We start from the raw sequence: 63,184 nt of genomic DNA on the forward strand, positions 1-63,184 counted from the left end.
CCCTGTCCTGGGAGTGTTTGATGGGGACAGTGTAGAGAGAGCTTTACTCTGTTTCTAACCCCGTGCTGTACCTGTCCTGGGAGTGTTTGATGGGGACAGTGTAGAGAGAGCTTTACTCTGTTTCTAACCTACCTTAATGCTGACACCTGAACTGCAAAAGCTTACCACTGTCCAGACTGAAATCTAAGCAGAATATCACCTCTACTCTCTAAAATATATCAGTATTTCTCTCAGTGTCTGTCTCTGTTCGTACCTATTTCGATGTCTGAGTGTGTACTTCTCTTTTTCGTCTCTTGCTTTGTTTTCGTCTATTTTTTCTGACACTGTATTTCTCTCAGTCTGTCCCTCACTCATTCTATTTCTCTTTCTCTGTTTTCCTCCCTTCCTTTTCTCTATCTCTGATTATCTGTTTACTGCACACTCTGTTTCTCTGCCTCTGTCTGCCTTTCTCTCTCATGCAGTCTTTTTCACTCTCTGTTTCCTTTTCTCTCTTCTTTTGCTCTCTCTCTCTCTGTTTGTCTCTCTCACTCACTGCCTTTGTATTGTTTCTCTTGTGCTCTGTTTCTCTGCTCAATTGCACAAAGTTTTTGATTAGACCCGATTGTCAGTTAACTGTGTTCTGTCTGGGCATCCCACCACAGGAAAGGCACATCGGCCTTGCAGGGGGTGCAGTGCAGATTGAGAGTGTTCGGTTCCGAGGACAGGTTGCATAGACTCGGCTGGTGTTCCCTTCAGTTTAAAAGGTTGAGGGGTGATCTAATCGAGGTATTTAAAAGGGTAAAAGGATTCGATAGCATGGATACAGAGAAACTATTTCCTCTGGTGGGAGAATCCAGAATAACGAGACAAGAGGTGGGCCATTTAGGAGGAAAGTCAGCAAGTACAGTTTCACACAAAGTGTAGTTAAAATTTAAAACTCTCAAAGACTGTGGATCCTGGGGGGTAATTGGAGCTTTCAAGATACAGATCAATAGATGTTTATGGGTCATGGTATCAAAGGATATGCAGCATAACATAAGAATATACGAATTAGGAGCAGGAGTAGGCCAGTCGGCCCTTCGAGCCTGCTCCGCCATTCAATAAGTTCATGGCTGAACTGATTACTCCACATTTCCACCTACCCCCGAATAACCTTCCACCCCCTTGCTTATCAAGAATCTATCTAACTCTGCTTTAAAAATATTCAAAGACTCTGCTTCCACTGCCTTTTGAGGAAGAGAATTCCAAAGACTCATGACCCGCTGAGAGAAAAAATTTCTCCTCATCTCTGTGGCGCAGTGGTTAGCACCGCAGCCTCACAGCTCCAGCGACCCGGGTTCAATTCTGGGTACTGCCTGTGTGGAGTTTGCAAGTTCTCCCTGTGTCTGCGTGGGTTTCCTCCGGGTGCTCCGGTTTCCTCCCACATGCCAAAGACTTGCAGGTTGATAGGTTAATTGACCATTATAAATTGCCACTAGTATAGGTAGGTGGTAGGGAAATATAGGGACAGGTGGGGATGTGGTAGGAATATGGAATTAATGTAGGATTAGTATAAATGGGTGGTTGATGGTCGGCACAGACTCGGTGGGCCGAAGGGCCTGTTTCAGTGCTGTATCTCTAAACTAAACTAAACAAATGGGCGACCCCTTATTTTTAAACAGTGACCCCGAGTTCTAGATTCTCCCACAAGAGGAAACATCCTTTCCACATCCACCCTGTCAAGACCCCTCAGGATCTTATATGTTTCAATCAAGTCGCCTCTTACTCTTCTAAACGCCAGCAAATACAAGCCTAGCCTGTCCAAGCTTTCCTTATCAGGCAACCTGCCTATTCCAGGTATTAGTCTAGTAAACTTTTTCTGTACTGCCTCCAATGCATTTACAAACAATGCATTTAGCAAAGGCAGGAAAATGGATTTGAGTTGCAGATCAGCCATGATCCAATAGAATGCAGAACAGACTCAAGGAACTGAATGGTTTCTTCCTGCTCCTAATGTCCCATGTCTATTTTTCTCTCTCACTCTGTTTGTCTCTCTCTCTCTCTGCCTTTATATTCTTTCTGTTGCTCTGCTCTTGCGTCAGTCTCCTTCTTCTCTGTGTCTCCTTCTCTCGCACCCTCTCTGCTTTTCTATTCTTTCTCGTGCTCTCTGTTACTGTCTCTCTCTCTCTCTCTCTAACTCTAACCACATGCACTCTGCCTCCCTATCTGTCAGGTTCTGTCTGCCTCAGTGTGCACTCAGACCTCAACAGGAAACCCTCAGACTCTGACCTTATCGCAGCTGCTGGCCTCAGGAGCCGAGCAGCTGAGCAGAGCTCCCTGAACCGCTGCAGAATCTGCTGTTGGAGGCAGCCATGCACAGAGAGCTGGAGGGAAAACAATCAGTGTGATGCAGGGTAGCAAAGGTAGGAACATCTCCTTGGCTGCTTGACGACTTTTACACAGGTTTCCACTACACTGAGAGCGAACAGAAATCATTGGAGGACCAACTTCACAAACCCAATAGCTGACATCCAACATCCATTCCTATATTTGGAGCCATATTCCTGGGTTTTTCTTTCTTGTGTTAATTGGCACACTCTCTGTCTCACTATTAAAAAGAAGAGGTGCATTTCTATAGTGCCTTTCATGACATCAGGATAGCCGAAAGCACTTTACAGCCGATGAAGTACTTTTTTCAACTGCAGTCACTGTTTTAATGTAGGAAACACAACAGCCAATTTGCACACAGCAAGATCCCACAAACAGAAACTTGATAATGACCAGATAATTTAATTGAGGGATAAATTGAGCACACCCCTGCTCTTCTTCAATATAGTGCCATGAAATTGTTTACATCCACCTGAGAGACAGGTGGGACATCGTTTAATGTCCCATCCAAAAGACGGCACCTCTGACAGTGCAGCACTCCTTGTTACCGCACTGGGAGTGTCAGCCTAGATCATGTGCTCAGGGGTCTGGAGTGAGGAGAGGGAGAAATCCACTACAATTTTGCTCAGGACAGGGGCAAAGTTTTTAAAGGAGCCTGGGGCCTTCACCATTCTCTCATTTGTGAGCCAATGCATCGCACTATTTGACTGTATGATGCATCACAGCTAAGTCTGAACCTGTCCTTACCTGACATATACTTTTGCACCGGCGAAGGTTGCTGTGCAGCCATCAGGAGTGGGGGGAGTCCTGGATGACATTTTTTAACCCCCGCCACCCCACCCAGTCCAGAAGCATCAGGGGGACCTCTTCAACCACCCAAGGCTGAGATCAGTCAAATCGGCAGAGACCAGGGATCGACCCTGGGGCCTTTCTGGTCTGCATAGGTCAGTCCGGACTGGGGTGGAGGCACGTTTACCGTAAATTACCAAAGTTTAAAACCACAGGCTCCATTCATTAACAACAACTTGTATTTCTACAATGGCTTTAATGGGGTAAAACATCCGAAGACACTTCACAAGAGTGTTCCCAAACAAAATGCAACACCGAGGATATAAGGAGATATTACAAAAGCTGGGTCAAAGAGGTAGGTTTTAAGTACCGTCTTAAAGGTGGAGAAAGAGGCGGAGAGGTTTAGGGAGGGAATTCCAGAGCTTAGGACCCAGGCAGCTGAAGGCACAGCCGCCAATGGTGGAGCGATTAAAATCAGGGACTCAAGCTATGTTTAAATAAGTTATTACCTTAAAGATCGGAGGGAAGGAGTCTAGTCCAATCAGTCGACAGAATGTAGCAAGCTGCTTTGTTAGTTGTCAATTTATACACAGGGTTCAATGCAGCATCACCAGGTAATGCAGCTGTTTCTTGGAGAGACACTGAGAAGACGGCAGCTGTCTCCCTTTATCTGATTATAAGTCTTTCAGGTTCAGGTGAGTGTCCCTTTAAGTGAACACTGCCCCCTGATGGCAGCTGCTGGAAGCTCCTCCTCTGCATTTGTTGGTGATTGGCTCCCCCTGTTGCTGCTTGCTGGCATTTCACCCTGACAATTCATCCATGTTTTTGACAAGGGCAAAAAAAATGCATTTATACAGGATGTAAAAGATTCCGCAGCAATGTTACGGAGAGGAGGGGAAGTTCTCCCTGCTGTCCTGGGGTCAACCAATATCACCAAAAAACAGATTATCAGGCCATTTATCACACTGCTGTTTGTGGGATCTTGCTGTGCACAGATTGACTGCCAGGTTTGCTACATTTTTCAATGACTACACTTCAAAGTAAGTTCTTAATTGGCTGTAAAGCACTTTGGGATGGCCTGAGGTAGTGAAAGGTGCTACAGAAATGTAAGTACTTTTAATCATTCCTTCATATGTGTGATACCTTCATGTTCCCATATTTTAGCATGAGTGAGTCTGGCTGGGCTATTTAACCATGGGGGTGGAGGTGGGGGGCAGCACCAGCACTGTTCACTCGTGGCATCACTGCACATTCCAGTAAGGTGTCATTGAAAGAAAATGAAAGATTAGCATTGATATAGCGCCTTTCATGACCTCAGAACAATCTAAAGCAGTTTACAGCCAATGAAGTACTATTAAAGTGTAGTCACTGTTGTAATGTAGGAAATGCAGTAACCAATTTGCACACAGCAAGCTCCTACAAACAGCAATATGATAATGACCAGGTAATCTGTTTTTGTGCTGTTGAGTCAGAAATAAATATTGGCCAGGACACCAGGGATAACTCACCTGCTCTTCAAAATAGCACTGGGATCTCCTACATCCAACTGAGAGGGCACACAGGGCCTTGGATAAACATCCAAAAGATGGCATCTCCAACAGTGCAGCACTCCCACAGTACTGCACTGGAATGTCAGCCTGGATTATGGTACTCAAGCCCTATAGTGGGACAAACCCATGACCTTCTGACTCAAAAGATGAGAGTCCTACCCACTAAACCACAGTTAACACGTGGATTGAGATACGCTGATTTTATTTCCCCCTCCCTCAGCAGCACAGGCCAACTGTATGTCTAAAATTAAACCATCATGAGATTAAACTGCATAGAGACAACACTTGCATTTATACACAGTCTTTAACTTAGATATATGCCTGCAGGTAATTCACAGAGACATAGGGGGAAAATGGGCACTAAAACACATAAGGAGATATTATGGCAGGTGACCAAAAGCTTGGTAGAAGAGGTAGGTTTTAAGGAGCATCTTAAAGGAGGAAAGAGAGGTGGAGAGGTTTAGTGGGGAATTCTAGAGCTTACGGTCCAGGCAGCTGAAGGCAAGGTGCCCAATAGTGCAGAGTTTAAAATCAGGGATGATCAAGAAGCCAGAATTAGAGAAGCACAGAGATCTTGGAAAGCTGGAGGAAGTTACATAGATAGGGAGACCATTGAGGGATTTTAGAATTGAGGTGTTGATGGACTGAGATCCATTGTAGGTCAGCAAGCACAGAAGGAGATGGATGAGCAGAACTGGTGTGAGTCAAGATATGGGTCAGCAGAGCTTTGGATACAGTGCTTACTGAGATGCTACTTTTTTTTAAAGAGATACAGCACTGAAACAGACCCTTCGGCCCACTGAGTCTGTGCTGACCAACAACCACTCATTTATACTAACCCTACATTAATCCCATATTCCCTACCACATCCCCACCATTCTCCTACCTACATTAGGGACAATTTACAATGGCCAATTTACCTATCAACCGGCAAGTCTTTGGCTGTGGGAGGAAACCAGAGCACCCAGTGGAAACCCACACGGTCACAGGGAGAACTTGCAAACTCCGCACAGGCAGCGCCCAGAACTAAACCTGGGTTGCTGGAGCTGTGAGGTTGCAGTGTTAACCACTGCACCACTGTGCCGCCCACTTACTGAGAAGTCAGTAGTTAAAAACTTTAGGGGTACATTCTAACTATTGGCTGTGGTTCCAATGGAATGTTAAATTTTGGTGTTGTGTATAATGAACAGGTGATTCACCCCCACACCATCTGGTGAACCTCTCGGCAATCAGTGCTGTTCCCCATCAGCAGGACACTGCAATATTAATAAAGGCCATGGGAGGGATCCAGTGAGGTGACTGACTGGAGAGGGCTCTGTCTGCATTCAGGCAGATGAAAGGATGAATATGGAGCCCACTTTTAATCCTTCAGATACTGTTTTCTCTGTTTGTCTCCCTCTCTTCCTGGGGTACGGAGGAGCTAAGGCCAATATTGGCCTTCTCTACAACTTGCCTCAGCTCCTGCTGATTAAGGGAGAGGGGGAAAATGTCAGCAATGGGCTCCCATCCCCAGTCACAATTCAGTGACACCTCTGGCAGAAACTTACAGCAATCAAGGAGGCCATTCAACCCATTATATCTGTGCTGGCTCTCTGAAAGCATTTCCCACTTAGGTCCATTTCCCATTCAATGTGTTTTAAAAAAAATATTTATCCACTTCCCTTTAAATTCAGGATCTGGGCACCGCTGGCATTTATTGCCCATCCTCCAGTTACTCTGAGAAAGTCAAGAATCACAAGTCGCAGCAGTCCGCATTCATACAGTGGACTGGCTTGCTAGGCCACTTCAGAGGGCCAGACCAGAAGAAGTAAGGAAGGCAGGTTTCCTCCCGCAACAAATGAAGTACTTTTTAAAAAGGAATCCAAATTTTCAAAGTATGTTTTTTTTTATTCATTTGGGGAATGTGGGTATCGCTGGCTAGGCCACCATTTATTGTCCATCCCTTGAAAAGGTGGTGGTGAGCTGCCTTCTTGAACCACTGCAGTCCATGTGAGGTAGGTACACCCACAGTGCTGTTAAGAAGAGAATTCCAGGTTTTTGACCCAGTGACAGTGAAGGAATGACAATATAGTTCCAAGTCAGGATGGTGTGTGGCTTGGAGGGGAACTTGCAGGTGGTGGTGTTCTCATGCATCTGCTGCCCTTTTCCTTCTAGGTGGAAGAGGTCACAGGTTTGGAAGACGCTGTCGAAGAGCCTTGGTGAGTTGCTGCAGTGCATCTTGTAGATGGTGCACACTGCTGCCACTGTTTGTCAGTGGTGGAGGGAGTGAATGTTTGTGGATGGGGTGCCTATCAAGCAGCTGCTTTGTCCTGGATGGTGTCGAGTTTCTTGAGTGTTGTTGGAGCTGCACCCATCCAGGCAAGTGGAGAGTATTCCATCAGACTCCTGACTTGTGCATTGTGTTACGACCTAGACAGGAGGAGTGCACTGTTAATTCAGTCCCACTTTTCCACAGGTCACAACATATATTTAAATTTTCCCACTAACCAAAACCGTCAATCAGATACTCTATTTTTCCCCCAGAATAAAGCACACCAACCAGGTTTCTTTAATAAATAACTAAATTATCCATTTATTACACATCCGTTCTTAACCAATAATGAAGTAAAACATACACACAATGGAAACATTAAAGCCCCTTATTTTTATCCTAGCCCTCACACATCCACATACATACACAATCGGTTAACTGGGAAAAAAAGGGATTTTTGTTTACAGCTGTTACAAAGAAATAGAAGGAATAAAAAAATACTTCGACTGAAAAGAAGGTATGGAAGTCCTTTGTTTTGGCGAGGTGTCCCATAGGCGAATAGACGGCTGTCAATGGAATCTTCCTAGAACAGTTCTTTCTAGGCGATGTTGATGATCTGTTTGGGTAGGCTTCCAAATGATTCAGCACAGAAAACTCCAGTCAGGTTTTACAGGAAGCAGCAACAAGAATTTTTCTTAGGTCTTATAGCAGCGATGTAGCAGTAAAGGTTTCTTCAAATACAGGGGGAAATAGTACAACTTGACGCAGGAATTCTTTAAAGAGAGAAAGATATCAGCTGTCTTCTCCTGGCAGGCACACAACAACTCCTTCCTTCTGTTTTTAGCCAAGCCAACTGGCATTTTGAGAAGTTCAAAATGAAACTACCTTTTTCCAGAAACAAGTCCGATGACAACCATAAACCTTGGTTTGTCATTCCCTTGCAAAAATCTTTCAGAGTCACAAGCACAAACCCTTTGTTGGGTTATTTGTAAACAGATGCTTTCCAGTAAGATTTGTTTACTGGCCAACCTTCTGTTGACCTTCCCTTTTGTTTTTTTAAAACACAAAGTTCAGCAATCTCCATATGACTCAATGTCCAGAATTCAACAATAAGTTCTTTAAGACGTATTTTACAGAAGAAACGGAAGCAGTCTCGTAACACTTGTAGATAGTGGAAAGGCATTGGGGAGTCAGGAGGTGGGTTATTCGCCGCAGAAGTCCCAGCCTCTGGCCTGCTCTTGTAGCCACAGCATTTATGTGGCTGGTCCAGTTCAGTTTCTGGTCAATGCTGACCCCCAGAATGTTGATAGCGGGGGATTCAGCGATGGTAATGGCATTGAACGTCAAAGGGAGATGGTTGGATTCTCTCTTGTTGGAGATGGTCATTGTCTGGCACTTGTGTGGCACAAATGTTACTTGCCACTTATCAGCCCAAGCCTGGATGTTGTCCAGGTCTTGCTGCATATGGACATGGGCTGCTTCAGTATCAGAGGAGTTGCAAATGGTCCTGAACGTTGTGCAATCATCAGCAAACATCCCCACTTCTGACCTTATGATGGAAGGAAGGTCATTGATGAAGCAGCTGAAGATGGTTGGGCCCAGGACACTACCCTGAGGAACTCCTGCAGTAATGTCCTGGGACTGAGAAGATTGACCTTCAACAACCACAACCATCTTCCTTTGTGCTAGGTATGACTCCAACCAGCAGAAAGTTCCCCCCCCCCAATTCCCATTGACTCCAGTTTTGCTAGGGCTCCTTGATGCTATACTCGATCAAATGCTGCCTTGATGTCAAGGGCAGTCACTCTCACCTCACCTCTGGACTTCAGTTCTTTTGACCACGTTTTGACCAATGCTGTCATGAGGTTAGCAGCTGGATGGCCCTGGCAGAACCCAAACTGGGCACCACTGAGCAGGTTATTGCTGAGTAAGTGCCGCTTGATAGCACTGTCGACCACACCTTCCATCATTTGCAGATGATCGGGAGTAGACTGATAGGGCGCTAATTGGCTGGGTCTGATTTGTCCTGCTTTTTGTGTACAGGACATACCTGGGCAATTTTCCATATTGCCGGGTAGATGCCAGTGTTGTAGCTGTACTGGAACAGCCTGGCTAGGGGCGCGACAAGTTCTGGAGCACAAGTCTTCAGTACTGTTGCCGGAATGTTGTCAGGGCCCATAGCCTTTGCAGTATCCAGTGCCATCTGCCGTTTCTTGATATCATGTGGAGTGAATCGGATTGGCTGAAGACTGGCATCTATGATGCTGGGGACCTCAGGAGGAGGCTGAGATGGATCATCCACTCGGTACTTCTGGCTGAAGATGGATGCAAATGCTTCAGCCTTGTCTTTTGCACTGATATGCTGGGTTCCCCCATCATTGAGGTTGAGGATATTTGTAGAGCCACCTCCTCCAGTTATTTGTTTCATTGTCCACCACCATTCACGACTGGATGTGGCAGGACTGCAGAGCCTGATCTGATCTGTTGGTTGGGGGATCGCTTAACCCCGTCTATTTCATGCTGCTTCCACTGTTTGGCATGCACGTAGTCCTGTGCTGTAGCTTCACCAGGCTGACACATCATTTTTAGGTATGCCTGGTGCTGCTCCTGGCATGCCCTCCTACACTCTTCAATGAACCAGGGTTGGTCCCCCAGTTTGACGGTAATGATAGAGGGGGGATATGCCGGGCCATGAGGTTACAGATTGTGGTTGAATATAGTTCTGTTGCTGATGGGCCACAGCGCCTCATAGATGCCCAGTTTTGAGTCGCTAGATCTGTTCGAAATCTATCTTATTTAACATGGTGGTAGTGCCACACAACACAATGGTGGGTCCCCCACTGTGAAAACGGGACTTCGTCTCCACAAGGACTGTCACTCCTACCAATACTGTCATGGACAGATGCATCTGTGACAGGTAGATTGGTGAGTTTAGTTTAGTTTAGTTTAGAGATACAGCACTGAAACAGGCCCTTCAGCCCAGCGAGTCTGTGCCGACCATCAACCACCCATTTATACTAATCCTACACTAATCCCATATTCCTACCACATCCCCACCTGTCTCTATATTTCCCTACCACCTACCTATACTAGGGACAATTTATAATGGCCAATTTACCTACCAACCTGCAAGTCTTTTGGCTTGTGGGAGGAAACCGGAGCACCCGGAGAAAACCCAGGCAGACACAGGGCGAACTTGCAAACTCCACACAGTGCAGTACCCAGAATTGAACCCGGGTCGCTGGAGCTGTGAGGCTGCGGTGCTAACCACTGTGAGGATGAGGTCAAGTAGGTTTTTCCCTCTTGTTGGTTCCTTCACCACCTGGCACAGACCCAGTCTAGCAGTTATGTCCTTTAGGACATTCCTGGCAATGGACACTGACATCCCCCACCCAGTGTACATTTGTGCCCTTGCCACCCTCAGTGCTTCTTCAAATTGGTGTTCAACATGAAGAAGCTCTGATTCATCAGCCGGGGGGGGGGAGGGGGCGGTGGAGGGGGGGGGGTGCATGGTGGGCGATAGGTGGTAATCAGCAGGAGGTTTCCTTGCCCATGTTTGACCTGATGTCATGAGACTTCATGGGGTCTGGAGTCAATGTTGAAGACTCCGCGGGAAACTCCCTCACGACTGTACAGTACTGTGCCGCCACATCAGGTGGGCCTGTCCTGCTGGTGTGACAGGACATACGCAGGGATGGTGATAGCGGTGTCTGGAAGGCATGATTCCGTAAGTATGACTATATCAGGTTGTTGCTTGACTAGTCTGTGGGACAGCTCTCCCAATTTTGGCACAAGCCCCCAGTTGTTTGTAAGGAGGATTTTGCAGAGTCAAAAGGGCTGGGTTTGCCATTGTCGTTTCCAGTGCCTCGGTCAATGCCAGGTGGTCAATCCAGTTTCATTCCTTTTCTTAGGCTTTGTAGTAGTTTGATACAACTGAGTGGCTTGCTAGACCATTTCAACCACATTGCTGTGGGTCTGGAGTTACACGTAAGGACAGCAGATTTCCTTCTCTAAAGGGCATTAGTGAACCAGATGGATTTTTACAACAATCGACAATGGTTTCACGGTCTAGCTTTTTAATTCCAGATTTATTAATTAAATTAAAATTCCACCATCTGCTGTGGTGGGATTCAAACCCATGTCCCCAGAGCATTGGCCTGGGGCTCTGGGTTACTAGTCTAGTGAGATTACCACTACGCCACTGCCTCCCTTTGATAGTGGATAGTAGGTAGTGGGATTTAAACATAGTGTTCCAGAATATTTGACCAGTAACATAATCACTACACTACTGTACCCTGCTTCCACCCTCCCTTCTGATAAGGAATTCCATATCCTACCAGATGCCTGGTCAAAAAGATCGGGCTTGCCTGTGGTAATGCCTCACATGGTCAAATAGCTGCATCATTCAGATTTTGTGCTCACATGAAGAATGGACAAGATACCAGGGGGAAGTCAGTATTTGTGAAATTGTACCCCAGACAGAGTTAGTGCATTTAGGAAAAGTGCAGGATAACTGTTCCCCTCCATATTTTCACCACAAAGAAAATTCAGGTCTTGGTTCTGGGCCAATTCCAGAGTCACTGTATTTAATATTAATTAAAATGTTGGTGCACAAATTCTGCAAGGTCCCTTAAACAGTTAAGGCTAATTCTCTCTGCTTCCCAGATCAGGTTCCCACAGTTTGGAGATACGTGCTAATCTCTGTTGCTATGGAAACTCTGGGAAACTTAGATGATGCAAATGAGACAAGAATGGAAACTGCATCTGGGTCAGTGGCTCCACATCAGTAACTGGCATCCTTATAATTAATGGGGAAGGGGGAAAGAGGAGGGATGGGAAAAGGGGAGAGGAGGAATGGGGAAAGGGGAGAGGAGGAATGGGGAAAGGGGAGAGGAGGAATGGGGAAAGGGGAGAGGAGGAATGGGGAAAGAGGGGAAGGGGGAAAGGGGGACCCTGTCCATTTAAAATAAACAGTAATCCGCTGCGACAGTTGAATACAGATGTGTTAGGTGACTGACTAAAATTATGTGAGGCCAAGGAGTAAAGGCAAACTTTTGTTTCAAAATCAACGGCTCGCCCTCTTTTGGATCGAGAGTCTCTCATTTATAGTTCAGTGCTCCAAATTGTTAAAGGGACCTTACATAGAACATAGAACAGTACAGCACAGTACAGGCCCTTTGGCCCACGATGTTGTGCCGACCCTTTAACCTACTCTAAGATCAAACTACCTACATACCCTTCATTCTACTATCATCCATGTACCTATCCAAGAGTCGCTTAAATGTCCCTAATGTATCTGCTTCTACTACCACCGCTGGCAGCGCATTCCACGCACCCACCACTCTCTGTGTAAAGAACCTACCTCTGACATCTCCCCGAAACCTTCCTCCAATCACCTTAAAATTATGCCCCCTGTTGATAGCCCTTTCTGCCCTGGGAAAAAGTTTAGATTAGATTAGAGATACAGCACTGAAACAGGCCCTTCGGCCCACCGAGTCTTTGCCGAACATCAACCACCCATTTATACTAATCCTACACTAATCCCATATTCCTACCACATCCCCACCTGTCCCTATATTTCTCTACCACCTACCTATACTAGTGACAATTTATAATGGCCAATTTACCTATCAACCTGCAAGTCTTTTGGCTTGTGGGAGGAAACCGGAGCACCTGGAGAAAACCCACGCAGACACAGGGAGAACTTGCAAACTCCACACAGGCAGTACCCGGAATCGAACCCGGGTCCCTGGAGCTATGAGGCTGCGGTGCTAACCACTGCGCCACTGTGCCGTCTCTGGCTATCTACTCTATCTAGGCCTCTCATCATCTTGTACACCTCTATCAAGTCACCTCTCATCCTTCTTCGCTCCAATGAGAAAAGCCCTAGCTCCCTCAACCTTTCTTCGTAAGACATGCCCTCCAGTCCAGGCAGCATCCTGGTGAATCTCCTCTGCACCCTCTCTAAAGCTTCCACATCCTTCCTATAATGAAGCGACCAGAACTGAACACAATATTCCAAGTGTGGTCTAACCAGGGCTTTATAGAGCTGCAGCATAACCTCGCGGCTCTTAAACTTAATCCCCCTGTTAATGAAAGCCAACACCCCATACACCTTCTTAACAACCCTATCAACTTGGGTGGCAACTTTGAGGGATCTATGGACGTGGACCCCAAGATCCCTCTGTTCCTCCACACTGCCAAGAATCCTGTCTTTAAGCCTTTATTCCGCATTCAAATTCGACCTTCCAAAATGAATCACTTCACACTTTTCCAGGTTGAACTCCATCTGCTACTTCTCAGCCCAGCTCTGCATCCTGTCAATGTCCTGTTGCAACCTACAACAGCCCTCCACATTATCCACAACTCCAGCAACCTTTGTGTCATCGGCAAACTTACTAACCCAGCCTTCCACTTCCTCATCCAAGTCACAGTGGCGCAGTGGTTAGCACCGCAGCCTCACAGCTCCAGCGACCTGGGTTCAATTCTGGGTACTGCCTGTGTGGAGTTTGCAAGTTCTCCCTCTGTCTGCGTGGGTTTCCTCCGGGTGCTCCGGTTTCCTCCCACATGCCAAAGACTTGCAGGTTGATAGGTTAATTGGCCATTATAAATTGCCCTTAGTATAGGTAGGTGGTAGGGAAATATAGGGACAGGTGGGGATATGGTAGGGATTAGTGTAGGATTAGTATAAATGGGTGGTTGATGGTCGGCACAGACTCGCTGGGCTGAAGGGCCTGTTTCAGTGCTGTATCTCTAAACTAAAAATGTATAAAAATCACAAAGAGCAGAGGTCCCAGAACAGATCCCTGAGGAACACCACTGGTCACCGAGCTCCAGGCTGAATACTTTCCATCTACTACCACCCTCTGTCTTCTATGGGCCAGCCAATTCTGTATCCAGACAGCCAACTTTCCCTGAATCCCATGCCTCCTTACTTTCTGAATGAGCCTACCATGGGGAACCTTATCAAACGCCTTGCTAAAATCCATATACACCACATCCACTGCTCTTCCTTCATCAATGTGTTTTGTCACATCCTCAAAGAATTCAATAAGGCTTGTGAGGCATAACCTACCCCTCACAAAGCCATGCTGACTATCTCTAATCAAACTATGCTTTTCCAAATAATCATAAATCCTGTCTCTCAGAATCCTCTCCAATAATTGATTGTAAATCTCATTCCAAACACCAAAACTCCTCCTCTTAAGCAGTTACGATAACTTGAAGCAAGCAAGTTTGAATTAAGGAAGATTTGAATTTTAATAATGCCTTTCATGAACCCAGGATGTCCCAAAGCATTTTACAGCCAATGTAGAGCTTTTGAAGTGTAGTCACTGTTGTAATGTAGGAAATGCGGCAGCCAATTTGCACACAGCAAGCTCCCACAAACAGCAATGTGATAATGACCCAGATCATCTGTTTTTGTGATGTTAGTTGAGGGATAAATATTGACCAGGACACTAGGGTGAATTCCCCTGCTCCTCTTCAAATTCATGCCATGCCACTTGAGAGGGCAGACAGAGCCTTGGTTTAACATCTCAACCGAAAGACAGCACCTCCAACAGAGAAGCACTCCCTCGGTACTGCACTTGATGTATCAGCCTGGATTTTTGTGCTCAGATCTCTGGATTGAAACTTGAACTCATAACCTTCTGACTCAGAGGCAACAGAGCTACCAACTGATCCAAGGCTGAAGATTACAGAAACAGCATAGCATCTCACAGCACGTGAGGCCATTCAGCCCATTGTGTCAGATCTTTGAAAGAGCTTTCCAATTATTCCCATTACTTCCCTTTCCCCATAGCCCTGCAAATATTTCCTTTTCAAATATGTATCCAGTTCCCCTTTTGAAAGTTACTATTGAATCTGCTTCCACTGCCCTTTCGGGCAGCGAATTCCAGATCACAACAACTCACTGTGTAAAACAATTCCTCCTCATCTCCCCCTCTGGTTCTTTTGCCAATTATCTTAAATCCGTGTCCTATGGTTACTGACCCTCCCACAGTTCGTCCCTATTAACATTTTGAAAGCACTCATAATATTGAACACCTCGATTATATCTCTTGCTAACCTCCTTTGGCCATCTTTGTTTTTAAACCCCTCCATGGCCCCTCACTCCTTCCGACCTCTGTAACCTCCTCCATCTCTTATAACAATTTAGTAAGGATTTAATAAGTATTTATTTTTATTTATTAATTAGTGCTAGAAATGTCAGTTAGAGGGGTAAAGTGCTTCACCTGTGAGATGTGGGAGGTCCGTGACGCTTCCAGCGTTCCGGACGACTACATCTGCAGGAAGTGTACTCAGTTGCAGCTCCTCACAGACCCCGTGGATCGGTTGGAGCAGCAACTGGATGCACTTAGGAGCATGCAGGTGGCAGAAAGTGTCATAGACAGGAGTTTTAGAGAAGTGGTTACACCCAAGGTGCAGGCAGATAGATGGGTGACCTTTAGAAGGGGCAGGCAGTCAGTGCAGGAATCCCCTGTGGCTATCCCCCTCTTAACAAGTATACCGTTTTGGATACTGTTGGGGGGGATGGCCTATCAGGGGAAAACAACAGCAGCAGCCAGAGCAGTGGCACCACGGCTGGCACTGTTGTTCAGCAGGGAGGGACAAAGCGCAGAAGAGCAATAGTTATAGGGGACTCTATAGTCAGGGGCACAGATAGGCGCTTCCGTGGACGTGAAAGAGACTCCAGGATGGTATGTTGCCTCCCTGGTGCCAGGGTCAAGGATGTCTCTGAACGGACAGGGGGCATTCTGAAGGGGGAGGGTGAACAGCCAGAGGTTGTGGTACACATGGGTACCAACGACATAGGCAGGAAGAGTGACGAGGTCCTGCAGGAGGAGTTTAGGGAGTTAAGTAGAAAGTTAAAAGACAGGAGCTCTAGGGTTGTAATCTCGGGATTACTCCCTGTGCCACGTGCCAGTGAGGCTAGAAATAGGAAGATAAACATGTGGTTGAACAGATGGTGTAAAAGGGAGGGGTTCAGATATCTGGACCATTGGGATCTCTTCAGGGACAGATGGGACCTGTACAAGAAGGACGGGTTGCATCTAAACTGGAGGGGCATAAATATCCTGGCTGCAAGGTTTGCTAGCGTCACTCGGGAGGGTTTAAACTAGTGTGACAGGGGGGTGGGAACCAGAGCAGTAGGACAGCAAGTGAAATAAATGAGGGGGAACTAGTAAATAAGGCCAGTAAGACTAAGAGGAAGAGCAGGCAGGGAGATGTTGCGGAGCACAGCGGGACTGGTGGTCTGAAGTGCATTTGTTTCAATGCGAGAAATATAACAGGTAAGGCAGATGAACTTAGAGCTCGGATTAGTATTTGGAACTATGATGTTGTTGCTATTACAGAGACTTGGTTGAGGGAAGGACAGGATTGGCAGCTAAATGTTCCGGGATTTAGAAGCTTCAGGCGGGATAGAGGGGGATGTAAAAGGGGTGGGGGAGTTGCATTACTGGTTAAGGAGAATATCACAGCTGTACTGCGGGAGGACACCTTGGAGGGATCATGCAGCAAGGCAATATGGGTGGAGCTCAGGAATAGGAAAGGTGCAGTCACGATGTTGGGGGTTTACTACAGGCCTCCCAACAGCCAGCGGGAGGTAGAGGAGCAGATATGTAGACAGATTTTGGAAAGATGTCAAGGTAACAGGGTTGTAGTGGTGGGCGATTTTAACTTCCCCTATATTGACTGGGACTCACTTAGTGCTAGGGGCTTCGATGGGGCAGAATTTGTAAGGAGCATCCAGGAGGGCTTCTTGAAACAATACGTAGATAGTCCAACTAGGGACTTGCTGTCCTACTGCTCTGGTTCCCACCCCCCTGCCACACTAGTTTAAACCCTCCCGAGTGACGCTAGCAAACCTCGCAGCTAGGATGTTTGTGCCCCTCCAGTTTAGATGCAACCCATCCTTCTTGTACAGGTCCCATCTGTCCCTGAAGAGATCCCAATGGTCCAGATATCTGAAACCCTCCCTTCTACACCAGCTGTTCAATACTGGACCTGGTATTGGGGAATGAGCCCGGCCAGGTGGTCGAAGTTTCAGTAGGGGAGCATTTTGGGAACAGTGACCATAATTCCATAAGTTTTAAGGTACTTGTGGATAAGGATAAGAATAGTCCTCGGGTGAAGGTGCTAAATTGAGGGAAGGCTAATTATAACAATATTAGGCAGGAACTGAAGAATTTAGATTGGGGGCGGCTGTTTGAGGGTAAATCAACATCTGACGTGGGAGTCTTTCAAACGTCAGTTGATTAGAATCCAGGACCAGCATGTTCCTGTGAGGAAGAAGGATAAGTTTGGCAAGTTTCGGGAACCTTGGATAACGCGGGATTTTGTGAGCCTCGTAAAAAAAGAAAAAGGAAGCATTCGTAAGGGCTGGAAGGCTAGGAACAGACGAATCCCTTGAGGAATATAAAGACAGTAGGAAGGAACTTAAGCAAGGAGTCAGGAGGGCTAAAAGGGGTTATGAGAAGTCATTGGCAAACAGGATTAAGGAAAATCCCAAGGCTTTTTATACGTATATACAGAGCAAGAGGGTAACCAGGGAAAGGGCTGGCCCACTCAAGGACAGAGAAGGGAATCTATGTGTGGAGCCAGAGGAAATGGGCGAGGTACTAAATAAGTACTTTGCATCAGTATTCACCAAGGAGAAGGACTTGGTGGATGATGAGCCTAGGGAAGGGAGTGTAGATAGTCTCAGTCATCTCATTATCAAAAGGGAGGAGGTGTTGGGTGCCTTGCAAAGCATTAAGGTAGATAAGTCTCCAGGGCCTGATGGGATCTACCCCAGAATACTGAGGGAAGCAAGGAAAGAAATTGCTGGGGCCTTGACAGAAATCTTTGCATCCTCATTGGCTACAGGTGAGGTCCCAGAGGACAGGAGAACAGCCAATGTTGTTCCTTTGTTTAAGAAGGGTAGCAAGGATAATCCAGGAAATTATAGGCCGGTGAGCCTTACGTCAGTGGTAGGGAAATTATTAGAGAGGATTCTTCGGGACAGGATTTACTCCCATTTGGAAACAAATGGACTTATTAGCAAGAGGCAGCATGGTTTTGTGAAGGGGAGGTCCTGTCTCGCTAATTTGATTGAGTTTTTTGAGGAAGTGACGAAGATGATTGATGAAGGAAGGGCAGTGGATGTTATCTATATGGATTTCAGTAAAGCTTTTGACAAGGTCCCTCATGGCAGACTGGTACAAAAGGTGAAGTCACACGGGATCAGAGGGGAGCTGGCAATTTGGATACAGAACTGGCTCGGTCATAGAAGACAGAGGGTAGCAGTGGAAGGGTGCTTTTCTGAATGGAGGGATGTGATTAGTGGTGTTCCGCAGGGATCAGTGCTGGGACCTTTGCTGTTTGTAGTATATATAAATGGTTTGGAGGAAAATGTAGCTGGTCTGATTAGTAAGTTTGCAGACGACACAAAGGTTGTTGGAGTTGTGGACAGTGATGAGGATTGTCAGAGGATACAGCAGGATATAGATCAGTTGGAGACTTGGGCGGAGAAATGGCAGATGGAGTTTAATCCGGACAAATGTGAGGTAATGCGTTTTGGAAGATCTAATGCAGGTGGAAAGTATACAGTAAATGGCAGAACCCTTAGGAGTATTGACAGGCAGAGAGATCTGGGCGTACAGGTCCACAGGTCACTGAAAGTGGCAACGCAGGTGGATAAGGTAGTCAAGAAGGCATACGGCATGCTTGCCTTCATCGGTCGGGGCATAGAGTATAAAAATTGGCAAGTCATGCTGCAGCTGTACAGAACTTTGGTTAGGCCACACTTAGAATATTGTGTGCAATTCTGGTTGCCACACTACCAGAAGGACGTGGAGGCTTTGGAGAGGGTACAGAGGAGGTTTACCAGGATGTTGCCTGGTCTGGAGGGTATTAGCTATGAGGAGAGGTTGGATAAACTCGGATTGTTTTCACTGGAACGACGGAGGTGGAGGGGCGACATGATACATTACAAAGTTATGAGCGGCATGGACAGAGTGGATAGTCAGAAGCTTTTTCCCAGGGTGGAAGTCAGTTACTAGGGGACATAGGTTTAAGGTGAGAGGGGCAAAGTTTAGAGGGGATGTGCGAGGCAAGTTCTTTACACAGAGGGTGGTGAGTGCCTGGAACTTGTTGCCGGGGGAGGTGGTGGAAGCAGGTACCATAGAGACGTTTAAGAGGCATCTTGACAAATACATGAATAGGATGGGAATAGAGGGATATGGACCCCGGAAGTGCAGAAGGTTTTAGTTTAGGCAGGCATCAAGAACAGCGCAGGCCTGGAGGGCCAAATGGCCTGTTCCTGTGCTGTACTGTTCTTTGTTCTTTGACCAAGCCTTTGGTCACCTGTCTATACAAGTGGTATACAAATGCAAGTTGTTGTTGCTTTGAGGAAAACAACACCAGTTTCTCTGGACTCCGCATAACCAAAGAACCTCATCCCATTAGTTTTTGAAAATTTATTTGAGATTGCGACCTCCATAGTAATTACAGGTTTACAAGAATGTTGCCAGGGCTCGAAAGTTACAGCTATGAGGAAAGATTGGATAGGCTAGGGTTGTTTTCCTTAAAACAGAGGAGGCTGAGGGGTGACTCAATTGAGGTGTACAAAATTATGAGGGGCCTAGATAGAGTAGACAGGAAGGACCTGTTTCCTCTAGCAGAGAGGTCAATTACCAGGGGGCACAGATTGAAGGTGATTGGTAGAAAGATTAGAGGGATATGAGGAAAACTTTTTTACCCAGAGGGTGGTGGGTGTCTGGAATTCACTGCCAGGAATGGTGGTGGAGGCAGAAACCCTCAACTCATTTAAAAGGTCCCTGGCCATGCACCTTTAGTGCTGTAACCGGCAAGGCTACGGACTAGGTGCTGGAAGGTGGGATTAGACTGGGTGTCTCGTTTTTTCGGCCAGCACGGACACGACGGGCTGAATGGCCTCCTTCTGTGCAGTAATTTTTCTATGGTTCTGTAGTTGATTGATTGATTTTCAGGCTTTGCTGTGTAGCGTCAATCGTGGCTTAACAGGGAGCACCTTCATCCCTAAATTAGAAGATTGTAAGTTTAAGTCCCAGTCTAGAGACTTGAAACTCCCAGTGCAGTACTGAGGGAGTGCTGCACTGTTGGTGGTACCATCTTTTGGATGAGATGTTATACCAAGGCCCTGTCTGCCTTCTCTGGTGGATATAAAACATTGCATGGTGCATCTTAAAGAAACGCTAAAGGGTTATCCCTGATGTACTGTCAATATTCATCCTTCAACCAACATTGCTTAAAACAGATTGGGCAATCAGGGATTGGTAATAAATACTGCCTTTGCCAGTGATGCCCGCATCCCGTGAACAAATAAAAAAAAATCACATTGCTGCTTGTGGGAGCTTGCTGTGTGCAAATTGCCAGCTGCGTTACCTACAACAGTGGCTGCAATTTATTGACATTAAAATGCTTTGGAATGTTGTGAAAGGTGCTACATAAATGCAAGTTTTTAAAATCTTAATGTTCATGTAATGTATTCTGTTTTAAGTTGTCGGTTTTACTTTGCATAAATGCTGTATACTTAAAATCCAATAACTGACCGGAAATGACAGCTTTAAAGTGGCGAAGGAGCAAAATCCACAGAGATTCAGAAGGAAAAAGTTTGTGCAAACTTTTACACTGATGCAGTTATGCAGCCAGGAGACAGGAGGGCGGCGGTGGCGGCGCCTCCGGGCTCTGGGTACCTATCCCCGGACCGTTGCCTGGCGGCCCTGCTCTTGCTAGCAGCCCTAGCCGCCCTCATGTCCCTGCTTTCGGCGACCCTCTTGCTTCAGCTGCAGTGCCAGCAGCCGGGAGAGACTCTCTCGCCCGTCCCCGGGGCGCTGGCTCGGCGGGTGCTGCGCTCCGTCTCGCAGGGACTTGCGTCTCTCTCGGTCTCTCTGCACCTTTGCTGCCTGCTCCTGGCTCTGATGCAAGGCTACCTGGCTGCCGAGATATCCGGAGGGGAACCAGACAGGTAAAAAGGACAGACAAAAATGCTGTTTCCTTTATCTTCAATTGTTAAATGATAAGAGCTACCAAAATAGATATGTGGGGACTGATTTTAATGATAATTGAGGCGTTACAGAACAAGTTAAACAATTTTTCACCATCCAGCAACGGTTCTGAGGCAAACCGTTTGGAATCATAAATAGCACAGCACAGAAGGAGGCCACTCAGGCCATCGTGCCTATGCTAGCTCTTTATCCAATTACCAACAACTTGTATTTAGATAGTGCCTTTAATGTAAAGCTTTGCAAGTCGCTTGACAGCATTGTTAGCAACCAAATGTGACATCAAGCCACATAAGGAGATACTAGGACAGGTGGCCAAAAGCTTGATCAAAGAGGTCGGTTTTAAGCAGCATCTTAAAGGGGAGAGAGGTAGAGAGGCGGAGAGGTTTAGGGAGGGAATTTGAAAGCTTAGGGCCTTACCAGCTGAAGGTAAGGCTGCCAAATGGTGGAGTGATTAAAATCGGGGATGCTGAAGAGGCCAGCATTGGAGGAGTACAGAGATCTCAGAGGATTGTAGACCTGGAGGAGGTTACAGAGATAGGGAGAGACAAGGCCATCGAGGGATGGGATTTTTAAAATCGAGGCTTAATCGGGAGACCGTGCAGGTCAGCAGCTACAGCGGGTGATGGGTTGAACAGGACTTGCTGTGAGTTAAGAGAGAGGCAGCAGAGTTTTGGACAACCTCAAGCTTACAGAGGGTAGAATGTGGGACACCAGCCAGGAGTGCATTAGAATAGTCAAGTCTAGAGGTAACAAAGGCACGGATGAGGGTTTCAGCAGCAGATGAGCTGAGGCAGGGGCGCAGTTGGGTCATGTTACGGAGGTGGAAATAGGTGGTCTTAGTGATGGTGCAGAAGCTCAACTCGAGGTCAGAAATGACCAAGGTTACAAGGTCATCTTGCCAATGTGTGTGATGCAAGTGTAAAGTTACCAATGTACTGGTTTTATGATATAATGCAAGGTGTTATCATAGTTATGCTACTAATAATCAAGAAGCCTAGACTAATTTTTTGTTAAACTTGTTCTTGGGATGTGGGCATCACTGGCAAGGCCAGAATCTGTCAGCCATCCTGATTGCCCTTGAGAAGGTGGCAGTGAGCCACCTTCTTGAACCGCTGCAGACCATGTGCTGTTTTCTGCAGCAGTTTGATACAACTGTGTGGCTTGCTAGGCCATTTCAGAGGGCAGTTAAGAGTCAACCACATTGCTGTAGGTCTGGAGTCACATGTTGACCAGACCAGGTAAGGACAGCAGATTTCCTTCCCTGAAGGACATTTTGTGTGACAATCTGGTCATTTCATGATTATTAATGATTTATTAATTAACAATAAATGATTTATTTATTAATCAACAACCCCACTGCCTTGTGGGCGTCTCGGGAGAGACCAAGGCTAAGGGAGTAAACCCTAACAGAAAATCCGGAGCGGAACCCCGTAGGCGGTCATGTGTCACCTTTGGCATGTTTCCGGCAGTTCCTGCAGCCATACTGGTGCCAAACGTCGTGTCCTGCACTCCTTTGGACCCCACCAGAAAGGCCGAGAGGGGGGTTTTGACGACTGGGCAACTCTCAACCTCCATAAATTTGCCCAGGCATGCGCCATGGAGAGGTCACTCCATAGTTGCCTCACAGCGACTAAAACAACACGGAAGGCAGCAGTTACGGGTTATAAGTCCAGATAAATTGGCGTAGAAACTGGGCGCCACGGGTTGCCTTTGTCGGTGGGAGAGGTCATTGCACCTCACTGGACAGCTACCGCCCGCCTCAAACCGGGCAGCCCCCGGTCAATAAGGTTCTGTCCCGCCACAGTCTGCCTGCTTCAATGGGTGCTTGGAGCTCAGGGTCATTGCCCGAAAGGTGGACTGATACACCGCACCAAACAACATGAAAAAAGGAAAGAAGGTACCAGCCCTTCGCTTTGCAAGCTGGAACGTCAGAACTATGTGTCCTGGCCTGTCGGAAGACCTTACACAAATCAACGATTCTCGGAAGACCGCCATCATTAACAACGAGCTCAGTAGATTCAATGTGGACATTGCAGCACTTCAGGAGACTCGCCTCCCCGCGAGTGGCTCTCTAGCAGAGCAAGACTACACCTTCTTCTGGCAGGGCAGGGATCCTGAAGAACCAAGACAGCATGGAGTGGGCTTCGCCATCAGAAACTCCTTGCTCAGCATGATAGAGCTTCCCTCAAATGGCTCGGAACGCATACTGTCCATCCGACTGCTCACCACCTCTGGTCCAGTACACCTACTCAGCATCTATGCTCCAACACTCTGCTCCGCACCTGAAGCTAAAGACCAGTTCTATGAACAACTCCATAACATCATTAGCAGCATCCCCAACACCGAACACCTATTCCTGCTGGGGGACTTTAATGCCAGGGTTGGGGCCGACCATGACTCATGGCCCTCCTGCCTTGGGCGCTATGGCGTTGGAAGGATGAATGAGAACGGGCAGAGACTGCTTGAGTTGTGTACCTATCATAACCTCTGCATCACCAACTCGTTCTTTCACACTAAACCCTGTCACCAGGTTTCATGGAGGCACCCAAGATCACGTCGTTGGCACCAGCTAGACCTCATTGTCACAAGGCGAGCCGCCTTAAACAGTGTTCAAATCACACGCAGCTTCCACAGTGCGGACTGCGACACCGACCACTCCCTGGTGTGCAGCAAGGTTAGACTCAGACCAAAGAAGTTGCATCATTCCAAGCAGAAGGGCCACCCGCGCATCAACACGAGCAGAATTTCTCACCCACAGCTGTTACAAAAATTTCTAAATTCACTTGTAACAGCCCTTCAAAACACTCCCACAGGGGATGCTGAGACCAAGTGGGCCCACATCAGAGACGCCATCTATGAGTCAGCTTTGACCACCTACGGCAAAAGTGCGAAGAGAAATGCAGACTGGTTTCAATCTCATAATGAAGAGCTGGAACCTGTCATAGCCGCTAAGCGCATTGCACTTTTGAACTACAAGAAAGCCCCCAGCGATTTAACATCTGCAGCACTTAAAGCAGCCAGAAGTACTGCACAAAGAACAGCTAGGCGTTGCGCAAACGACTACTGGCAACACCTATGCAGTCATATTCAGCTGGCCTCAGACACCGGAAACATCAGAGGAATGTATGATGGCATGAAGAGAGCTCTTGGGCCAACTATCAAGAAGATCACCCCCCTCAAATCTAAATCGGGGGACATAATCACTGACCAACGCAAACAGATGGACCGCTGGGTTGAGCACTACCTAGAACTGTACTCCAGGGAGAATGCTGTCACTGAGACTGCCCTCAATGCAGCCCAGCCTCTACCAGTCATGGATGAGCTGGACATACAGCCAACCAAATCGGAACTCAGTGATGCCATTGATTCCCTAGCCAGCGGAAAAGCCCCTGGGAAGGACAGCATTACCCCTGAAAAAATCAAGAGTGCCAAGCCTGCTATACTCTCAGCACTACATGAACTGCTATGCCTGTGCTGGGACGAGGGAGCAGTACCCCAGGACATGCGCGATGCCAACATCATCACCCTCTATAAAAACAAAGGTGACCGCGGTGACTGCAACAACTACCGTGGAATCTCCCTGCTCAGCATAGTGGGGAAAGTCTTTGCTCGAGTCGCTCTGAACAGGCTCCAGAAGCTGGCCGAGCGCGTCTACCCTGAGGCACAGTGTGGCTTTCGTGCAGAGAGATCGACTATTGACATGCTGTTCTCCCTTCGTCAGATACAGGAGAAATGCCGTGAACAACAGATGCCCCTCTACATTGCTTTCATTGATCTCACCAAAGCCTTTGACCTCGTCAGCAGACGTGGTCTCTTCAGACTACTAGAAAAGATCGGATGTCCACCAAAGCTACTAAGTATCATCACCTCATTCCATGACAATATGAAAGGCACAATTCAACATGGTGGCTCCTCATCAGAGCCCTTTCCTATCCTGAGTGGTGTGAAACAGGGCTGTGTTCTCGCACCCACACTTTTTGGGATTTTCTTCTCCCTGCTGCTTTCACATGCGTTCAAATCCTCTGAAGAAGGAATTTTCCTCCACACAAGATCAGGGGGCAGGTTGTTCAACCTTGCCCGTCTAAGAGCGAAGTCCAAAGTACGGAAAGTCCTCATCAGAGAACTCCTCTTTGCTGACGATGCTGCTTTAACATCTCACACTGAAGAATGCCTGCAGAGTCTCATCGACAGGTTTGCGTCTGCCTGCAATGAATTTGGCCTAACCATCAGCCTCAAGAAAACGAACATCATGGGGCAGGATGTCAGAAATGCTCCATCCATCAATATTGGCGACCACGCTCTGGAAGTGGTTCAAGAGTTCACCTACCTAGGCTCAACTATCACCAGTAACCTGTCTCTAGATGCAGAAATCAACAAGCGCATGGGTAAGGCTTCCACTGCTATGTTCAGACTGGCCAAGAGAGTGTGGGAAAATGGCGCACTGACACGGAACACAAAAGTCCGAGTGTATCAGGCCTGTGTCCTCAGTACCTTGCTCTACGGCAGCGAGGCCTGGACAACGTATGCCAGCCAAGAGCGACGTCTCAATTCATTCCATCTTCGCTGCCTTCGGAGAATACTTGGCATCAGGTGGCAGGACTATATCTCCAACACAGAAGTCCTTGAAGCGGCCAACACCCCCAGCTTATACACACTACTGAGTCAGCGGCGCTTGAGATGGCTTGGCCATGTGAGCCGCATGGAAGATGGCAGGATCCCCAAAGACACATTGTACAGCGAGCTCGCCACTGGTATCAGACCCACCGGCCGTCCATGTCTCCGTTATAAAGACGTCTGCAAACGCGACATGAAATCGTGTGACATTGATCACAAGTCGTGGGAGTCAGTTGCCAGCATTCGCCAGAGCTGGCGGGCAGCCATAAAGACAGGGCTAAATTGTGGCGAGTCGAAGAGACTTAGTAGTTGGCAGGAAAAAAGACAGAGGCGCAAGGGGAGAGCCAACTGTGCAACAGCCCCAACAAACAAATTTCTCTGCAGCACCTGTGGAAGAGCCTGTCACTCCAGAATTGGCCTTTATAGCCACTCCAGGCGCTGCTTCACAAACCACTGACCACCTCCAGGCGCGTATCCATTGTCTCTCGAGATAAGGAGGCCCAAAAGAAATTAATTGAATTCAAATTCCCCAGCTGCCATGGGATTTGAACACATATATACAGAGCATTAGTCCAAATCTCTGGATTAGTAATCCAGTAACATTATCACTATGTTACCATCCCCCTAATAATCTGGAGGACAGTAGTTTAAATTCCACCAGGGCGGTGTGAGAATGTGAATGCAGTATAATAATGAAAAGCTGGACCATAAAACTGTTGGATTGATGAGCATGTTCATTAACAACCTTCGAGGAAGAAAGCCTGTTGTCTTTACCTAGTCTGGCATATGTGACCACAGTCCTGCACCAACTTGGTTCACTAGAGATGGATGGTTGACTAGGGTCTTGCCAGTGTGCTATGGTGGTGGTGCCGGCTTGCCGGTTCATGGAGGTCCTAGCAGTAATAAAGCCAATTTCCTGGGTTTGTTAAACCTGGGAATTTTCCATTCAGTGGCAGTAGAAAATTCAGGAGCCTATGGTCCTGGTAATAAACCCAATACGAAGGCAGATTCAGGTCGTAATGTTGATAGAACACAACTTCAGTGAGGTAATCTCCAGGAGGCTGAGATGAGCTTGGCACTGTACGGACTATAACTCCAATGTGGACCATGCAATGTGGGGTCAGCTTCTGGCTGGGGTGAGTCACAGCCCAAGTCAGGAGGTACTCTCTGAGGAACTGCACTCTCCAGCTACCAGGTCTGGAGTAGCAATCCAGCAAATTGGAGCAGCGAGACCAGGTCAGACTCTGAGAGATGATGGGCTGGATATTCGAGTCTTTGCCTGGGTGTAAAACTGGAGTTTCCGAGGCACAGCCGTTACAGACATCGCCCGATTTTCACCACCATCGATTTCATCCTCAGGCCTGTCCCAAAGGAGTTCACAGTCACTCCAGTATTTTTGAAAGGGGGTTAAGGAATAATGTAAGAAACACGATTGCCAATTTTTGCACAGCAAGCTTCCACAAACAGCAATGTGAAAGTGACCAGATAGTCTGTTTTTTAGTGATGGTGGTTGAGGGATACATTTTGGTCAGGGCACTGGGGAGAACTCCCTTGCTTTCTGCAAAATAGTGCCATGGGATCTTCACCTGAGAGAGCAAACAGGCCCTATGTTTAATATCTCATCTGAAGGAAGGCACCTCTGACAGTGCAGCACAGCCTCTGCTGAAGTGTGATGCCTCAGTTATCGGCTTGTCTGTGTCTCTCCATAGCACACCAGACAGTGCATGTATCAACTGGGCCTGAGGAAAGAATTGAGCTTGTTAAAGAATGAGCTGCTTTGTAGCTTTTACTGAGTCCTGATTCTATAATCAGTCATGACGTGGGGCAGGGGGGGGGTGAAGGTGAAAGCATTCAATTGCGTGAGCAGGGAGTTTAATGAGCTGTGGTCTTTGTCTGAGCCTTTCTTCAATAGAAATCACCCCAGGGCAGGCTCCTTTAAAAGGGAGCCAGGTTGGCCCAGCTCAGCGCGAACGTGCCACCTTAAACCTGCCCACTCTGCGGCCGGCGCTGGTTTGAATTAACTCTTTTTAAACGGAATAGCAGTGCGTGCGAGTTTGCTTCGATCCCTCACCCAACACAGCTTTCCCACGGACATTTGTTTGATGAGAATTCTATTTGAATCAAAGTTTTACCAGGAGTTGGGGCAGGTGTGGTTCCAGCTCAGAAGGGGAGGGAAAAAAAAAAAACGCAAATTGTAAAAGAGAAAGCTTGGGTGCAAGGGCTCGTCAGGTCACAGTGCAAAGCGATGCTTTAAGAATATTTGCTAAGATTCTCCTCCTGAGTATTTCTATAAACATCATCCAGCAACAACTTACATTTTATATAGGGCCTTTAACATAGTAAAACATCGCCAAGTGCTTCTTGGAGCGTTATCAGACAAGATTTGACAGGACAGGTGACCAAAAGTTTGGTCAAAGGAGCGGGTTAAAAGAGGGGAGAGGGATAGAGAGATTTGAGGGGGGACCTAAACCTGAATGCATTTGCAATATTATTACACGCAGCAGGCAAAACAGATCCCCTTCCCCCAGAGCTGTGTTCACATTGTTTAATCCAGATATAATTTGCTCCTTGAAGTTTTTAACGTTTTGTACCGTAGTGTGAATGTTCAGTGTGGGTGGTCCAAGCGGCGAGCGTGCAATCAGGAAATCGTGTGCTCATTGCACTCGCCTAATCCGCCCTCCCGGTGACTGAGCTCCAGTGCAGTTAGAAAATACATCTGTTACATTTTTAAGTACACTATCCTGGATGCAGGGACACAAGTGGCAACCCTGCAAACACTGGCAGAGTGGAGTTATGTTGTGGGTTCAAGGCCTGCTCCAGAACCATGAGCACATAATCCGGACTGACAGTCCCGGTGCAGTACGGGGGAATGCTGCACTGTTGGAGATGCCGTCTTTCAGATGAGACATTTAACTGTGGATATAGCATCAGGAGGATGTATAAAAATCCACTATTCGGAAAAAGAGCAGGGGAATTCTCTCTGGTGTCCTCCACTGCCTGTGTCTTAACTCGCACCAAGTCTGATTCCCCTATCACCCCTGTCCTTGCTGACCTACATTGACTCCCGGTGAAGCAACGTCTTGATTTTAAAATTCTCATCCTAGTTTCCAAAACCCTCCATGGCCTCGCCCTTCCCTATCTCTGTAACCTCCTCCAGCCCCCCAACACTGCAAGATATCTGCGCTCTTCCAATTCTGGCCTTTTGTGCATCCCTAATTTCAGTCCCCCTCACCCCACTGGCTAGGCCCCAAGCTCTGGAATACCTACCCTAAACCTCTCCACCTCACCTTCCTTCTTTAAGACACTTGTTAAAATCCACCTTTTTGAAGCTTTTGGTCTTCTGACCTAATTTTGTGGTTCAGTATCAAATATTGTTTTATAATATTCCTGTGAAACACCTTCGGAGGTTTTATTATGTTAATGGTGTTATATCAATATAAATTGTCGTTGTTGTCCTGGTAAATATTGATCCCTCATCAAACATCACTAATACAGATTATCTGATCATTATCTCATTGCAGTTACAACTTGGCTGCTGCTTTTCCTAAATTACAACAGTGGCTACACTTCAGAAAGTACTAAATTGGCTACTAACTGCCTTGGGATGTCCTGAGGTTGTGAAAGGTGCTACGTAAATGCAAGTTCTTTCTTAACCCTAACCCTAATCAAGCCTATTTAAATATTGTTACCCAATATTGCCTCCTTAAACTGGCTGGGAAAAGGAATTTCGCAAATATTCCCTGCGCCTCTGCTCTTGGGGGTGGGGGGGGAAAAGGGGTTGAAACCATCCAAATAAAATGTTTCGCCACACATTCCAACCCTCCAGGTCTCCTCTGCCAAACTTCCACCCTCTGTGTTGCAGAACTGCCCTCCCATTGACCCAGAGGCTTTGATAAAGTAAAAATACTTGCATTTCTATAGCACTTTTCACAACCACCAGATGTCTCAAAGTGCTTTACAGCCAATGAAGTACTTTTGAAGTGTAGTCACTTGTAATGTAGGGAACGCGACAGCCAATTTGCACACAGCAAGATCCCACAAACAGCAATGTGATAATGACCCAGATAATCTGTTCTTTTGTGAGGTTGTTTGAGGGATAAATATTGGCCAGGACACCAGGGATAACTCCCCTGCTCTTCATTACAATAGTGCTGTGGGATCTTTCACATCCACCCAAGTAGGCAGATAGAGCCTCGGTTTAATGTCTCGTCAGAAAGACAGCACCTCGGCCAGTGCAGCACTCCCGCAGTTATGCACTGGAGTGTCAACTTGGACTTTTGTGCTCATACTCTGGTGTGGGATTTGAACCTAGAACCTTGTGACTTAGAGGCAAGAGTGCTACCAACTGTGACTCTAAGGAGAAATGTGTTTCCACTGCCTATGGGTTGGTAACTAGATGCCACATGTTGAAGATAATGAGACCAATGTAAGAAAATAATACATGGGAAATTCCTCTCCAATCTACAAAGGCTTCAGGGCATGACACTAATACAATCCCAACTACCCACCCCCAACCACCAACCCCCTTCGGCTGCTCTCTTTCGAAGGATCGCAGTGTTTCGAGTTTTGTCTGAAAGATGACGAAATCCCTGGTTATCTCTTGCACATGTGGGTCTTTACCTATAGGAGGAACAGCTTGATGGGCTGAATAGCTTCCCACATCTGCCCTTACATTATATCCTTCCATTATGGCGATGTACAATTCACCATTGTGGTGGTTTTATGTTCACCTCCCAGATGAAATAGTGTCACATCAGAAAATACTTACAAAATGCTTTCTCCAAAGTTTCAAAAATTTCAAGGAAAAGTCATACATAGGAACAAGGCCATTCAGCCCTTCAAACCCACACCTCTATTGACTCATCATGGTTGACCTGTATCTCAACTCCACTTACCCACCTTTGCTCCATATCCTTTGATACCCTTCCAAACAAAAATCTATCGATCTCAGTCTTGAAAATTTCAATTGACCCCTCCACCAGTATCCTTTAGGCTCTCCTAGAAATTAAAACCCAGACTTTCCTAGATAATTAATCTCATACATGACACACAGTAGATCCATTTCTAAATCTCCTATTACACAGCTCCTGTACATCTCCAAACATCACATCCAGCGATCAATCGGGCATGGATCCCAAGTCTCTGCCAATATTTGTTCTTCAGTTATCATTAAGACTGATTATCTGGTCATTATCTCATTGCTGTTTGTGGGAGCTTGCTATGCACAAATTGGCAGCTACCTTTCCTACATTACAACAGTAACTTCACTTCAAAAGTATTTAATGGGCTGCAAAGCGCTCTAGAACATCCTGAGGTCGTGAAAGGCACTATATAACGTTTTTCTTTCTTCACCACTCAGTCGCCAGTTTCTGGGAGATGTTAGCGCACAGGCCTGGAGTGGGGGGTGAGGGCGGGGTAGTAAGTCATACCACTGGCCCCTATGTGGGGAGGCCATGAACTGTAGATTGCTTAGAAGGTACCACAGTAACAACTTGCATTTATATAGCAACTTTAACATTGTGAAATGTCCCAAGGCATTTGACAAGAGCGTTATCAGTCAAAATTTGGCACCAAGCCACATAAAAAAAAATTAGGACAGATAGAGGTAAGTCTTAAAGGAGGAAAAAAGTAGAGAGGCAGAGAGAGTCAGGGAGGGAATTCCAGAGTTTACAGCAGGGTTGTCCAACCTTTTCGGGCAGAGAGCTGCATTACGAATTTTGCTCAGCCCGGGGGGCCGATGAGCAAATTTCAAATGGTAAAGGCATTAAAAATTTATCTTACTAATAAAAACAACAACAATTTTTGTGAAGAATCGTTAAATGAGAAGACTAATTTATTGACTTACTTTTTTGTCACTACATTGAAAATGGATTTAGTGACATACCAGACATTGTTTTTGCTTGCATAAGTAGTCAATCTCTGCCTGCATTTAATGTAGCGACGTAGAGTATTCTGGAGAGATATCCCTCTATCAGGAGTGATCTTGATCTCTCTCTATCTCTCCATGTTCTCCCCTGTGTTGTTTCCCCTCTGTCATCCTCACGTTCTGTGTTCCCCCCCGTCCCTCCTCTCTCTGTCCCCACTCCTCTCCCTCTCCCTCACTCTGTTCCCCCCTCACTGTATTTCCCCCCCTCTCTCTGTCTCTCTATTCCCCCCCTCTGTGTTTCCCCCCTCTCTCTCTCTCTGCTTCCCCGCCCCCCCCTCTGTCTGTCTCTGTGCTTCCCCCGCTCTCTCTGAAAGCTGCACTGAGTGGGAACACTCAGCACAACAGCTTTGTGGATGGTCAGTTTGTTGAAAAACATCACGCTGAGTTTCATAGCTGACACCCGCTGTAGCAGGAACGCGCTTCCCAGCATTGGACAGATTTGGGATTTTCCGGAGGGCTTTTTAAAAGTCAGAAAACTTCCAGTCTATCAAAGTCATAGAGTTATACAGCAAAGAAACAGGCCCTTCGGCCCATCGTGTCTGTGCCGGCGATCAAGCACCTAATGATTCTAATCCCATTTTCCAGCATTTGGCCCGTAGCCTTGTATGTGATGGCGTTTCAAATGCTCATCTAAATACTTCGTAAATGTTGTGAGGGTTCCTGCCTCTACCACCTCTTCAGGCAGTGAGTTTCAGATTCCAACAACCCTCTGGGTGAAAACATTTTTCCTCAAATCCCCTCTAAACTTCCTGTCCCTTACCTTAAATCTATGCCCCCTGGTTATTGACCCCTCCACTAAGGGAAAAAGTTTCTTCCTATCTAATCTATCAATGCCCCTCATAATATTTTATACCTCAATCATTATCTCCCCTCAGCTTTTTCTACTCTAAGGAAAATAACCCTAGCCTTTTCAGTCTCTATTCATAGCTGGAATGCTCCAGCCCAGGCAACATCCTGGTGAATCTCCTGTGCACCCTCTCCATTGCAATCACATCCTTCCCATAGTGTGGTTCCCAGAACTGTACACAGTACTCCAGCTGTGGCCTAACTAGCGTTTTATACAGCTCCATCATAACCTCCCTGCTCTTATATTCTATGCCTCGGCTAATAAAAGCAAGTATCCCCTATGCCTTCCCAATCACCTTATCTACCTGTGCTGCTGCCTTCAGTGATCTATGGACAAGTACATCATCAAGGTCCCTCTGACCCTCTGTACTTCCAAGGGTCCTACCATCAATTGTATATTCCCTTGCCTTGTCAGTCCTCCCAAAATGCATCAACTCACACTTCTCAGGATTAAATTCCATTTGCCACAGCTCCGCCCATCTTTCCAGCCCATCTATATCGTCCTGTAATCCTCCTCACTATTTACGACACCAATTTTCATGTCATCTGCCAACTTACTGATCATACCTCAAACAGCAAGGGACCTAGCACCAATCCCCATGGTACACCACTGGTCATAGGCTTCCACTCGCAAAATCAATCCTCGACCATTAACCTCTGCCTCCTGCCACTAAGCCAATTTTGGATCCAAATTGCCCTGGATCCCATGGGCTCTTACCTTCTTAACCAATCTCCCATGTGGGACCTTATCAAAAGCCTTACTGAAGTCCATGTAGACTACATCAACTGCTTTACCCTCATCTACACACCTAGTCACTGCCTCGAAAAATTCAATCAAGTTAGTTAGACACGCTCTCCCCCTGACTAAGCCATGCTGACTATCCCTGATTAATCCCTGCCTCTGCAAGTGGAGATTAATCCTGTCCCTCAGAATTTTTTCCAATAGTTTCCCAACCACTGATGTTAGACTCACTGGCTTGTAATTACCTGTTTTATCACTGCTACCCTTCTTGAACAATGGTACCACATTCGCTGTCCTCCAATCCTGTGGTACCTCTCCTGTGGCCAGACAGGATTTGAAAATTTGTGTCAGAGCCCCTGCAATCACCTCCCTTGCCTCACATAACAGTCTGGGATACATCTCAATTGGGCCTGGGGATTTATCCACTTTTAAGCCTGCTAAAACAGCTAATACTTCCTCCCTTTCAATGCTAATATGTTCAAGTATATCACAATCCCCCTCCCCGATCTCAGCACCTACATTGTCCTTCTCCATAGTGAACACAGATGAAAAGTAATCATTTAAAACTTCACCTATGGGAAGTGCATTCCTGCTTTAGCAGCCGTCAGCTGTGAAACTCAGCGCAATGTTTTTAAAAAGGCTTGCCTGCAAGAAGACAAAGGGAAATTTCCCATCTCCATGCACGGAGTCCTAGCTAGGATGAGGAAGTGCCCTGGTAGAGTTTGCATCCGCAGGCCGGGTGGAAACCTTTGGCGGGCTGGATCCTGGCTCACGGGCCGTATGTTGGACAACCCTGGCTTAGAACCTGGTCAGCTGGAGGCATGACCACCAATGGTACAGCGATTAAAATCAGGGCTGTGCAAGAGGCCAGAATTGGAGGAGTGCAGAGATCTCAGAGGGTTGTAGGAACTGGAGGAGGTTACATAGATAGGACGGGGCAAGGCTATGGAGGGATTTGAAAACAAGGATGAGAATTTTTTAAACCAGTTCAGTAATCTCATTTGGTGGCCCAAGCTATTATAACCATCACTTTTGTAAAATGGTATGTTATAGATAATTGATGTCAGTGAGGTTGCCAGGATTCTTACCCTAGGTCCATTTCTCCTTTCTCTGCCATTCCAGAGCTGGTTGGATTCTCCTGAACAGTCGATCTTCCCGCCATGTGGCCCTCAGCATGTTTTGTCTGGGTGTCATCGTGTATCTGGCAGGTAAGTTGTCAAACAGGAGGCACAAGATCTTCCAAACCCTCCTGTAGGCATCAACTGAAATGTCAGTTTGGCTCTCTTCTGGATGAGATGTTAAACCGGGGCCCTGTTTGCTCGCTCACGTGGGCATAAAAGATCCCACAGCACTGTTTTGAAGAAGAGCATGGGGAGTTATCCCCGGTGTCCCGGCCAATGTTTATCCCTCAGCCAACATCACAAAAACAGTTCAGTAATCTCATTTGGTGGCCCAAGCTATTATAACCATCACTTTTGTAAAATGGTATGTTATAGATAATTGATGTCAGTGAGGTTGCCAGGATTCTTACCCTGGTCATCACCACATTGCTGTTTTTGAGATCTTGCTGTGTGCAAATTGGCTGCTGTTTCCCCTACATTACAACAGTTCAAAAGTACTTCATTGGTTTCAAAGTGCTTTGGGACGTCCTGAGGTCAGGAAAGGCGCTACAGAAATGCAAGTTTTTCTTCTTCAGTGAGTAGCTCTCTCACCTCGGAGTCATGGGTTCAAGTCCCACTCCAAAGACTTTAGCAGTTAATCCAGGCAGACATTCCCCAGTGCAGTATTGAGGGAGCGCTGCACTGTTGGAGATGCCGCCTTTTGGCTGAGACATTAAACTGATGCACCATCTGCCTGTGTGGGTGAACATAAAAGATCCTGTGGTACGAGCACTCTGCTGGGGCCCTGAACAATACTCATCCCTCATTCGTCACCATCAAAACCAATCAACTGTTGACTGCTGTTGTGTGGGATCTTGCTGTTTGCACACTGTCTGCCACGTTTCCAATACAGCAGTGGCTACAGTCGGAAGTAATTCATTAGATGTTCAGTTCTCTGGGATGTCTTAATATTTATATCGTACTTTTTGCATCTTTAAGTTTTCTTTCTTCTGATGGGCAGCCATCTCATTTGTTCCGGTACCTCATCCAAGTGGCTGTTGGTCATGTATAATCCTGGACTTAAAGGGTCAGCCAGCTGTGTGACTGTGGGAGAAGGGGGAAGATTACAGTCGACCCCAGTCCTGTGCTTACCCAACATGCACATATGTATTTTTTCCAGTTTGAGTTTCTGGTTAGTGATCAGGAGCATGATTTCCAGTGTTGCCCATACCTTGAAAACAAAGGTGCATTTACCCACTAACCTAGCAGAGGGCCTTTTACCTTTTTGACTAAGTCTGGTGACCCACGCCCCTTTCCTGGTTCTTCACTGAGGCTGATCAAAAACTGACCACCAGGAAGTGCACAGGAGCGGCTTTATGGCGCTGAAGCCAACTGTAGCACCCCTACTCAGGTCAACAAACTCAGCACAGGCTGCCAATCACACCTTGATCCTTCATGGTCATAGCATCCCATCGATGTTGTTCTTGGCACTTGGCCCTGAGATCAGGACGTTCATAAGGGGTGCAGGCAACCTGTGGAACAGACCCATAGCCACCCACTCAGTGCCAAGGTGTTGTGTCACAATCATTATCCTGAAAGACTAAACAGGCTGCGATTCTTTCCTCTAGAAAAGAGAAGGCTGAGGGGTGACCTGATAGGGTAGATGTACAGAAGATGTTTCCACTTAGGGGGAAATCCAGAACCAGGGTTATAAAATGCAAGATAGTCATCAATAAATTGACTAGGGAATCAGAGGAACCTTCTTTACCTAGAGAGTGGCGAGAATGTGGAACTCGCTACCACATCGCATGGTTGAGGTGAATAGTATAGATGCATTTAAAGGGAAGCTGGATAAGCACGTGAGGGTGAAAGGGATAGGAGGATATGCTAATAAGGTGAGATGAAGTAGGGTAGGAGGAGGCTTGTGTGGAGCATAAACACCAGCATGGAGCAGTTGTGCTGAATGGTCTGTTCCTGTGCTGTAAATACGTTGTAATTCCATTTAATCCGGTGCACTGAACTCCAAAATTGAAAGGGGTTGAGGAGGATGGGGAAATCTGTTGAGAAGTTCACTAATGTGTAGGATGGGGTCACTTTTTAGAGATACAGCACTGAAACAGGCCCTTCGGCCCACCGAGTCTGTGCCAACCATCAACCACCCATCTTATACTAATCCTACATTAATCCCATTACCCTCTCACATACCCACCTTCCCTCAATTCCCCTACCACCTACCTATACTAGGGGCAATTTATAATGGCCAATTTACCTATCAACCTGCAAGTCTCTGGCTGTGGGAGGAAACCAGAGCACCCACGCGGTCACAGGGAGAACTTGCAAACTCCGCACAGGCAGTACCCAGAATCGAACCTGGGTCGCTGGAGCTGTGAGGCTACGGTGCTAACCATTGCGCTGCCCAAAAGATGGCCCCTCTGACAGTGCAGCACTGCCTCTGTACTACACTGGGCCTGTCAGCCTAGATTTTGTGCCCTGGAGCAGGATTTAACCTTTATCTGTGATGCCAGGTGATTTTACCCTCTCTAGACCAGGGACTCAAATCCTAACCACTCATATTGCAGCCCCCACACTGCCCAGATATCAAACCTGGAACTGAACGAGCCTGGATTGCTGAGCTACTCATTGCACTTATCAACTGAACCACCGGAGGGAGCCATAACCACTACCTCTTTATCAATGGGGCTGACATAACACCTCCAACAATGCAGCACTCCCCCAGTACTGCATCAGGTCAGCCTTGATTTTTGTGATCAAGTCCTGGAGGGGGACTTGAAACTAGAACCTTCTGCCTCAGAGGTGAGAGTAGTACCAACTGAGTCACAGCTGATGCACTTGACTAAGGATAGAAACGCATCCTGTTACCAAGGCAGTTTGATTGTTCCATTGATGTATTTATTACAGTACTCATGGACAGGGTGCTACAGTCAATGCAAACCCACAGAAGAAGTGCCAAGTACTCTCCAGAGATCAGCCCCTTCTCTCAGCAGTCTCTGTATCCCAAGATCGGGGGTGAGGATTTTCAAGCAAAGCAACCATAAAATCTTGTACAGAAGCCAGACCTGTGTACCAGCGCCTGGCGAACACTATGGAGAGGGTGTAGGTGTTTAGGAAGATTAAGGGTGCCGATTCCTTTTTACATAAACACAAACAAAGCAGAGACAAGCTCTTTTCCCCCTCCACTTACTTAATACAATAGTGCAATTTTTGGGGGTGGGGGACAGAGAGGCAGACTGTTGAGATAGGTGCAACTCATCTGCAGATGTGACTTAACTTCTCTGGAATAGCTTCTTCAGTACTGTCAAAGTGCTGACGGGAAAAATTCGAAGCTGTTCCTTTGTAAAGAGCTACACTTGGCAAAGTAAAGGTTTTTTTTTTACGCTTTTGAAAATGCACACAAACACGTAAACACACCAGTGGCATTATCTGTCCAGCTCTTTCAGAACCTTATCCCGTCTGATCCCTTTTCTTCACGTGGCCCAGAGCGAGCGTTGCGACCATTGTTCACTGAATACACCATCCAACACTGCGGAGAAACCAAAGCAAACATCAGCCGCGTTAGTATTGGACTTAATGGTTAAACATTCTGCTGGGTAGGTACTGACCCATAAAACGAGTGGTCTCCAGCTCTGATCCCTGATCACACCCAGGACACCATTTGGAGAACTACAATTAACCTTAGTACCTGTGTGCTATGGGAGGAGGTCAACCCACTCCTAGATCTGTGATGATATGGAATTCGCTGGCCAAAAGGGCAGCAGAAACAGATTCAATAATAACTTTCAAAAGCAGATTGAATAAATACTTGAAAAGGAAAATAATAGTAGGCCTCTGGGTAAAGACAGGGCCCGCAGGAGCTCAGTTTAATGCTCTCATTCGAAAGTCAGCACCTTTTGACAGTGTTGCACTCCCTCACTGGGCTCAAGTCTCTGGAGTGTTGAACCCCACAACCTTCTGAGTCAGAGTGCTAACAAGCCATGGCTGATACTTTAAAGTGACCACCACTTTGAAATGACATGTGATAGTATTTTGAAATGACATGTGACAGTATTTTGAAATGACCTGCTGCTGTATAAATAAAAGTGTTTGAGGGAAAACACCAGTTCTGAAGGTCAGGTTTGAAGCAAAAACTGAGCTTCCCTACTCGGATCAGAGACAAGAAAAGAAGCAATAGAACACAATTTAAGTCCGAAAGGGATCCCTTCGGTTGACGTCATCTGAAAGGATCCAAGTTTGAGAGGCCTAAACAGCAGCTAATACAGGGGAATGTTTTTGAAATCAAAAATATAGTTAAGGATCCTGGGAAAAATGAGCTTGTCTGGCCCCACACCATTTCCTCTTTATCTGGGCTGTAGCTCATCGGAACAGGAGAAGGCTGTTCTGCCGTTCCGTTAACTCAAGGTTGATCTGTGTCTAAACTCCATCCACACCCTCCTTGGTTCCGTAACCTATCAAAAATCTCAATCTCAATTTGAAATTTTCAAATGCCCCCAACAGCTACAGCTTTTTGCGGGAGAGGGTTCCAGATTTTCACTACTCTTTGTGCGAATAAGTGCTTCCTGACATCACCCCTGAGCAGCCTGGCTCTAATTTAAAGGTTATGCCCCCATGTTTTGGACTATCCCGCTGAAGGAAACAGGTTCTATCTACCTTATCATCTTAAAACATTTCAATTAGATCACCCCATAATCTACTGTTGTCAGGGGAATACAAGACCGGTCCGTGCAACCCGTCATAATTTAACCATTTTTGCCCTAGTTTCATTCCGTTGGATTGGCACTGTAACCCCTCCGAAGCAATACATCCTTCATGAGGTGCAGTGCCCAAAATTGAACGAGGCGCAAATCTACCTCTGTCTCACTCTGCGTACGGAGCTTTACTTCTGGACGGCTGATATGGGAAATGGAAAAATGTCACTCTGGAGCAGTAGCAAGCTCTCTTCTGAGGCTGTGACAGTGTAGAGGGAGTTATACTCAGTATTTAGACTGTGTCGTACCTGCCCTGGGAATGTTTGATGGGACAGTGTAGAGGGAGCTTTACTCTGTATCTAATCCATCCTGCAGCTGGTGTGGGTGTGTTTGATGCTGACGCTAGGTGGACACAAAAAAAAATGACTTGAAAAAACACAGCACTTTGCATTTGCCCAGTGATGGTACTGATGTGCGGAGATTTGGATCATGCAATATTCTTGGCTCTGTGGGATTTTACATGAAGATTTCTGTGCTTTTCTTCCAGCTCTCTCCATTTATGTGCTCTTGGAGTTCAGGACGGAAAGCGCGATTGCAAGTGCCAGTGTCCTCGCTGCTGGGGTGCTGGCGCTCTCTATCATCATCATCCACGCACTGGCGAAGGCTTGGTGTGCAGGCAGGGTCAGGCTCCCGGAGAATGGCACCACCCTGTTCGAGAACAATCGTGCCCCGCGAGGCGGCTGGCCAGAGCCGGAGCATCCAGACCACAGGGAGGAGGAGGAGGAGGAGGAATCGCGCTTGCCCGCCTTCCGCAGGGAGACGGCCTATGAGCGCTACCGGGAGCAGAAGGCCTTTTACGTGGCCACTTCGGCAAGCCACGCTGGTCCTGCGTTGACGGGAAGGGACGGGTACGGGCGTTCGCGGGCACTGTTGGCGGGACGGAGTCTGCCGTGCACCGGACCCTGGGATGGGGTGACGCACGAAATGAGGCGGGTACTAGCTCGCAAGGGGACCGTCTGCAGGAAGGACTCGACATTGGTCTGAGCCCGGTGTTGCCAGCGGAGACCAGACATGTCTAGCTGTTGGCAATATTGTCTCAGATCCCACAGGAGCATGCATAACCCTGTTAGTTAAGACTTTTTGCAACCCGCACACCCCCACCCCCAAAACCCCAAACAACCACCTCCCTCACCTCACCCTTCAGCTTGGAGAAAGATTTTGGCCTGCGAGTTGCTGGGAGTGCGCAGCACTGGCAATGGGACATTTGGGACTTCAATGATGGGACCAACCTCCTGAACCAAGGATTGAGAAAGGAACAGAGGGAACGATGGAGAAGGAAGTAGGGAGAGTTAGAGTCAAAATCAGGTAGAGAGAGAAATAAAGAGAGCAAAAAGAATGGATTTAAAAAAGAGACTGAAAAATATAGACAGAAAGGAAAAGTAAGAAGAAAATTAAATTTAAAAAATCTCTAACAACAATTTACTACCCACAGGAATGAGACTGCACATCTTCAGTTTTTCCTTTCTGTGCAGAAGTTGAGTGGCATTTCAGGAATGTAAATTTCCTCATTAAAAAGTTACTTACGCTGTTATGTCACAGTCCTAACTTTCTGCAGCGAGTTTAATTAATGTGCAAATGCAGCAATTTGACAAAACTCATGGGGAGATTGAGGGTGAGCTGGCGTTTACTAAAGGCAACTGGCGGGGTGATGCAAACCTTCAGCAACTCGTGGTGATGCCCAATTCACGGGGTAGACCTTCCTCGCCATAAGTTGCTGGGACAATTTGCACTTTGATAACTGTGAGCCCCATTAAACTCACCATTATTTTGACAGCAAACTCTGGGCCAATTTCTTCAGATCTGTGAGTCCCATCTTCATCGGGAAGGGAAACAGGGCAGGAGTCGCCACAATACACAAGGTACAGGCAGAGAAATTATTATTGACTGCGGTAATTTTTTTTTGACTTGGATCAAGGGGAACGTGGAATTAACTGAATGAGGAGATTGTCTTAGTGCCGCTCCTTTCTAACTTAAGCAAACTGATTCCATTATATATATAAAAAATGTTTTTTTTTCTTTACTATTCCTTTGCAAGGTCAGGCTTATTAAAAAGGTACCAGCTGCCCTCTGGAACTTCTCCTTTACGTTCAGTCCCAGCAAGTTGTCAGCAAGCTGCTCGACTGTGGAGGGCATCACACCCAAACCCTTTTCCAGCTGCAGTCACGGAGTGGGAACCTCGGATTGATTTTCCATCTTCACCCCGTACCTTGCAACCCTGGGGGTTGAGGCTGATCCCCGAGAGCATCCCCATCACCTTCCCTGGACGAGTTGAACTAACTCAGCACAATCTGGAGATCGAAACTTGGGAAGTCTGTGTGCTGGCTGTCCTAAATTCAGTTGGCGTTCTACTACACTATAAACCTTGGCACACCCTACAACATTGTTATTTCAAGTGCGGTCTGGTTTATTTCAAGCTGGGAATTCCAATTCCCTATGCCCCCTCAAGGCTCGGAAGCACTGACCAGCTATATGATCTTGGAAGGCATCACATCTAAGCTCCATGCCATCACCCACCACCCCACCCCCCCCCACCAGCTTCCGCACATACAGACGCACACTCTCAAGTAGCAATCACTGTCCAGTGATTAAGAGCAGAATCCCAAGCTGATCTCCCCCACACCCCACATTTCCAACCCCTGGGATGCGGAGGCCAATTTTAGCACTCTTCCCCCCGCCCCCACCTCAGCTAATTGTAAACAAACTGGGGATAAAAGCTTGAGACAGCCCCTTCAGCTGTGCAGTGGGGGAGGGGGGAGGTGAAGGAAAATAATTTTTCACAAAGCTTTATGCACTGATATTAATGTTTGCAAAACTGTGCAGACCGAGGGTGGGTGGGAGTGGGTGGGGAATACATTTTTGTACTTGTCTTCAGAAGGACAAATTCCTCATCCTCCCCCACAGCTTTTTACAGTGACCAATTCTCTGATTCTGTCATTAGAAGGCAGCGATGACAATTGGTATGCTGGTTTCACCTGTCGCAGGAACTGTAACAATCCCAGTAGGCTGAAGCATAAAGCGCACTTCTCCGCCAACATAAACATTCCCATTTCCTGGCGTGCACTAACTGACAAGCAAGCCACATCGCTGGGAAAAGTATTCCCTGACGGGCTGCTGGGAATGCCATAAATGCTGAAATGTGCTCTTCCAAGTTAGTTAAGCTCACAGTGCTGGACTGGATATTACAGGAGCCCTTGGCACTCTCAGAACAGTCAAAGGGTAGGAATAGGCTTGGCTACGATGCCCTCCACAGTCAAACAGCCCACCAATATTCACTGCCAAAGCTGCTGGCTGGATAATGGCCAATCGGGTGGGCTATTCCACCTCACGGGGCATCATGACCACCTTCAATCCTGTCCTTTCCCTAGCAACGTATGTGCACACCTTCCAGTAGGGGGATAGTGTGGATCAATCAACAGAAATGGTAGAGGCTTGGAGTCCAAATGTACTGATCCGACTAATACCCTCCTCCTCCCAAATTAGATCAGCTCTCTTAGCTTTGGCCTTGATTCAGATCCGTGAAGCTTTCTCATTATTCTGGCTTAGTACTGTGCAGGGTGATGGGCTCACTTCCCGAGCTGCTCCAAATGCAAAGGAAGGGGTTCATTTTTAATTGACACGAGAGGGCACATGGGTCAATGACCTTCTCACCTTGCTCATATGGTCAATTGGAAACCAGCTGCTTTGGGGGTGGCGGGGTTGAGTGGTGCTGTGAAAGGTTGAAGAACAAAATGGCTGCCTGTAGCTCACCTGGCTTTTTGAAGATGAGAATGATGCTCACACGACTCATTCTCTTCAACCAAGCTCAGGACATTCTTTGCATCACTTCCTGTGGTGAATAAAAAAATGCCATGGTAACTATTGTCCAATCAAAAAAAAACACTATGCGCATGCATAGGTTAAATTTCTTGCCCATCACTTACTGTGATGTTTTCCCAGTACAGAAAGTGAGGCAAAAAGGCCATTTCTAGCTACAGGCATCAAAAAAGAGAGAGATTGGCCTTTGACCAGTCAGCAAGCATCAATAGTCTTCGACAGTGATAGGTTGGGTCTGTTGGGCACTGATCCAATTTGCCAGGAACCTTCAACTTATCTCTGTGATTTGAGTTATCTTTCAAAAGGATTGACAGCCATTTGGTGCTCGTGTCACCATAGAGTCATAACGGCACAGGCTGCCGCCATTTGGCCCACCAAGCCCATGCCGGCTCTCCAGTAGAGCAATCCAGTCAGTCCCATTCCCCCGCTCTATCCCCGTAGCCCAGCAAGTTTATTTCCCTCAAGTGCCCATCCAATTTCCTTTTGAAATCATTGTCGCCACTCCAACAACCCTCGTAGGTGTTCCCCTCTCCCCCTTCATTTACCAGTAGCTCACTGCTGCTCAAATCTCCTTCAAATTTGGAGCAGTACAGTATGATTGATCAGTTTGTCACCAAGAATCTCTAGCTGCTTCAACGATCCCACCCACGAGCTGAAAAGCCAGTTCAGATTAGCTCCCCTCGCTGTCCAATGAACAATGCTTTGCTGATCTCTAACCTGAAACCAGTCTCGGTCACATCTACTTGTTTTTTATTTTCCATTTTATTGGTTATTGCTCTATGAATATTTCTCTTCCAAATTATAAATGCCACATTCTACACACTCTCTCTCGGGGTTGCCAACCCTCCAGGGATGTCCTGGAGTCTCAAGAATTAAAAGATTATTTTCCAGGGCTGTGCTGCAAGCAACTCCAGGAGAATATTCACAGGACATTTAAAAGAAAGATTAATTGTGTGATTGTTTCTCCCCCATTTTCTTTGAACATTTATTAGTGAAAAAAAAATATCGGGAGATGGGTTAAAAAGGACACCCGATGGGGGTAATTCAAAGCTTGTTTGCTTTCCAATTGGCTATGGATGGATATGTTGGGCCACCAAAGGCAGCAGTGTGGAGTGGTTGGAGGCAGGTCATGCGATGAAATCTCGAGGAACGGTAGCACAGTAGCTATTTTACTGGACTAGTAATCCATAGGTCTGGACTAATGATCAGAGACATGAATTCAAATCCCACCACAGCAACTGAGAAATTTAAATTCAGTTAATTAAATAAGTCTGTAATAAAAAGCTAGTCTCAGTAATAGTGACCATGAAACTACTGGATTATTGCAAAAATCTGGTTCACTAATGTCCTTTAGGGAAGCAAATCTGCCGTCCTTACCCGGTCTGGCCTACATGTTACTCCAGACCCACAGTAATGCAGTTGACTCTTAACTGCCCTCAGAAATGGCCGAACAAGACACTCAGTCATCAGCAAATGGCTCACCACCACATTCTCAAGGGCAATTAGGGATGGGCAGTAAATGCCAGCATTGCCAGTGACACCAGCATTCAGTGAATGATTTTAAAAAAAAATACATCCAACTCTAAGCTCGCCCTGCGTTCCAATCGAGACTCATTGCTCTTAACACATTCTTTCTCAGGACCTCAAAATTCAGAACTTCTCACATCCCTCAGTTTTCTCCTCTTCTTATCGGTGACCTTTTGATACCAGAGCTTAGTCTCACTACTTCTCGATTTACCTCATCTTCTCCTCAACCTCTTTCAATCTTTCCTGCACTGGATGACCTTGGCTCTTCACCTAAGCTTTGCAATTTAACGTAACAGAACAGTGCCAGGCTCTCTTGCCCAAGATGTATAAATGCCTTGACAATCTTGCAAGGTGGTCACCCAGACTGTGCTGTTCTTATTTTTTTTCCAACACACCCATCCTACTGATCAGAGGAGAGAGCGTAGGGTAGTTGAACAGCCTGTGAGGGTAGGAAAATGAGAGAGAAAAATATAACTCTTGGCATGTTAGCAGACCTTCCAACCATAAGGTAAATTTAATTAGAGTGATAAAAGGGCCAAGCACCAAAGGCTTGAGGTGTAACCAAATTGGCTTGGGATTTAGACACTGCTTTAGGCCCGCTGCTAATTCTTCATTTAACTCCGTCCAATACAAAATACACCAGTAAGCAAAGCAGCAAGACAGGTGTATAATGACAGACATTTTAGGAGATTACACAGAAAAGGTGGCAAGTTGGAAGGTCTGTGTTGGTCAAGTTTTCAAGATTCAAATAGTCATTTGGTAGTACAGAACTTGAGTACTGCTGAAAACAGAGACATGTTTTCAAAACTTTTCATCTTGCCCTCATCAGGTCAATCCACAAGAATACCTATGTAAGGGAAAACAACAGCTTTATACTGTATGAGAAGAGTACTGATTGGTTGGCAAGTGAACTCTGATTAGTAGAGGCATTGCCATGGAGAATGCACCAGTTTATGGTGACTGACAGTTAACTGTCAAGCTTTGCTTGAAATTTAAACCAGGCAGCTTGACTCCAATTGGTCAAGACATTTCCCTGAGGAATGAACCAGCGAATGGCTGTCACTTAGATTATTTAGTTGAAACAGGCGCAATATGTGTACATGTTCTTTCTGTCTGCAAAGAACAGGGCTCTGTGTATTAATATGTGTAGCTTCCAGTACATGCAAATGTGCCACACTGCGAGCCCTACTGACAATCTTAAATTGGTTGTCAGCGTAATTCTTAGCAAATTTGAACAACTGGTAAAGCTAGTTGTTTCACGGTGCTACTATGCAGTAGCAACATGTGCAGTGTTCGTCACTAACAGGATGCTGCAGTCAAGCCAAAAAGACGTCCTGCCTATCACACGAATGAGTAATGTGATACATGAATTTCAATACCAGTGAGATGCTGGGTATACAGGGCATATGTCCCAAAGACTAGCGGATCATATCAAACAACATGTCCCTTCCACTGTTCACAATGATCGAGGTACAGGTCGTACCCAAGCAGCCCCTGCTTGCAATACTCAAAACGCAGTGTCTAACATGAGATGTGATTCCATGATTGAACAACATTTGCTAAATAATCAGTGTGCTCAGAATTACACTGACAACCAATTTAAGATTGTCAGTTGGGCTCGCAGTGTGGCGCATTTGCATGTACTGGAAGCTACATATATTAATATACAGGGCCCTGTTCTTTGCAGACAGAAAGAATATGTATAAATATTGCACCTGTTTCAGCTAAACAAAATAAGTGACAGCCATTCGCTGGTTCATTCCTCAGGGCAATGCCTTGACCAGAGTCAAGCTGCCTGGTTTAAATTTCAAACAATGCTTAACAGTTAACTGTCAATCACCATAAACTGGTGCATTCTCCATGGCAACGCCTCTACCAATCAGAGTTCACTTGCCAACCAATCAGCACTCTCTTCTCATACAGTATAAAGTTGTTGCTTTCCCTTACATTGGTATTCTTGTGGATTGTCCTGATGAGTGCAAGACAAAAAGTTTCGACATGTCTCAATTTTCAGCAATATTCAAGACCGAACTGTACTCGAGGCTGCGTAGACCTCAAACCTGGCACTAGATTTTGGTTGTTCTCCCGATTTCAGCAATACTAACCTGGAAAGGGAGGGGTGCACGCTTGGCTCTGCACTCAGGAAGAAGAGAAGGAGGGAGGTTCAGGAACTGCCTGTGTAACAATGGAACTGTAACAGACACTCACATCACTAAAGCTGCATGCAGCGACGGGTAAATAAAAAATAAAATGGAAATGCAACATAAACAATGGAGTACTGAGGGTGCATTTTAACATTGTGCATTTCAAATTCTGTTAACCCTTCAGATTCTGGTAATCTAATCAGCCCACAAATGCTTGGGGTCGAGATAGATTTTTTTTTTAGGAAAATAACATTGTGATACACTTTGAGTAATTTGAGACATAAAGCGCACTGAACGTAGCATGCTTGGGAAGAAAAAGGTGATTCTGCACCTATGGTTCCGAAGCTCTCCACCACCGGGGGTTTTCCTTGTCTCATGTCAAAATAGGCATACGAAATAGGAATAGGTGTTGGCCATTTGTCCCCACGAGCCATTCAATAAGATCATGGCTGATCTTCTACGCCAACTCCGCTTTCCCACTCGATCCCCATGTCTCTCAATTCCCTTCATATCTGAAAATCTATCGATCTGTCTTGAATATATTCAATGACTGAGCAACCACAGCCCTCTGGGGTGGAGAATTCCAAAGATTCATGATCCTCTGAGTGAAGAAATTTCACCTCATCCTGGTCCTAAATGATCGACCCCTTATCCTGAGACTATGACCCCCCGCCCTAGTTCTAGACTCTCAAGCTAAGGGGACCACCCTCTCAACATCTACCCTGTCAAGTACTCTTAAGAATATTATACATTTCAATACAATCACCTTTCATTCTTCTCCCCTCCAGAAAACATAGGCCCATTCTACCCAATCTCATGAGATTGATTGCCATGATTAATAACTCCATTATTGTCAGCCAGAATTTCTGCCTCTCATCGCTATTTGGTGACCTTCTGCTGCAAAGTGCATGTGAACAGAGAGGACAGGCTGGTGCTCCAGTGTGATGCTGCGCACCACCCCCCACCCCCAACTACCGAATAACCTGCTGACACTCCCTAGCAAGGCTCACTGATAAAGAACAGCTGCTTGTAGTGAGGTGTTGGTGACAGGGCAGTTCCCACGGAACAGGACCCCAGCAAAAGAGGGCTTGTTCAGATTAGGTTGGGCGATGGTGTTGGGCGGAGGAAGAGAACGTAAGTATGGGTTGCTTGACACAATCCAATGGTCTCAGCACAAAGAAGGGCATATTGAGGTTTCCCAGCCACACCCTCCAGCCCAACTAAATAATTTGATGCAGGACTGAGGCTGATAGAAGTACAGGACACAGGAAGAGGTGTAAAGGGGAAGACAGAGACACAATTTAAAAAGGATGTCACTTTGTCATAATAGACACTCAGTACTCACAGAACTAAAAACAGCTACAAAGAAAATATTTCAACTTAAAACATCAAACTAAACAGTTCCCCCAGGGGGTTTCATTAAATCAGCACTTCACCGCCATTATCTAGGTAGTGTATTTCTCTCTATCTTATTAAAAATCTAATGTAGGGTGCACACTTGCCATCAAGAAAACTCATTTTCTGTTGTCGAAAGGCATGACCAAAAATAAGAGCCAAGTATCATTGTAAATTGCTGTCAACATTTCCCATTCAATTTTCCTGTGTCAACTGTCACACTTTACTTGCAGGCTCTGCCCACTAATTGACATTGAAGCATTTTTTTTGCAGAACCATATAAAAGGTTATATCGTCAATTGACTGTAGACAACACTGAGCAACTTACGAGCATGTTTCTCCAAGGAAAAAATTTGATGTAGCAGCAAGAGATTAACCTCAGCTCTGATGCTCTGTGCTTTACAATTACCTTGCAGACTGCGCCATGCCAGTGCTGGTGCCGCCGTCTGGGTCTCAGGCTGCCGTTGACAGCTCTGATGACAGACTGAGGCTCATAGCTGGGAAGACCCACCTGGTGAACCTTAGCGTGGTTCGTCACTGTGGCCCAGAGGGGAGAATATGTCAAAAGTTCTCGCTGGGTGTGTGGGGTAAGGCAGGGAGCTCAGTATTACCAGTTGCAGCCATTGGGAAATCACGGGCACACCGCCTACAAAATTTCCCCAATGCTTGGATGAGCAGCTGGTTCCAAAAAATACCCAATGTGCATTTTAATGCAATTCTACAATTTTAAAAAAAATGCGCACTGGGGATGGGAAGAAAAGTTATGAGTGAGGGAAAATCCTAGTGCCGTCAGCCTCTCTGCCACACCACATCTTTGATGGTAGCATTGATGCTGCTGACACAAAGCGGATGTGATGCATGGAGAAAGAAAATTCCTGAATTCTGAAAAGCATTGCTACTCGTTCTGTCTCTGGCGCTCGTCTGATAACACTGCTGAAATCCCGGTATCCGCAAGTTATCCAATTTTGTGTACGCACTGATAAGTGAGACCAACTCTACACGTCACGCAGTGAGTGCCGCATAACAAGGTCATCAAATAAATAATGTTCTGCCTCATGTCTACTCCAATAATCTGCTCACCTCTCCCGCTCCTCTACCTCCATAAGTTTCAGTTCATCCAAAATTCTGATGCTCATCATCCCTGAGGTTAGCTGGCTCCTGTTCCCCTAAAGATGCCTCAAATTAACATTTTGATCCACATCCTCCATGGCCTCTCCCTCTCTCTAACCTCCTCCAGTCCTAGAACCACCCCCCCCTTCACAAACCCTCCATTCCTCTGATTCAGACCACTTGTACTTACCCCACTTCCTTCTCCCTGGCATTGGTGGCAATGCCTTCAGCTGCCTAGGCCCTATGCGCCTTTCTTTCAAGGCCTTCCTTAACACCCATTTCGGTGGTATATGTGGGCATATATACATCCTCCTTTGGCTCTGACAATTTGTTTTTTTTCTAGTTACACCTCTCTGAAGCAGCTCGGGACATTTTGCTGTGTTAAATTTGCAAATAACAAATTGCTGTTGCTATCTTATTTTTGGCTATGCCTGCCAACGCATACCGTTATAAATTGCTATGTCAACATTTCCCATTAAATTTTCCTATGTCACCTGTCACACTGTAGTTGCAAGCTCTGACCACTAAATGGCACTGTGAAGAGACCTTCCCTCCAACAACACCACCACCACCCCTCCCCCCAAGTTGTCAAGTCCTTTTAATCAGGTCAGCCAGTTTAGTCTAATGTAAATTTTAACCTCACCTCAATAAAATAACGCTCCATGACTAGCCAGCGCTGATGTGCTGCTTTGAATGATTCCCCCAATACACACCCAAGCTGACAGCGGAATGATCAAAATTAAATGATGGAGGCTGGAAACAATGGGCACACCAAGCAGAACCCATGACCCTCACAGTACCTGCGGCTCTGCAGAGAGCTCATCTGGTCCTTGATGCTGATGGCTCGTCGGAGTAGCCCTTCGATGTTCTTAAAGTAGGCGCCGCTGTTGGACATGCTTTTCACCGCACTATAGAGGGAGTGGGGGAGGGAGAAAAACAAAAAGAGGCAGAATTAATCCCTTCTGGTTAGGTGCTTAGTCAGTAGCACTCTTGCCTTGGAATCAGAAGGTTGTGGGTTCAAGTCCACACTCCAGAAACCTGAGCACATAATCCAGACTGACATTCCCCGTGCAGTACTGAGACAGTGCTGCACTGTCAGAGGTGTCGTCTTTTAGATGTAACATGAAACCAAGGTTCTGTCTGCCCCTCTCAGGTGGTAAAAGATCCCACAGCACAATGCAAACAGCAGAGGATTTCTCTCCAGTGTCCTGTACAATACTTATCCTTCAACCAACACCTGTAAAAAGTTCACGTTACTGTTCAAGGTTAAGGTTACTTAGCTGTGTGCAAATTGGCTGCTGCATGTTCTACATTACAACAGTGACTATACTTCAGAAAAAGTACTATTTTGGCTGTAAAGTGCTTTGTGAAAAGGTGCTATATGTGAAATGCATGTTTTCTTTTCTGTTTTTAAAATGGTTATATTTCTCCAACTGAAGAATTCCACTTCAGTCGGACTCGGACCCTGACTGGTGGGAGGAAAGCCTCCTCTGTTTGTTGGCCACAAGGCTGCTGCTGTGTTAAGTGAGTTTGGGTAGTCTCAACTGAGCTCCCAGGGGACATGGACCAATAGTGCAAAACTGGCACCAACGGTCAATGTCACTCAAAGGGAGACCATGGGACAGGAGAGCTGGTGTGGGATATGGAAAAATGCCACAATGGTGTAATTCAGAAACATATTGTTGACAGCTTTACTCTGTATCCAACCCGTGCTGCACCTGCCCTCGGAGCTTTTCATAGGACAGTGTTGAAGGAGCTTTACTCTGTTTGTAACACATGCTGTGCCTGCCCTAGGAGCGCTTGATGCAACAGTGTAGAGAGAGCTTTACTCTGTACTTAACCTGTGCGACATCTACCCTAGAGTGTTGAATGGGGCAGTGTAGAGGAAGCTTTATTTTGTATCTAATCAGTGCTGGAGCTGAAATGAGAGCGCTTGATTCTGAGATTATATGCCCAAACTGGGCAAATGTTCCATCACCCAGCACTAACATCCCTCAGCTTGATGAACACAAGAGTAAAGATATCTGTTCACAGTACAGTCTCTGTATGTGGCTTGATTGAAGGGTGTTATAGCATTTCTCCCTTCCTCCCTTGAAGGCAGTGCCCTCTGCTGGAGTACAGGTTCCACAGACTTGGGCAGCACACCAATACAACAGCTAGGCACGCAAGTCAAACCCAGTCAGTGAGCGCTGGCTGGCTATTCAACAATGGGAGCTTCACAGGCCAGCATAACGCTGCTTTTATCCGCTGCCTGAACATGCATGACATCTGGAGGCGGAATCCTGCCTTATTAGGAACCCAGATCAATTATAGCATCTCCTACTGTCAAGCCCACTGCAGTCAGCTTACGTAGCACAGAGCAGGATTGAAGCAGGCACCTTGCTCTCAGTACCTTTCACTCGTCACATATTTAAAACATTCCTTCAACTTCTCTCTCCGAGGAGAAGCTCACCTGCAGGCGTATTCAACAGTATATATCGCACCTTGGCACTGTTCCTCCACTCCTTGCATGTCTGTCTGCAGAGGAAACAAAAGGCGGTGAATCTAACAGACTGAGTCCACTGATTAAACAGATAGCAATTTATTTTCAGGATGAGGGATCCTCCCTTCACAAAGCTAATCTGAGCAGAACCGTCTCAGTAAAGCACTGGGACTCCCCAGGCCTGTAAATCAGTCCCATCTACACCGTGGGACAGTTTCCATGGGACTGGTACCCTCGTACCAACACAAAAAAATTCTGTATGTGCATGTGACTGTGTGAGGGCAGTTACCCACAAATGACTGCGTTACTTCCATGGGTGATTGTGGAAGTGCTGCTTCTTTTGCAAATGACTGAGAGCGCGCTGTTACCTGCATGCGATTGTGAGTGCTCATGTGTGACTGTGCAAAACTGTGTGTTTGCTGCGTAAATGTGCTTTTACACACCCGGATTGCAGCCAACACTAGTTGTGCCTCCCTGGTGTAAGCATGCCAACCGTCAGCAAACTGACAGCAAAGGTGAACTGGTGAAAGGGGAAGAAAACATCACCTCACCCATTATTGTCCATTTCCCCAGTCACTAATGTGAGGCGAGGAGGTGGGAAATCCGCAGGGTGAACATCCATACAGCAGGAGAAAGTGAGGTGATCACTCATGGCTCAGTGGGTAAATGCTGCTGTGTGGCACAAAGCTGGAAATCTCGACTTCAACCTGTGTCAATCTGGCTGATCCTGGCCAGGGGTAACACCAGGGACAATGGGACTGGGTTTTCATGCCTTTGAGGTAACAAAAGTTGGGGGAGGAAAATTTTTTAAAAAGCTTGCTCGTGATTACTGCTCAGGATGTCCTGCTGTAAAGCTCGCAATTGTGTAGCGCAGGGTCAGCCACGATGGCTCCTGCAGTCAAACAGCTTTGTCGGCCTCAAATACCTTGTATTGCCAAAGAGGAGGTGGAGGGGAGGAAGAGGAGGAAGGCAGGGAGGATGGGCAGATCTGACTGGATATTTCCTGTCAGTAGTGAACAATGAGAATGACACAATTGGAGCAGATATAATTGAATTGTAAGCCAACAATTTCCCAGCACTCACCCTCTCCTTACCTTGTGCTGCACCAGCTCCGGGAGGGATCGGCGCACATGCTCCTGCAGTCGGTACAGAGCCACTGATGGCTCATTGGCTAAGAAGTACATACTTTCCGTGAATTTATCTGTAACTGGATGAGAGGCCAGGAGTTAGACCATGTGTGACTCACAAGGCTGGCCCTCTCTCAGATAGCTAACGTTGCATGATTTATCCCCTGCAGTTTCGCCAGATAACAACTTGTATTTATACAGCACCATTAACATAGTAAAAGATACCAAGGTGTTTTGGTTAAGCAACATCTTGATTTTAAAATTCTCATCCTTGTTTTCAAATCTCTCCAAGGCCTATCTGTAATCTCCTCCAGGCCCAGAACTCTCCGAGATATCTGCGCTACTCCAATTCTGGCCTCTTGAGCATTCCCGATTTTAATTACACAGTGGCTAGCACCGCCGCCTCACAGCTCCAGCGACCCGGGTTTGGTTCTGGGTACTGCTGTGCGGAGTTTGCAAGTTGCCCCTGTGACTTCGTGGGTTTCTGCCGGGTGCTCCAGTTTCCTCCCACAGCCAAAGACTTGCAGGGTAATAGGTAAATTGGCCATTGTAAATTGCCCCTAGTGTAGGTGGGAGAATGGTGGGGATGTGGCAGGGATTAATGTAGGATTAGTATAAATGGGTGGTTGTTGGTCGGCACAGACTCAGTGGGCCAAAGGGCCTGTTTCAGTGCTGTATCTCTCTATGACCATTCCATAGGCCCACTGTGCTGTCAACTTCCCAGGCCCCAAGCTCTGAAGTTCCCTCCCCAAACCTCTCCACCTCTCTCTCTCGCTCTTTCTCTCTCTCTCGTCCTTTAAGACGCTCCTTAAAACCTATGTCTTTGACGAGTTTTCAGTTACCTGTCCTAATATCGCCTTATGAGTCTTGGTGTCAAATTTTGTTTGATAGCGTTCCTGTGAAGCACCTTGGGATGTTTTATTACATTAAAGGCGTTATATAAATACAAGTTGTTGTGTTGCTGTATCTACCTACATAAGTGACTGCACTTCCAAATTAACTCAGTGGGTGTAAAGTGCTTTGTGAGGTTCTATGGCAAGTGTTCTTTAACTTCCATTTAAAACTACCTATTGGAAAGCAGGACACAATTCAATCACTTTAGCAATACTTTCACTGACATTCTATAAAAACAGAGACAAAACATATTAAAATCAGCATAGCAGACCTCTTCAAATATATTTTTTGTTTAAAAGATATTTTTAACATCGCCCTCCCTTCCTCTGAGCATCGATGCTAAACTACAGCCCCGTGATCAAGGGTTTAACGCCCCATGTTAATTCAAATTCATTTTTCTGGCATGAATCAGAATATCCTCCGGGTGCTCCGGTTTCCTCCCACAGCCAAAAAGACTTGCTGGTTGATAGGTAAATTGGCCATTATAAATTGTCACTAGTATAGGTAGGTGGTAGGGGAATATAGGGACAGGTGAGGATGTGGTAGGAATATGGGATTAGTGTAGGATTAGTATAAATGGGTGGTTAATGGTCGGCACAGACTCGGTGGGCCGAAGGGCCTGTTTCAGTGCTGTATCTCTAAAAAAAAAAATGAGAGCAGCAGCAACATAAATAAAATGGCTGGGGAATAAACAAATATCCAACTGCGCAGATAAGTAGAACTAAGCAGCTTTGAATTGAGAGCAGACTGTATCAGCCAATTTTAGCAGAGGAGGAGGCCACTCAGCCCATCTCTTTCTTTGTCTCCCCTTACCTCCGACCTCTGACACTGAACTCTCTCTCCCGAGGGATTGCCACATTCCTGGAGGTTTCATCATTTGACCTCCCGCCTCCAACCACCCAACCCAGTCAAACAGCATTTTGCTTTTCTCCCCCTCTCTCCAATATATTTTTAAAGAAAAACAAAGACAGACTTGCATTTCTATAGCACCTTTCAGGACCTCAGGACATCCCAAAGCACTTTGCAGCCAATGAAACACTTTTGTAGTGCGGTCACTGTTGGAGTACAGGAAACACAGCAGTCAATTTCCGCACAGCAAGCTCCCACAGACAGCAATGTGATAATGATATTCCCAGTGCTGCACTGTCAGTAGGTGCTGTTTGAACAAGACATTAAACCGAGGTCCCGCCTGCCCTCTCAGGTGGACGTAAAAGATCCCATGGCAGTATTACAAAGAAAAACTCTGTGTCCTGGCCAATATTTATCCTTCGGTGCCATCATTAAAACAGATTATCGGGCCATTTATCACATTGCTGTTTGTTGGATCTTGCTGTGCACATGTTAACTGCCACATTTTCTACATTAGTGAATACACTTCAAAAAAATACTTCATTGTTTTGGGACGCCTTGAGGATGTGAAAAGCGCGAAAGAAATCCCAAAGCCCGTCCACCATCTACAAGGTACAAGTCAGGAGCGTGACAGAATACTCTCCACTTGCCTGGATGGGTGCGGCTCCACCAACACTCAAGAAGCTCGACACCATCCAAGACAAAGCAGCCCGCTTGATTGTCATCCTATCCACAAACATTCACTCCCTCCACCACCGACGCACAGTGGCAGCAGTGTGTACCATCTACAAGATGCATTGCAGCAATGCACTTCAACAGCACCTTCCAAACCCTCGATCTCTATCACCTAGAAGGATAAGGGCACAGATGCTTGTTAACGCCACCACCTACAAGTTCCCCTCCAAGCCACACACCATCCTGATTTGGAACTATATCGCCGTTCCTTCACAGTCGCTGGGTCAAAATCCTGGAACTCCCTTCCTAACAGCACTGTGGGTGTACCTGCCCTACATGGACTGCAGCGGTTCAAGAAGGCAGCTCACCACCACCTTCACAAGGGCAATTAGGGACAGACCATAAATGCTGGCCTAGTCAGCTACACCCACATCCCATGAAAGAATAAAAAATGCAAGTTCTTTCCTTTTTAATCTGTCTTCTTGTAGCTAATTCTTTCAATTCCCATTTCCAGCCCCTTTGATTCTGACTTTAGCTGCTTGCAGTTCCTGCTGAGGGTTTTCTTTTGGGTGTAAAAATGCACAATTGAACCTCTCACCCTTCTTAACTTTCAGGTGCATCTCCTGTTCCTCCATCTTCAATCTGCAGCCACTTCCTGCCCAGCCACAGGAAGTGCTCACCCGTCCCACCTTCCCTCCAGACAACCAACACCATCAACAACAGTTCCGCTCTCTTACCCTATCCCACTCTAAGTGGCTCTATAATCTTCTTTAACTTATTTAATTTAATAAGCCACTTTATGGTTTTTTTTGGTGGAGGTTTTTAATAACTTCTCCTTGTGTTATGAAACGGAATTGAACTCAAAACTCATTACTGTGGTACCTTTCTGTTCTATCTAGCACAACTAGGGATTGACAATCTTCCAGGATTGTCCAGCAGTCTCCAGGAATTAAATACTAATCTCCAGGACACACTTAAGAAAAAAATTAAAGCTGCATTTAAAAAAATCGTTTGCGTTTTGAAAAATATTTCTTTGAACACTTTTATTTATTAGTTATAAAAGTATTGGAGTAGGGAGGAGTAAATAGACTGTTTGACTTCTTTCTTTCTTTTGGGCCTCCTTATCTCGGGAGACAATGGATACGCGCCTGGAGGTGGTCAGTGGTTTGTGAAGCAGCGCCTGGAGTGGCTATAAAGGCCAATTCTGGAGTGACAGGCTCTTCCACAGGTGCTGCAGAGAAATTTGTTTGTCGGGGCTGTTGCACAGTTGGTTCTCCCCTTGCGCCTCTGTCTTTTTCCCTGCCAACTACTAAGTCTCTTCGACTCGCCACAATTTAACCCTGTCTTTATGGCTGCCCGCCAGCTCTGGCGAATGCTGGCAACTGACTCCCACGACTTGTGATCAATGTCACACGATTTCATGTCGCGTTTGCAGACGTCTTTATAGCGGAGACATGGACGGCCGGTGAGTCTGATACCAGTGGCGAGCTCGCTGTACAATGTGTCTTTGGGGATCCTGCCATCTTCCATGCGGCTCACATGGCCAAGCCATCTCAAGCGCCGCTGACTCAGTAGTGTGTATAAGCTGGGGGTGTTGGCCGCTTCAAGGACTTCTGTGTTGGAGATATAGTCCTGCCACCTGATGCCAAGTATTCTCCGAAGGCAGCGAAGATGGAATGAATTGAGACGTCGCTCTTGGCTGGCATACGTTGTCCAGGCCTCGCTGCCGTAGAGCAAGGTACTGAGGACACAGGCCTGATACACTCGGACTTTTGTGTTCCGTGTCAGTGCGCCATTTTCCCACACTCTCTTGGCCAGTCTGGACATAGCAGTGGAAGCCTTACCCATGACTGTTTGACTAACAGTCAAGAATCATCCAAACAGGTAATGAAGAGTCTGTTCGGTTTCCAATTGGCCGGTGGGGAAAAGGCAGGGCACTGCCATGATGCCCATGTTGGGCGACCAATGATCGGGGGTGGGGGGGGTGGTGCGCAGGGCAGTTAATGACGGAAGGTGATTAAAGCTCCAACCAGTGATAGCAACCTTGCCAGTGCCTCACCTTTCACCTGAGAGTCAGCACACTGTGTGTTAGTCAGCTATTTGACTACAGGCAGCATCATATACAAGCATAATCCTGTTCTCACTCAATTTCCATACAAAGAGAGGCTGCTAATGCTGTGCCCATGTTGAAGTTACAACAATAATTTGCATTTATATAGCACCTATACACAGAAGAACCTCCCAAGGTGCTTCACAGAAGGCTAATCAAAAATATGAACTCCTAAGCAAAGGAGATATTAAGAGAAACGACCAAAACGTTGAGATTTTAAGGAGGGGCTTGAAGTGGAGGAGGAGTTTTGGGCGGAAATTGTAGAGTATGGAGCCTAGACAGCTGAAAGCATAGCCGCCAATGATGGGCTAAAGGGAGGGTAGGGGGGCATGCGCAAGAGGCTAGAATCAGGCTTTAAAGCGGTTGATCTGATTGAATGGTGGAAATAGCTCAAGGGGCTGAATGGCCTCCTGATTCTGAGTAGTGCTGGAGGAGGTTACAGAGATAGGGAAGGACAATCCCTTACTGAGGAAGTCCAGAACAAGGGGACATAATCTTAAAATTAGATCTAGGCCATTCGGGAGGGAAATCAGGAACTACTCTTTCATGCAGGGGGCAGCAGAAATCTAGAACTCACTCGCCCCAAAAGGCTGTGGTTGTTGGAGGTCAATTGCAATTTTCAGGACTAAGATGATGAAATTTTGTTGGGTAAGGTTATCAAGGGATGTGGAGCAAAGGTGGATAAATGGAGGTACAGATCAGCCACAATCTAACTGAATGACAGAACAGACTCGAGGGGCTGAATGGCCTCCTGTTCCTTTGTCATTGGAATTGTACATCAAATAAAGGCTGGTGCCACACTCGTCTATTAAAAGGGCACTGCTTGGCACAGAATAGGAATGTTGCAGGTTGAATCCCTTGTCTGTGCAGTTAATCTATCCAGCACATCTTCTGCATTTGGAAGGGGTAAAACCAGCCTGAGCTTGAGCTTGTAGTTGTTCTCCACTGCCCCTTCCTGGCAAATGAGTATCTGTTTATACATTGAATGAGGATTAATTAGGATTCAACTGCGACAGCCCCCATGGTGGAATAGCATTCTGACACTCATCTCCACAATCACAAATGAGGGCCCCTGCCACCTGTGCGATAGATACCAGAATGAGTCAATTCCTTCTGGCAGCTTCAGCCTCAATCCATGCTGAGATAGCTGATCTCCTCTGGGAGGCAGCACTTAAACAATCAGTCAGGGTTCTCACTTTACCAGTGACTCCTGCCTGATACCACAGATGACACAAAACTCGGATGTATTATAAAGAGTGAGGAGGATGGTGATCGACTTCAAGAGGATATAGACAGGCTGGTGGATTGGGTGATGACATGGCAGATGACATCTAATGCAGAGAAGTGTGAGATAATACATTTTGGTCGGAAGAAAGAGGACAGACTATAAAATGAAGGAAACAATTCTAAAGGGGGTGCAGAAGCAGAGGGACCTGTGGGTATATGCGCACAAATTGAAGGTGGCAGAGCAGGTTGAGGGCAGTTAATAAGACTTAAGGATCCTGGGCTTTATAAATAGGGGCATAGAGTACAAAAGCAAGGAAGTTATGATGAACCTTTACAAAACACTTGGTTCATCCTCAACTGGAGTATTGTGTCTAATTCTGGACCCAGACTTTAGGAAGGATGTGAAGGCTTTAGAGAGGGGGCAGAAAAGATTTACCAGAATGATTCCAGGGAGGAGGAACTTCAGTTATGAGGACAGATTGGAGAAGCTGGGGCTGTTTGCTTTAGAGAAGAGAAGATTGAGAAGAGATTTGATAGAGATGTTCAAAATCATGAGGGTCTGGACAGAGTAGAAAGGGAGTAACTGTTCCCAGTGGTGGAAGGGTTGAGAACCAGAGGACACTGATTTAAGGTGACAGGCAAAAGAACCAGAGGTGATATGAGGAAAAATGTTTTTATGCAGCGAATGGTTAGGATCTGGAATGCACTGCCTGAAAGTGTGGTGGAGACAGATTCAACCTTGGCTTTCAAAAGGAAATTCGATAATTACCCGAAGAGAAAATACTTGCAGGACTACAAGGCAGGAGAGTGGGATAGCTGAGTTGCTTTTGCAGACAGACATGATGGGCCGAATGGTCTCCTTCCAGGCTGTAACTATTCTATGATTCTAAGTGAACATCATGTGAGGGCAGGATCGAGTTTGACTGTGATGCCTTATCTAGTCAAGCTGCTTACTGCCTCAGCTCCCACAGTTGAACAAAGACCATTTGCTCAGGTATTGGTGGACATTCTGGTGAGTGCGGAAACTCTTCCTCCCAAGGAGAGTCAGCCCCTATGGGTGGACCTGTTCCCCAGGGAGAGTCAGCTTCAGAACAGGAATGTGAAAAACAGGAGGGAGCAGCTAATTATGTAAGGTCAGAGAATCAACTCTGCACAAACTGTATACCCCCACCCCCCACAAAGCATGCAACCTCAAAAATCTCAAATGAAATAATGGCTTGTTTTAATGATATAGCTTTCAGAATGTCCTGCCAGGATGATTGAATGAGCCTTGTGTATGAGTAGGCCAGCACTTTGCAACAGGCTTCAGCTGAATATTAATGATACAAAGTGGCAGCTCCTGCCAGTACTGTGCAAGAGCAAGATGCCAGTCTGCCAGCCTTCTGTCTGCATGTCGCTGAAACATATTTTCACAGTACTCATTTATCTTGGGTTTCTTATTATTCTCCCTCCATTTTTCCCCTCCTCTCCTGAAAGCGTTGGCTCATGAGGGGGCACGATTCCTGTTGCAGTACATTATCCCAGGAGCACATCGTGCTGAACCCATCATGTCTTCAGCATGCACATACTTTCCAACAGGGCTCATCAGATATTCAGCAGGAGCAGCAACTTGATCAGACACTTACCATTCACTCCCTCCATCACCGGCACACAGTGGCAGCAGTGTGTACCATCTACAAGATGCACTGCAGCAATTCACCAAGGCTTCTTCAGCTGCACCTCCCAAACCCACACCCTCCACCATTTAGGACAGGGATGGCAAGTGAATGGGAACACCACCACCTCTAATTCCTCCCCAAATCACGCATCATCCTGACTTGGACATACATCGCCGCCGTTCCTTCAACTTCACTCGGTAAAAATCCTTCAATTCCCTACCAAACAGCAGCATGGGAGCACCTTCACCACACAGACTGCAGCGGTTCAAGAAAGCAGCTCACCACCACATTCTCAAGGGGCAACTAGGGATGGGCAATAAATGCTGTCCTTGCCAGTGATGTCCACATCTCCGGAATAATTTTTTTAAAAATGCAGGCAGACCTTTTCCCCCTTCTTTAGCCCTATAACACTCCCCAAGAACTCTGCGTTCCTTCAGCCCTGGGCTGCTCCCTTCACCCTACCATTGGTGACTGCACTTTCAGCTGTTTATGCCCGAAGATTTAGAATTCCACTCTGCTTCTCTCTCCTCCTTAAGATCACCCTTAAAATCTCCTTCTTTGGCTCAGGGTCAGATTTTTGCCTCATTATGCTCCTGTGAAGCACATTGGGACATTTTACTATTAATGGCACTGTGTAAAGGCAGGTTGCTGTTTAAAACTTAATGGGTCTGGAGATTGGCAAAGGGCTGTTCTCATTGGTAGATAAATGCTAAGTTAGAATCATAGAATGATACAGTACAGAAAGAGGCCATTCAGCCCATCGTGCCTATGCCAGCAATCCAATTAGTCCCACTCCCTCTGCTTTTCCCCACAGCCCTTTAAATTTTTCCCCTTTCAAGTATTTATCCAATTCTCTTTTGAAAGTTACTATTGAATCTGCTTCCACCACCCTTTCAGGCAGCGCATTCCAGATCATAACAACTCGCTGTGTAAAAAAAAGTTTCCTCATGTCATCTCTGGTAATATCAGCAACCTGACAGCAAATTAATGGGAACTTTTCACACATAGCCTCCGAGGCAGCATGGTACAAACCTAAGCATCTCAAAAAGACAAAAAGCCTGGACAACTGTCCGCCCACACCACCACCCATCCCAAACCTCAGAGGCACCAAAGAAAACAGCCGCCAACAACACATCCTCATTATCTTGTGCCTGCACTGCATAATAATTGTGCCCCTCACTCCACCTCTAGCCTTTCAAACCAAGCAACAAAGCTGTTCCTAAAGGACATGCACACACACTCATTTAATAAAGAGCGAGCCTTGAATCTAGGCTTGGTTTCTTGCAGCTCCTGCAGTCTCCGACAGACCTACTGGGAACAGATTTTTTTTTTTGCAAACTGTTACTCTCCTGTTTCTGTTAAAGCTTTGCAATCTGTTCTGACATTCAAAATAAAATTACTTATGCTCAACTTGACTTAAAAGGCCATCAACATTCAATGGGGGCCTCTGTTTTAAAATAGAAACATGGACCTGGACTTGCTGCCTTGGCCACAATTGGCGATCTGGGTGCAAATTGCACTCAAAATTGCCTTAACTTTCAGAAGTGTTGAGTAAATAGACTTTGATTTCTGGAAAGTAACTGCTGTAAATTCCACTCCACCTTCGACAAACTGGCTGACACAGTGGTGTCAGTAATGACTTTGTTTTGTTAATTACTTCTCTTGGAATGTGGGCATCACTGGCAAAGCTGGCATGTGTTGCCCATCCCTTACTGCCCTGACTGAATAGCTTGAGATCAGTCATAATATAGACCAGACCAGGTAAGGCCACAGAAGGTGTCCTTCCCTAAAGGACACTCATGAACCATCTAGGTTTTTACATCAATGCCAGAGCTTCACAGCTTCCAGATTATCTTTAAACTGAACTCCAATGGTCAAAAAGCCACGACAGTATCTGAATTCGCGTTTCCTGAATGATTCAGCCAGGCCTCTGCATCACTCGCCCAGGAACATAACTGCTGCGCTACTGTGCATGCTGAGATCTGTTAACTTGGCTTCGAGCAGGAATCAAACCCGGGACATTCCTCCTCTCTATGGCTCAGTTCCATAACACAAGGTGCCATTGTAATTTCTTTTGACGTTGACTTCTTGCATTATTAATGGAGGTGATATCTAGTTTTCCCTGCTATGAGGGTTTTAGTAACCTTTTGTTGGCCAGCAGCAGTTTCATTTGATGCTCAGCAGCTGCTTTGGTACATTGCCTCTCACTGATGTTAATTTATGTGAGGGACACCCTGTACATCAATCGACGTTGGACACAGCAAGGTCATCAAAAATGTCAGCTAGAGATTAACAAAAAAGAAACCTTCAGGATTGCTCGGCTTCCATTTCTCCCCCTTCCATTATAGAACTGAAGATAATACGTTTGATTCTTTGAAGGAAAATGAGTCCAGGCTTGTTCTTGGATGGTTAATTCATTCCACTTGGAAGCGAACCCAACCCAACTTGGATCAACCATTAGCCACCCATGGGCTGTAGACCTGGAAGCACAAACCCCCAAGAGCTAACTTTACATCCCCCCACCCCTCCTGTCAAAGTGTCCAGATTGTTTATTGAAGGAAGAAAGGCAACCAGCAAAGACAAGTTCCAACGTCTTTCCAGCCAGGTTATCCTATTTCCCTTCCCTTTCATTCAGGAGGCTGCTGCTGTACCTTAACCCTTCATTTCCTCTGTCTAACCAGGCCCAGTATCACCATGTGTCCAGTCTTGGTCTGGGCTTCAGGATTTTAAGCAGGTATTTAGAAATTTACAAAATTTAAAATGGACAATGGCAAATTGCCTTTATACAGTACCTATAGTGCAATAAAACATCCTGAGGGACTTCACAGGAACAATATCAAACAAAATTTGACACCCAGCCACATAAGGGAATTTCCAGAAGTTTGGTCAAGGAAGTAGGTTTTAAGAAGCATCAAAAGAGAGTAAGGTTTAGGGAAGGAATTCAAGAGCTTAGGACCGAGTCAGCTGAAAGCACAGCCACCAATGCTGGAACGATTAAAATCAGAGATGCTCAAGAGGCCAGAATTGGAGGAACACAGATATCTTGGAGGATTGTCGGGCTGGAGGAGGTTACAAAGATAGTGAGGGGCAAGGCCATGGAGGGATTTGAAAACAAGGATGAGAATTTTAAAATCGAGCTTCTAATTAACCAGGAACCAATATAGGTCAGCGAGCACAGGGATGCTTGGTGAACAGGACTTGATGCGAGTTAGC

General features: G+C 46.3%; 2 protein-coding genes across 6 annotated transcripts; one reads left to right on the forward strand and one right to left on the reverse strand.

Annotated features, from left to right (window-relative positions):
* Window positions 1-6,551: 6,551 nt before the first annotated feature.
* On the reverse strand, window positions 6,552-55,635 carry borcs8 (BLOC-1 related complex subunit 8). 5 transcript variants are annotated; one of them, XR_010969516.1, is made up of 8 exons: window positions 55,575-55,635; window positions 52,526-52,638; window positions 51,402-51,466; window positions 49,750-49,857; window positions 46,406-46,491; window positions 42,708-42,786; window positions 37,627-37,738; window positions 6,552-7,094 (listed from the first exon to the last, which is right to left on the reverse strand). XR_010969516.1 is itself a non-coding variant. In XM_068016072.1 (6 exons), exons 1-6 carry the CDS (start codon window positions 55,609-55,611, stop codon window positions 37,652-37,654), a joined length of 438 nt encoding a protein of 145 aa, XP_067872173.1. In that variant the 5' UTR covers window positions 55,612-55,635; the 3' UTR covers window positions 37,086-37,651. The 5 variants fall into 5 exon arrangements, 1 of the variants encoding a protein (XP_067872173.1); XR_010969515.1 differs by lacking the exon at window positions 42,708-42,786; XR_010969517.1 differs by lacking the exon at window positions 42,708-42,786 and having other exon boundaries at window positions 52,526-52,632; window positions 55,575-55,633.
* tmem221 (transmembrane protein 221) lies at window positions 20,604-40,447 on the forward strand. Its single transcript, XM_068016071.1, has 3 exons — window positions 20,604-20,929; window positions 34,220-34,305; window positions 39,448-40,447. Exons 1-3 carry the CDS (start codon window positions 20,604-20,606, stop codon window positions 39,942-39,944), a joined length of 909 nt encoding a protein of 302 aa, XP_067872172.1. The 3' UTR covers window positions 39,945-40,447.
* Window positions 55,636-63,184: the final 7,549 nt, after the last annotated feature.

The sequence above is a fragment of the Heterodontus francisci genome, chromosome 36 (assembly GCF_036365525.1).
Source record: "Heterodontus francisci isolate sHetFra1 chromosome 36, sHetFra1.hap1, whole genome shotgun sequence".
NCBI lineage: Eukaryota > Metazoa > Chordata > Chondrichthyes > Heterodontiformes > Heterodontidae > Heterodontus > Heterodontus francisci.

Excerpts from the sequence above, each read along its gene's own strand:
- tmem221 (XM_068016071.1), top strand. The coding sequence starts at position 20,604 with ATGCAGCCAGGAGACAGGAGGGCGGCGGTGGCGGCGCCTCCGGGCTCT. Across the intron at positions 20,930-34,219 it reads TCCGGAGGGGAACCAGACAG|AGCTGGTTGGATTCTCCTGA; the intron begins GTAAAAAGGACA and ends CTGCCATTCCAG. Across the intron at positions 34,306-39,447 it reads TGTCATCGTGTATCTGGCAG|CTCTCTCCATTTATGTGCTC; the intron begins GTAAGTTGTCAA and ends CTTTTCTTCCAG.
- borcs8 (XM_068016072.1), bottom strand. The coding sequence starts at position 55,611 with ATGGAGGAACAGGAGATGCACCTGAAAGTTAAGAAGG. Across the intron at positions 49,858-51,401 it reads ACTGTTGAATACGCCTGCAG|TGCGGTGAAAAGCATGTCCA; the intron begins GTGAGCTTCTCC and ends CTCCCTCTATAG. Across the intron at positions 46,434-49,749 it reads AGCTCTCTGCAGAGCCGCAG|AGCCAAGCGTGCACCCCTCC; the intron begins GTACTGTGAGGG and ends TCCTGAGTGCAG.